The sequence below is a fragment of the Vicia villosa genome, unplaced genomic scaffold, assembly GCF_029867415.1.
Source record: "Vicia villosa cultivar HV-30 ecotype Madison, WI unplaced genomic scaffold, Vvil1.0 ctg.003093F_1_1, whole genome shotgun sequence".
Classification (NCBI taxonomy): Eukaryota; Viridiplantae; Streptophyta; class Magnoliopsida; order Fabales; family Fabaceae; genus Vicia; species Vicia villosa.
In genome coordinates, this window is record NW_026706111.1 from 67,929 (window position 1) to 126,587 (window position 58,659).

At 31.7% G+C, this 58,659-nt stretch overlaps 5 protein-coding genes and 1 long non-coding RNA gene across 6 annotated transcripts; 4 read left to right on the plus strand and 2 right to left on the minus strand.

Annotated features, from left to right (window-relative positions):
• The first annotated feature begins 7,715 nt into the window (after nucleotides 1-7,715).
• On the plus strand, nucleotides 7,716-10,122 carry LOC131640395 (glutamine synthetase nodule isozyme-like). The gene is made up of 5 exons (XM_058910793.1): nucleotides 7,716-7,797; nucleotides 8,241-8,280; nucleotides 8,449-8,552; nucleotides 8,631-8,679; nucleotides 9,093-10,122. The coding sequence occupies exons 1-5, from the start codon at nucleotides 7,724-7,726 to the stop codon at nucleotides 9,894-9,896; spliced, it is 1,071 nt and encodes a 356-aa protein (XP_058766776.1). The 5' UTR covers nucleotides 7,716-7,723; the 3' UTR covers nucleotides 9,897-10,122.
• Nucleotides 10,123-11,579: 1,457 nt separating this feature from the next.
• Nucleotides 11,580-12,218, plus strand: LOC131640400 (uncharacterized). Its single transcript, XM_058910798.1, has one exon. It carries the CDS (start codon nucleotides 11,580-11,582, stop codon nucleotides 12,180-12,182), a length of 603 nt encoding a protein of 200 aa, XP_058766781.1. The 3' UTR covers nucleotides 12,183-12,218.
• A 3,718-nt stretch (nucleotides 12,219-15,936) lies between these two features.
• On the plus strand, nucleotides 15,937-18,519 carry LOC131640397 (putative pentatricopeptide repeat-containing protein At1g09680). Its single transcript, XM_058910795.1, has one exon. The coding sequence runs from the start codon at nucleotides 15,961-15,963 to the stop codon at nucleotides 17,761-17,763; it is 1,803 nt and encodes a 600-aa protein (XP_058766778.1). The 5' UTR covers nucleotides 15,937-15,960; the 3' UTR covers nucleotides 17,764-18,519.
• Nucleotides 18,520-27,876: 9,357 nt separating this feature from the next.
• On the plus strand, nucleotides 27,877-28,380 carry LOC131640401 (uncharacterized). Its single transcript, XM_058910800.1, has one exon. The coding sequence runs from the start codon at nucleotides 27,877-27,879 to the stop codon at nucleotides 28,378-28,380; it is 504 nt and encodes a 167-aa protein (XP_058766783.1).
• Nucleotides 28,381-46,226: 17,846 nt separating this feature from the next.
• LOC131640405 (uncharacterized) lies at nucleotides 46,227-47,852 on the minus strand. Its single transcript, XR_009295247.1, has 4 exons — nucleotides 47,684-47,852; nucleotides 47,383-47,544; nucleotides 46,811-47,016; nucleotides 46,227-46,722 (listed from the first exon to the last, which is right to left on the minus strand). It is a non-coding gene; the product is annotated as an uncharacterized LOC131640405 (long non-coding RNA).
• Nucleotides 47,853-56,224: 8,372 nt separating this feature from the next.
• LOC131640396 (aspartic proteinase PCS1-like) lies at nucleotides 56,225-58,184 on the minus strand. The gene has a single exon (XM_058910794.1). The coding sequence runs from the start codon at nucleotides 58,072-58,074 to the stop codon at nucleotides 56,764-56,766; it is 1,311 nt and encodes a 436-aa protein (XP_058766777.1). The 5' UTR covers nucleotides 58,075-58,184; the 3' UTR covers nucleotides 56,225-56,763.
• Between the last annotated feature and the right edge of the window lie 475 nt (nucleotides 58,185-58,659).

Here is a 58,659-nt window from a genome sequence, read left to right on the forward strand (position 1 = left end):
CACAGGTAAAAGTACTAGTATTTTTAGATATTGGACATCCTAATGGGCGGGAATCCCACATTATTATTTATAATGGGCGGGAATCCCACGGGATTAAGGTTATTGCACACATTCTTATTTTATATATAATAAATTTTTTTATTGTGTAGAAATATGTGTTTATACTTATAAATCAACAATTAAAAAAAAACAAATAAATCATATTATCTATTAGTTTTAAAAATGAATTTGTATCAAATTAATAAGTAAATGATTTTTATCTATAAATAGGATAGATTTTTTATATATATAAAAATCAATAATAAAACAAATTTTTAACACCAAAGTTGAACTCATGATTAGGGGTGGGAATAGGTCAGGCTGACTAACAGGGGCCTACGGCCTAGTCTACACAGGCTCAGATCAGGTTAGGCTTTTTTTAAATAGAAAATGTCTAGACTTTTTTATAAGGCTATTTATTTAAGAAGGCTAGGCCACGTGTCATAAAAAAAAGTCTTTTAAGCCTATTAGGCCGACCTATTTAAGCAAATAAAGATAAATTTATTATTATTATTGTTCTGGGCAGGGCCGAGCAGGTCCAAGGACAGACAGGTCCAATCCAATGTCCAAGCCCAAACACGCTTGCTTCCCTTGGTGACCGTTGGAGCTTCAGCCCCACGTGCTCCACGAAGAGCACGTGGTCACCCACTAGCGGAAATTTTTGTCACCACCTCTGAATCCTACGGTCAATTCAACCAGGATATGAGTCACTTGCTGCCTTACCATGTGGCATCCTGGCAGTTTCCTTTGTTTTAGGCCTCCAACAATCCAACCCAAAATGGGAAATCTTGGACCCGCTCTTGGGACTATAAATACCTTCTTTCACTAGAAGGTAAGATAGTTCATTCGTTCTTACCTAATCTCAGTACTTGCACTCCCTTGCTATCCTTCTCACTTTGACATCGGAGTACCTTTCAGGTGCACCCCTCATTCACTCAAAGACCAGTTGTTGAAGGCCATCGACGATCCACTCTGATCATGTACGATCAATTATTATTAAACTTTATTTGTACTTTGAAATAAAATACAAAAATAAATTTTAGTAATCTTAAAGAACTTAAAATAAACTGAAAAAAATTATGAACAATGTCATTAGTTGTTTTAATAAGTTCTTTTAAACAAATAGTATTGCAAAACTTATGTTAATAGGTAAATTTGAATAAGTAAATGCAAATAAGCATTTAGTCTCATTGCTATTTTAATTTGTTAGTCTGTTTAAACATTAATTGAATTTTGTATTTATAAATGTTCAAATAAAACAGGCTTTTGATAAAGGAAAAATGTACAAAGCCTTCAATTGCTCTTTGGTATCTCTTATACCCAAAAGTACCACTTCCAAATACATCAGGGACATCATGACTATTTCTGTTTGTTCTACATTCTACAAAATCATTTTAAGGATTTTGACAGCTAGATTCAGCCAAGTCAGGGAGTATTATTAGTCTTAATAAAGCAGCCTTCATACCTGGCCAGCAAATTCACAGTCACATTCTCTTGGCTTATGAGCTTCTAAAAGGATATAACTATAAACAGGGCCCCCTAGGTGTATGTTTCAGGCTGACTTACAAAAAGCCTATGATATGATCAATTGGCAGGCCTTGGAGATCATCTTGCAAAGAACTCGGTATTCCTCCAAAATTTGTTAACTGGATAATGCAGAGTCTTACTAATGTTTCTTACAGATTCAACATAAATGGAGTCATGTCCAAGATACTTATTTCAAAGAGAGGAATTAGCCAAGGGGATCCCATTTCCCCTTACCTTTTTGCAATCCTTATGGAATTAGGCAAGGGGATCTTATTTCCCCTAGATGCAATTAGATCCTAATTTTAACCACCATGCCAAATGTGAAATACTGCAACTTACTAATTTAATGTTTGTAAATGATGTGCTACTGTTGGCTAGAGGTGATTCCATATATGTAGAGTTGTTATTGACAGCCTTTTACAATTTTCTGAATTCCAAATGTATGAAGATTAATAAGAGCAAAAGCAAAATGTATTTTGGAGCTGTTTCTCATGAGATAAAAGACATTTTTCTCAGGTTCTCTGGTTTTTAGGAAGGATCTCTGCCTTTCAGGTATCTAGGGGTCCCTATCACATGTAAGAAGCTCTCTAGTCATCACTATATGGCCCTGATTGATAAAATAGTTCATAGGACTCGTATCTGGACTTCTAAACTTTTGACATATGCTGGAAGGCTGCAATTAATCAAGAGTATTTCATTTGCTCTTGTCAATTATTGGATGATGTGTTTCCCTCTTCCAAAAGCTGTTGTTTGCGAAATTGATGCTATCTGTAGGTATTTCCTCTGGACAGGCAAAGATCGTATCAATCGCAAGAGTTTAATTGCTTGGAAAACTATTTATAAGCCTCTGAAACAGGGTGGTCTGGGTGTGATTAACTTGAGTTTATGGAACAAATTCACAATGATGAAGCTTCTTTGGAATATCTGTAATAAGCCGGATAGTTTGTGGGTTAAGTGTGTGTATTCCTACTATATGAAGAACCTGAATATTTTTTAGGTGTGTACCAAAACTACTAGCACATGGATCATGAAGGAAATTCTGAGTGTAAGAGAATTAGTCCAAGTTTATCAAACTGTGTGGGATGAGATGTGTCTGAAAGGGTACGTTTATATGTGGAGCAATGTATCAATCCTTTAATACCAGTCCTAACATTCAATGGAGCAAGCTTTGTTTTCAAAATCCAGCTAGACCGTGTGCAGTAATGATCATTTGGTTGCTCTGCCATCGAAGGTTAGCTACTAAAAGTAGGCTTTGTCATCTTGGATTCATCAACACAAATAGTTGCAGCTTTTGTGGTATGGAAGAAACGGATAATCATGTGTTCTTTGAGTGTGAAGAATTCAAGAAAATTTGGCTAGCTGTGCTTCAGTGGTTACAAATTATACACACCCCAAAGAAGTGGGACGATGATATGGCTTGGATCATGAACATGGGAAAGGGCAAAGGCTGGCGGGCTAAACTTTTCAAATTGTCCATTACTGAATGTGTCTATGGCATTTGGTACCATAAAAATAGATTTGTTTTACATGGGATCATAGACAAAATTGTGTACAGAGGCAGGGTTTGTACGGATTTAAAATCTCACATAGCTTCTGTTATGGTTATGTAGATTTTTTTCCTTAGGCATTTGTCTTCCTAGATTGTTGTATCCTTTGGATCGCTTTGTACCCTACTTATTTTTGGATCAATAAAGTATTTTGCTTCCAAAAAAATAAAAATAAAATAGGCTTTTAGGTAGGCTAATAAGCCAAACAAACATTCAAAAAGGTCAGACTAATGTCATGTGTCACAGTTCAAACTTAGACTTTATAATTTTTATCATATCATACTTCAAAAAACCTAACTCGACCCAACCTATTTCTTAAAGTTATATCACATACCATAGCAGGTGAACACTTTTATTGGATTAAGCTTTAAAGTTGATACTATTATCATAGAAAGAAATTATTTGGAGGCCTTTTTTTCCTTATAAAAGAAATATATTATTTATGATAGACATTATACGTATACAAATATTTTGTTATAACTAAAAATCATTTATAATAATAAAGCTAGATGAGTAATTAGGCAAGTGAGACACATGGCACTCCCGGGTGCTTTGTTACACTTTTTCAATTTTTCTAAACTTTCTATTAATGGAAACTTATTCTTAATTCAATTAATAATTTTATTTTTTACTCAATTAATTATTTTATTAAATGAATAAATGCATTTGTCTTTTTGGGAAGCTGAAACATCATTTTTTTTCATTCAAGGGTTACACGATAAACACAAATATTTGGGGAAGAGCAAATAAATTGATATGAAAGTGAAACGCTCGAGGTATCGTATCTCAATACAAATTCAAAACTCTTTCACTCTATCTTCAATTTCATCATGTTCAGAAACAACACATGCAGCGGCGGCGCTCCATGTTCTCTCTCGGTCAAGTTCTCCGTTGTTTCAATCTCGCGTCCGTTTCAAACATGACGGCCGAAGAACTCATATGAGTTCTCTTCTCCGGCAAACTCTCGGTCTCAATCTCTTCTTCTCCTCTTTTCGATTTCTGATTCGTTGTTTGTTGGTTTGATGATGATGGTGACACGGAATCGATGATTTGTGTTGTTGTGTTCTGTGATTCTATCGAAGCTTGATTCGGTGAAAGTGCAATGATGATGATGGTTAATGTTTGTTTTAGGTTTAGATCTGTGATTTGTTCATCTCCATGGTTGTTTTCATAAATCTAATTAGTTTATTGTTATGTTTGAGGGTTTATTTCTGATTTTTATTCTTTTGTTATTTATGGTTAACGTTTGTTTCAGGTTTAGATTTGTGTACTTGTTCATCTCCACGTCTGTTTTCATAAATCTAATAAGTTCATCCATTTTCTCTGCTATATATTGAATTAAATTAAGGCTACATCATATAGGATTTAATCTCAATAGCCGGAAAGGTTTGTGACTGGTAAAATTAAATTATGTGTTTTTTGAAATTTGATTAAGGGTTTGGGTTTGGTGAACTGTAAGCTTTGTGATCTCTTTTAGTATGTAATGTTTGGATCTGATGAAGTATAATATTTTTATTTTAATAATGTTTGTTTTGATCTTGCAGCTTGAATCATTGTAGAATTTTTAGTTATTACATGGATTTGAAAAAGGAGCACTTTCCTTTGTATACGATTTCAAGTTAAAGCTTATCTGTTGTAACTTAAAATTCCGCAGGTTAAAGCTTATCTTGCAACTTGAATAATGTTTGTATACTTTTTAAATATTAATATTTCTTTTGTATACGATTTCAGGTTAAAGCTTATATGTTGTAACTTGAAATTATGCATATGAAAATCATGCAGGTTAAAACTTATCTTGCAGCTTGAGTAATGTCAGTATACTTTTTAAATATTAATATTTCCTTCGTATACGATTTCAGGTTAAAGCTTATTTGTTGTGAAAAATATCAAGTTTAATTTAAAATGGGTTTTGCTTACTCTGTTAACAAATATAATTTCAGGTGATTCTGTATTCTGATCCCAATTCAACGATCCTACACAATTGAATATTGATTAATGATTTTTTTGTAGGTATAAGGAAAGCAAACGTGTTGCGTAACAATTGATGGGATATGGTGGAATATCGTCTTCACATTCAGATATTGTTACTGCTGTTGCTATGGCGGTTGAATTTCATGAAGGATTTGGTGGACTGTTTTCGCTACTGCATTGGTTCTAGCTATGATTGTATGATTTTTTTTTGTTCTAACCATAAAATCTATAAACATTTTGATCTAGATATTTTATTTTTTATGTGTTTGATTTAATACACATGGAGTTTGTTAATGATTGGCAAGTGATGTATGATGCTACTGGTGTAAGATTGCAAGCGAGACGGCAAGCAGAGGTTTGATTGCGGTTTATGAGATCTCTATTTATTTTGATTGATCTTAAATTGTGCTTATCGAATATGACTGACTCTCTATTTATGTTAAAATAGATTATAGAATTTTTCTCATGGTCTTGTGGGTTGGTGATATTGCACACACAATTTGACAGTAGCAACACCTGTGAAAAGTATATGAAGAATAAATGAAGAAGATAAACTTAGAAATTTGAAAATTAGTCGGATCACTTCACTCAATCCTTCTGATGTTCAGGCCATTCTTCTACTATTCATGTTGTTTCTGACTTTTCCTGTGCTCTTCTGCATTGTGATACAAATGTTAGATTTTATATTCAATTTTCTCTTATTTTGATTGTGTTTGTTGTGTAATTTGACTGATAAGTTAAATGAAATTTGATTATGATTTGTATCAGCATTCAATTGTATATTTCTATTAGAAGATAGTATTTCTTAAATCTATTATTTCATATTCATGTTTATGTGCATTTAAACTTCAATTAGTCTATTGAAATATCAAATCTTTTCTAAGTCTATTATTTCATTTTCTATTTGAAGTTTAAAGATTTTTTTGTTTGTAATAATTCAAAATAATGATTTTATTTGATAAAAAATATATTTAATACTTCAACTAAAATCTTTTTATTATTAATAAAGATGTCCGACATATTTAATATTATTAACTAAAATAAATGATGTTAATTGAAATTTATGACCATATAATTATTAACTAAGTAATTTTTAAATTAAATAATAATATTATTTTTATAATTAAAGGTGGAAGAAATAAGTTTTATAGTATTTTATTTAAAGGAATGTCAATTTGAAATTTTTTTAATATTTTAAATAAGTAATTTAATAGTATTTTATTTAGAGGAATGTCAATTTGAAAATTTTTATAAATCATTTTCAAACTAAAAGAAATAAGTTAACCGTATAAAATTTTGATGATGATATAAATTAAAATAGTAATTATAGAAACCACTAAAATTATAACGATCCTATAATATAATAGGAATTTTGAAATATTATCATAAATTAATAATATAGGAACCTTTATACTCAAAATATAATAATAACGTTTATTTTTTGTTTAAAACATTAATGTGAGTTATAAATACAATTAATTTCAATGACCCATTTTTTTGTGCATTTAAAATATTTATGAAATTATTATGTTAATTTAAATCATTTTTCTGTGCATTTAAAATAATTGAAGTTTAAAGATCTTTTTTATAATAACTCAATATATAAAATTTATAGGATCAATAATATATAATTTAAAATATTCTTACTATTAACATATTAATATACTACTATAATTTTAATACATAATTTAAAATATATTTACTATAACACATTATCCTATTTTTTGTGATCATTGCGTATGTTTAAATTTGATTTTCTCTGCATTTTTTTATGTTTTTAGCTTTCCTCTATATTTTTTTGTCATGTTTTTTTTAGTAAACAACATAAATTTATAACTTTATGTAATTAAGAATGCAATATTAAATATTATTATGTAAAATTTAATAAATATAAATATAATTTTTTGTCAAGTTTTCTATAATTATGAATATAATTAAGAATGTAACATTAAATATTATTATGTAAAATTTAATAAATATAAAATTAAATTAATTTTTTTAGATCATTCTCTTTTTTAAAACATTTGTGTTTAATTTTTTTTTACGAATGTTGGTTTTTTTAAAATCATTAACATTGATTTATTTATTTCATATCGAACAACTTTAAAAAATATTTTCGTTTTAATTTCTTAATTGATATTATATACTTAAAGCCTAAATGATTTTTTTGTTAACTTATAAAAAAATTTAATAAATTTTATTCTTTTTAAATTAGCATCATAATTTAAAAATTTAAAAATTATTTTGTAGTTAAATATATTAAATTTTTAAGTAATAGAAATGTTTTTATAAACAAAATATAGTTTATTAGTGATAAAAAAACGTGTATGCAACTAATAACAAAGTCAAATTATAATTCTAATATAATTTTATTTATAAATTATAAATATTTATAAAATGTTTTTTTTAATATATGAATTTTTAATATAAGAATTTTTTAATATAAGAATTTTTATTTATAAATTATAAATATCAAAAAAACCATCTAAAGTAACGGGGGTAACACTCTTATTTTCTTATTTGAATGAAGGTGAAAGCACACTATTAAAACCACACAACTTTTTGCCGAATTCGTCGAACAAAAAGAGCAACAGCTACGAAACCAAACAAGAGAAACTCTGGTTTTCTTGATTTTGAATATGTCTCTACTCTCAGATCTAACAAACCTTAATCTCTCAGAAACCACCGAGAAGATCATCGCTGAATACATATGGTACGTAAACCCTGTTTCCCTATGTAACCTTAATCTCTCCAAAACCTTAATCTCTCTGAAACCAATGAGAAGGCCATGGTTTTCATTTCTATATTGATTTATATTTATATATGCATGTATTAATTTTTTCTAGGAACGTTTTTTCAAATAATTTTCTTAATGAGTTTGATTTTTTCCTTCATTTTCCATTTGATCAATCTTTTGTTCTTGTTTTTTTTAGGTTAAGTAGTTTTGATATATAATAAATGTTTTCCTTAGGCATGATTTCTTCAAACCCATAATTTTCTCATAGTTTGTTTCTCATTTTATTTACCAAATTATCATACTCCACGTTCACATAAAAGTACTATACTACTTTTACCTATTCATGTAACTTTTTTTTTGTATTTTTGTATTTTTGTAAAATGTAACTACTCTTACCCCTTTTATTTCCACTATTATAGGATCGGTGGATCTGGTATAGACTTGAGGAGTAAAGCAAGGGTAATTAATTTACTTCATAACTATGTATCAAAAAGTGACAAAATCATTTTCACTTTATGGCACATTTATTCTTTATTATTTTAAACATTATGACACATTTATGGTTTTTAAATTATAATTAGGAAACATTTAAAATTCATTTTAACTTTTGAATTGTTTTGAATATAGACTCTCCCTGGACCTGTAGATGATCCTTCTAAGCTTCCCAAGTGGACCTATGACGGTTCCAGCTGTGGTCAAGCTTCTGGAGAAGATAGTGAAGTGGTCATACAGTAAGCTTCTTTTCTTTTCTTATTTTCTTTCCATATTTCATAAACTTTTGTTATTAATATTATTTATTTATACAACAGTCCTCAAGCAATTTTCAAAGATCCATTCAGAAGGGGCAACAATATCCTGGTACATGTTTCTACTTCTCCACTATGTTATGTAATTGTATATAATGCTATCTCAAATTTTTGGAACCTCTATATAGGTTTGAGACCAGCTTTGAGGGCGAGCAGGCTATTGCATATGGCCGAAAATTTGTCATTGGTTAAACTGTAGGAAAATAGAATTTCATAATATATTGTCAATGTTAAATTGCTCTAATATACATAGAGCCTCCAAAAATTTGAGATATCTTTGTGTATGTTAATCTTAGTTCAACGGTGACAGATATTTTATGAGATCTTATTTAACTGGGATGTAACCTGGACAAATTTTGTGCCTTGGTCTGCCTGCATGCCCTTTCAAAGACGACCCTGGTTGTATATATTGACTATCATTACTATAAAAGAACATTTTTGTTGATGTTGAACTTGTGATTTTAGGTTATGTGTGATACTTATGCTCCATCTGGAGAACCCCTTGCCAGCAACAAAAGACATGCAGCTGAAAAGATATTTAGCCACCCAGATGTTGCTGCTGAAGAACCATGGTATGGTATTGAGCAAGAATACACCTTGATGCAAAAAGATGTTCCATGGCCTTATGGATGGCCCAGTGGTGGTTTTCCTGGACCTCAGGGACCATACTACTGTGGTATCGGTGCTGACAAGGCTTTCGGGCGTGACATCGTCGACGCACATTACAAAGCATGTCTTTATGCTGGCATTACCATAAGTGGCGTTAACGCAGAAGTTATGCCTGGCCAGTGGGAGTTTCAAGTTGGTCCAGCTCTAGGAATCTCTGCAGGTGATGAGATTTGGGTCGCTCGATATCTTCTGGAGAGGATCACCGAGATTGCAGGAGCTGTTTTGTCTTTGGATCCTAAACCAGTGAAGGGTGATTGGAATGGTGCTGGTGCTCACACGAACTACAGCACGAAATCGATGAGGGAAGACGGTGGATATGAAGTGATTAAGAACGCGATTTCGAACTTGGAGAAGAAGCACAAAGAGCATATTTGTGCTTATGGAGAAGGCAATGAGCGACGTTTGACTGGAAAACATGAAACTGCTGACATCAACACGTTCAAATGGGGCGTTGCGAATCGCGGTGCTTCTGTTAGGGTAGGAAGGGACACTGAGAAAGCAGGGAAGGGTTACTTTGAGGACAGAAGGCCTGCTTCTAACATGGATCCGTATATTGTTACTTCCATGATTGCAGAGACAACCATTCTCTGGAAACCATGAAAAGCTTTGGATTTGGAGTAATCATCATCATATTTGGATCTAGTTGTTTCTTCTTAATTATTATGGTATTGTTAGTACTAAGATGTGGATTTTTGTTTTTTATCAGTTTGTTTGTTTGTTTGTTTAGAATTTGTGTGTGAAGTCTTGTTTTGATTCGCATGATGTTTAAGGAAGGCCTTGTTTGCTTGTGGTTTTGACTAGTTTGAATGAGTGATTTGGTATATTATGTTGGTACTTGTTATGTTAAGTTTATATGAATTAAGCTTCTCATAAATTTGTGTTCTAAGTATTTGTTGTGGTAAGGCATACATCTGAAATCATGTGCAATTCTTAGAAATGGTTGCTTTAAAATTTTGACAACATAAGGATAGTGATATTATGTATTTTAAAATTTAAACTAAACTTCACCCCTCTTCCATCTTCCATTTTGAATACAAACAAAAACGATACAAACAAGAACGATTGACTCGGTTAGTAGGAAATTGATTCCCACATCAAGAGGTTGTGGATTCAACTTCTGCTAGTAAAATTATCTTTAGTGTAAAACAACTTGGAAACTCACCTAAATTTTTTATAAATATATAAATAATTTTTTATTTATTAAAAAATTAATTAACTGTATTTTTTAGATTTAATATTCTTTTTTTCTTGTGCCTTAACCTTGGAATTATTATTTTTAACATATGAAAATAAAAAATAAAATAAATAAAATAGAAAAACAATGAATTAAAGATTTTAGGGTGGTATCCCTTTTTTTTCCTTCTAAAGTATGGGACTTTGATCCTTAATATTTTATTTTTTTTAAGAAATGACACGGTAAAATTTTGATTTAGAGATAATTTTTTAGAAAATTGAGTTTTTACGCTAGATCACGTAAAGGTCAGAAACGCAGGAACACAAGGGTCAGAATGCGATAATACAATTTATATGACTCTAATATTGATTAAAATCAAAAGAGATTCTCAGACAACGGCGCCAATTTGAATGAAAAATGTGTAGTAATTGGGGACAGGAGAATTTTTGAAGATGCATATCCGTATTCACCTGAAAAATTTCGATGATACATCTTTGAATTAATTTTTTACAAAACAAGATGACTGTTTGATTTACGAAGGATGAGGTGATTTAAAGTGCGTCCAAAGATACATCTCAAAAGATATTTCGATGGCAATTTTTTATTTTCAAGATATGAGAGAAAGTACTAGGGTGAAAAGAGAAATTGTCAAAAGTTTTCACTATGTAATCCATAACTCAGGCCCAAAAAAGGATAAGGGCCTAATCCATTTTTCTTTATAAATGTTTGGTTTTATTTTATCACCCAAAAAAACTACAAAACTATTCCTATGAAAATGACTTTGGTATGAATAGATCCTTAGTCATGATAATCTTCAAGCGAATACAAGTCAAAAGAATACATATTTCTTAACTATAACAAACTAATTCTCCTAGAAAGGCTCCACATGAGGGTCCCAAATCTCATGTTCAAATTAAATAACCCTATTAAATTCCAACAACACCATTCAACCATCTATACTAGCAGCCAAGTAAACCGCATCTCAACAAAATCACATATATCCCTCCCTTTTAACACATGACGTGTTCAACAAAAACATAGTACTCTCATACCTAACCTCCTTTCCATAACCTTAATGCGTGGAACATAATTTTCCCACACATTCATTCATGGCTTCCATGCTCTCTTTTCTAAACTCTCTTTCTCACAGAAAGAAACCTAGCAACAACACTATTAAAGATGATCACATCAATGATGATGACTTAGCCATTGTAAAAGCAGCTGCATGGGCATGGTATCAACACGGTTCCGGATCATGCCATGAAGGAGAGGCTATTTCGAGTGAGTTTTTCGTAAGAAGGAATCGTCGCGAACCGAGGCCTTCTCGTTACAAGTTAGAGATAGAAGCAAAAAGATCAATGGAAAAGGAAATAAAAGAATGTTCAAGCTCACCGATTCATCACAAGAAGGAGGAGTCTCTACTTGATGAATATGAAGTTCAGAGCATTTCAAGGCATTTGAACAAGCTTATAGTGTCTAATAATAATCAAAACCGCAAGAAACTTGTGAGTAGCACCGACAATATTGCTATTACAAGTGTAGATGATGATGTTGTTAGAAAGAATAAGAAGAAGATTATAAGAAAAGGGTTTTTCTTTAAGCATGGTGTTGTATGTGGAAGAGAAGGAGATGTGGTTGATTCAAGTAGTGTTGTTTCAAGAGATCATCGTCCATTAACAAAGAGAGTACCTTCAGTTAATGGTTTTAAATAAATGTTTTTGATCGTAACAATTATATATTGCCAATACTGCAAAGAAATTCTCATATTTTTTTATGTTAGAGTTAATTTCTTCCATTTTTAGCTTGTTATTAGGTTAGTTAGGATTTTAGGCTTTTTTCTTTATTCTTTTCTAGGATTGTTATTGTATTTTTTTTTTCTAAGTTCATGATTTTTAGCCTTAAATATTGAGAACAAGTGCTATTTGTTATTTTGATTTGGATTAGGATCTACCAAATGAAGGTATAATGCAGTAATCTCTGTGATGATATCTATAACATTCTCTCATCTCTTGCATGGTATATTAGCTAGTTTAATAGGCTATGGTTTTCTTTTTCTTTCTATTATTCAATGTTTTTTGTCCCGGTCACCTTCTTTCATTTCTGGTTCTTTCTACCATCATCAATGGCTTCTGATATGGAAAATCATTCAGTAGAAAATCATATCTTCAACAACTCTGGTTTAACAAATTATATCTTTTAATAAGATATGTTAGATCCATATATTTCATACGCCTGATGCGATAATTCCAGTACAACTATTGCTATGTCTGCTCTAAATATCACAAAGTACCGCTCACATTTTGAATTGGTTCATGTTGTAAGGATTGCTACATTGTTATATTTTCATCTGAATTGAATCATTCTTCATTAGAATTGATTCAGGCTAGACAAAGTCAATATTTTATTTAGTGAAAAAGATTTGATTTAGCCTATTATATATATATATATATATATATATATATATATATATATATATATATATATATATATATATATATATATATATATATATATATATATATATATATATATATATATGTATATATATATGTATATATATATATGTATATATGTATATATGTGTATGTATATATATATATATATATATATATATATATATATATATATATATATATATATATATATATATATATATCTATATATATATATATATATATATATATATATATATACATATATATATATATACATATATATATATATATATATATATATATATATATATATATATATATACATATATATATATATATATATATACATATATATATATATACATATATATATATATACATATATATATATATATACATATATATATATATACATATATATATATATATATACATATATATATATATATATATACATATATATATATATATATATACATATATATATATATATATATACATATATATATATATATATACATATATATATATATATATATATATATATATATATACATATATATATATATAGACAATATACAATACAAAAGACTCTAAGACTTAAAACTTATAAGAATATACAAGTGTTGGGAAGTTCTAAGTTAAGCCTATGCAATTGAATTGATAGAGTAACAAATCTTTATTTATCAAGGCGCAGTGTTGTGTAGTTCTAGTGTTGTTCCCTTTCTTTAAGTTTTCAGCTCCTTTTATAGAGGGACGCCAACGAGATGTTGGAGAGAACTTCTTACACAAGAGATTCTTTGAGAGAAGCATCACCAGATCCTATGCAAAGCTTCCTAATATGGTTAATGCCATTGCAATGTCATTTGAAACTCCTTTTATACAAAAGGAATTATCAGTTGCAATACTTCAAGCTTCTCCAAACTTCTGCTAAGTCTTCATGTGATCAGCAGAAGACATATTAACCTTAGAGTCTGATAGTGACCTGTTAGACTTTCATTGGTTCTTGAGCTTTGACTGCATCAAGTTTTGATCTTTCAAAGTCTGAGTTATAACTTTTGATCCTTCAGACTCTGAGTCTTCAGAGGTTTACTTAATCTTCAAAAGTTGATCTTATTAGAGTCTGGGATCTTTGTGTTCTGATCCATCAGAGGATGACTTTTCTTCAGACTTTGGTCTTCAGAGTTGACTTCTTCAAAGGCTGATTCTTTAGAGTCTGATCTTCAGAATCTGCAACTTTAACCTTCTCTTTGAATGTTTGATGTAGTTTCAGAACTGAATTTAAATCTGAATTATCGTCTATGTTCCGGTATACTTGAATAAACATTAGTATATCCAGTTGTTCTTTAAATGCTTTGTTATCATCAAAACCTAAGGGATACGGTACAAACCAATTTTGTTCCAACAGGTAATTTCTATAGCTCCTAATAATTTTAAAAGCACTTTTTACAGATGTTACTAATATTTTTTCTTATTAACTTTTAGGGATAAGTCTTATCTTATGTTCACCGCATACACGAGTTTGATAGTATGGTAGGGTATATCGAGGATTGACCACGTGCTTGCATGTACTTCCCGTGCAGAAATAATGATATTATGCGATCGGCCATTTAGATATGTGCAGATCATTCCGAGATCTCCCTTCAAGTCTGCTCCTAATAGCATCGTCCGCAGACATCTTGATGACATACTAATGAATTACGAGATTCATCTGGTACCAGAGGATTATCGGAGCATGCGAGCCATAAGTCAGTGGTCTTATGTGGATGGTTACAAGACTTAGTTATATAGTGTATTAAACTCTGTCATGACATCAAACGCTCTTGGACGTCCATCTAGGCCAACTCGTGAGGAGATCTTGGAGAATGAGCAAGTTAGGGATGACCATTTCATAGATGTGTTGTTGACTTGTCAAAATATTAAGTGGCCTATGTATGAGGGCATATAGTTTGGGCGGGTTGAGAGAGGTGACAATGATGCAGTTGCCCTTGGACATGTCATTCTTATCGAGTCACGGAATACCTTGGGTTACAGGCAATAGAGGAGGAACCAGGGGTTAGGATTAGGCATACACAGTATGTTATGTTTTTTTTTTTGTATTTTGCAATGTTTTAGTATTATTTTCCATACTTTGAGAACAATATTTATAATATTATGGGATTTTTTTAATTAATGCATTACTTTGTTCTATAATGTGCATTTTTATTAATGTTTGAGTCAAATTGTGACACTATTCGTCGGATTAAAATGGCTTTGTCTTAAAAAAATACAAACTTAAGACAATGTTTCTGCCCAAGATGCATGGAGGAAAGTTTTTGGAGATGTATATCCAAAATACATAGATGTTTAAATAGCTCAAAATGTACTTATGAATGTTTTTCGAAGATGCATCTTTGAATACGCCCTATAAATTTTTTGCAAATACATATGATAAAAATGGAGTGACGGCTTGATTTACGTAGGATTTACGTAAGAAGAAATAATTTAAGGAGTATCCGAAAATGCATCTCTAAGAAAACATGTTTGGGAGTTTGGAGGGGAATGGAGGGGAGAGCTTTGGAAAATAAGAAGAATTGGATGAAAAGGATAAAAAGATTTTGGGTATAGGAGGGTTTTGCAGGGTTTGAGTTTATTCATAACACCAAAAACCCCATAAAATGGGGGAACTCAAAAATTGTATTGAAGGAGGGTTTTGAAGGGTTTTGAAGGGGTTACATAAATTTTCCAAATATCTTTTAGGTTGTTATAGTATTCTAAAAATTAAAAATTTAGTAATGATAATGACTCTTTTATCATTCTAAATAAAATCATTTTTTTAAAAGTATTTCCCTCCCCTCTCCTCCAAACTCCCGAATATAGCCCAAAATAACTTTAAATTTTCTAAGGTGTGAGACACACCATAATAATGAAGAGAAATTCCCTAACATTTATGTCATGGCCCATACAGCCCAAACCAACACCAGTAAGAGTAGAACACTGACATTTACTAGTAATATTTTAATGTATAAGAATCAAAATGTAAAAACAGACATTGCCACAGCACGACCAACCAACCATGAAACTTAAACCTCATCATTTTCATATTCATCACAGCCTTGTCTCTTTTTCATCAAAACCTCGCTACAAAAACCATGACATTCTCTACACAATCTCAGAAGCGATCAACACCATCCACAACAACAACAGCAACAATCTCCATTCTCAAACACCTCCCGATTACTCTCTCAACCCCTCCCTCAAACGCATTCTCCCTTGCCTCACTTCTCACCACATCACCAACCTCATCAACCTCAACCCTCTCTCTCTTTCCCCTCACTCCCTCTTCTCCTTCTTCAACTGGCTCGCTTCTCGCCCTCCCTTTCGCCACACTCTCCATAACTACTCCACCATGGCACACTTTCTCTCTTCCCATAACATGCTCTCACAAACACATTCCCTCTTCCTTTTCATCATCTCCCGAATGGGTCACCAGTCTTCTTCTTCCCTCCTCTCTTCCCTTCTCCAAACAAACCCTACTCACCACCACCATCATCATTGCTCTGTTCTTGTTTTTGATGCTTTAATCACTGCTTACACGGACTCTGGATTCATACCAGACGCAATTCAGTGTCTACGATTGCTGAAAAAGAACAACTTTGCAATCCCGCTTCGTGGTTGTGAGTATCTTCTCCTTCGTGTTATGAAGCTGAAACAACCGGAGCCTTGTTGGGAGTTTTATTTGGAGGTTTTGGATTATGGGTATCCGCCAAAAGTTTATCTTTTCAACATTTTGATGCATGGCTTTTCAAAAGTTGGTGATGCTACGAATGCGCGGAAGGTGTTTGATGAAATTCCTAAGAGGCGTTTGCGTCCTACTGTTGTTAGTTTTAATACTTTGATAAGTGGGTACTGTAAAGCTGGGAATGTAGAGGAGGGTTTTGCGTTGAAAGGTGTTATGGAGAGTGAAAGGATATCTCCTGATGTTTTCACTTACAGTGCTTTGATTAATGGGTTGTGTAAGGAAAGTAGGTTAGATGATGCGAACAATTTGTTTGATGAAATGGGTGAGAGGGGGTTGGTTCCTAACGGTGTAACTTTCACTACTTTGATTGATGGACAGTGTAAAGATGGGAAAATTGATTTGGCGTTGAGAAATTTTGAGAAGATGAAGGATGAAGGTGTGAGACCTGATTTGATTACTTATAACGCGTTGATCAATGGGCTTTGTCGGGTTGGAGATATCAAGGAGGCTAGGAAGCTTTTTAATGAGATGATTGGGAATGATTTCAAGCCTGATAAGATCACGTTCACTACTCTAATGGATGGATGCTGTAAAGACGGAGATATGGAATCGGCATTGGAGATTAAGGATAGAATGGTTGAGGAAGGGATTAAGCTTGATGATGTTGCTTTTACTGCACTAATATCGGGACTTTGTAGAGACGGAAGAGTTCGCGATGCTGAAAAGTTGTTGAGGGATATGTTGAGTGCTGGTTATAAACCCGATGATCCAACGTATACAATGGTTATTGATTGCTATTGTAAGAAAGGTGATGTAAAGATTGGAGCCAAGTTACTGAAAGAGATGCAGAGAGATGGACGTGTACCAGGAGTTGTTACTTATAATGCGCTAATGAATGGATTTTGCAAACAAGGTCAGATGAAAAATGCTAGAATGTTGCTTGATGCAATGCTTAATTTGGGAGTGGTTCCAAATGATATTACGTTTAATATTTTACTAGATGGTCATTGCAAGCATGGAGGTTCTGTTGATTTTAACATATTTAGTGGTGAGAAAGGACTTGTTTCAGATTATGCTTCATATATAGCACTAGTCAATGAATCAAGTAAAATTTCAAAAGATAGACTGAGGAGCTGATATTCATTGAACTAAGTAGCACCAACAGATCAGGTTAGAAGCAAGTATGGGTGTCCAACAAATTAGTGTACAATACTGATTACATAACACTGAAATGTTTAGTCTCATACAATCGATTTTCTCTAACTAATATTCAGTGTCAATGTGTTAGCGTCGCATCCAATATATGTTGAGCTGATACCTATTGATCTGAGTAGCACAGCATATCTGCCACTAAATGTAGCACCAACACATTATTTTAAAGACATGTTGCAGTGTATGTGCATATTAGTGTACAGTACTGATGACAAACACTATAATTGCATACAATCACTCCAATTATCTTAAACTATTACAAAATATTTACGTCGTAATTGTCTGTAGTTTGTAGTGGCAAAATTATGTGTACTTTTGAGATAGGTAGCTGTTGCTAATACAAAAATCCAAAACTGTTACTAAAAGGTTTAATTATTGCTAAGAGAATAGGTGTAAATGTCATTGAAGTAAATATCGATTCGACTGGAGTAGTTAATGGGATGAACAATATTAACAAGGTGAACCCCATGGAAAGTGCCTTGTTAAGCAAAATCAAAGAATACATTGATATGGATTGGATGGTGCGGGTATGAAATGTGTTTAGGGAAGAGAACTTTTGTGCGGATCCTCTTGCCAAGAGGAGTTTGCAGCTTAATGAAGATTATTGTTTCTTTGATTTCTGTTCTATTCGGATAAAGCATATTGTACTTGAAAACTTGGTGAAATTTTTTACACTATTTATGTGCTATTTAACACTATTTTTTAAGGAAATTTTTTTAATGCATTTTCAAATGCACCCCACCCACATATAATTCATTCGCCTTTGAACTACGTTCTATTTTACAACTAAATTTATTTCGAAAATACATTTTATATCTCTGAAAATACATTTCCAAAATATTCGCTTCAATGTCAAAATTGAAATCACTCCCAGCAATAATCACCTAATCAAAGTCTTCAAACATAATTATATGACCAAACATAATTATACAAATTCAAGAACCAAACAGTATTATACTAATTCACTAGAATTCCAAGCAATAATCAATCAAAGTCTTCAAACATTATGACCAAACATTTTGTGAAAATATTTGGCTTTTTTTAAAAAATGATTTTTATAGTGTTATCAAATTTTGTGAAAATTTTTTTTACAAAGAAACTTTTTATAAAAGCTTCAAATGAAAAATTTGTTTGAATAGTTATTCTTAAAATGTGATTTTAGGTATTTCATCTATTTATGAGGAAAAAATTTGGATATCAAAATTTCAAAAAAATCACTTAATTTTGAAGCTATTTTAAATAGATTTTCATAAAAATCATTTTTGAAATACAACTTTTTGAAAAAATTATGATTTTGACTAAGTTTTGGTCTTCAATTATGTATGTTTATGTTATAGGATGTCAAATTAAGTGTTTCATTTTAGAAAAAACGAATATAAAAAAATTTGTAATATTTTAAAAAACGGTTTTAGGAAATCTATTTTCAAAAATACAAAGAAAAAATCCATTTTTTTAAAGCTGAAACAAACTGGCCCATAATTATATAAATTCAATCACTTAAATCTGAACGAAACAGTATTATACTTATTCACTAGAATTTAGAAATGCATTTTTGGAAACATTTCGAAAATATGTTTTCAGAATAAATTTAATCATAAAATGGAGCGTAGCTTAAAATTGAATCAATTATATGTGTGTTGGTATGTGTGACATTCTAAAATATATGTCTAATACACATGGGGGACTTTATTATATACTTCTATTGCGTTTTATATATAGAGTTAAATTGTGAATTGTGATAAAAAAAAAAAAACATAACTTTATATTATATTTTTAAAAAGAGAACCATTTTTAAATTTATTGTAAATAGAAATATAAATTATAGATTAAAAATTTTAATATTTTCTTAACTTAAATATAAATGTAATCTTGAATTTATAATATTTATTTTTATAAATATTATATATACTTAAGAGCATTTGAATTAAATGAGAAAGAAATTTCTTCCAACTTAATGAAAGGCCTTTGAGATCGAACCTAGTCATATGCCCGTAATTTTGTTAATTTCTTTTGGAAATAACTTTATCAACTCGATAGATTAATTTCTAGAGGATATTTTGTTTGTAAAAAATAACAATTTAAAATATTTTAAAGATATTTAGCATATTACTCTCAATATTTTTTATCAATTGAATTATATTGTATGCTTGTATTGTATGCTTGTTGTGGGTTTATTTTTGTGTTCTTCTTCCATATGTTGGTGTAATATATAAACATGTCTTATGTAAGACATGTGAAGGTTGTAAGTCATTGGTTGTTTGTTTATTCATCTACATCTTCATGGAATGCATGAACATATCAACATATTTCATATTATAATGAAAGATATATTTTATATAATAATGAAAGGTATGGTTAGTTGTTTGTCCAACTGCATCATCTCGTAATACAAGCATATTTGAACTAACATCGAAGATGTAGTTATCGGTTGTTGGTTATTCATCATTGGCATTGAGATTTTTTATGGTCGATTCTTATTTTTCGAATGATTGTTTTGTCTTCATCTCAACTCCAAGAATAACATAATTTCTTGCACAAACTCTTCAAAATGCATGCGACATATAATTTTTTTTTTTTAATTTTGTCAAGTCTTTCTTCAAAGGTAACGTCTCTCGATCAAGATATTTGAAGAGACTTACAAAGCAGAACTCAAACGCTGTAAGAGTAATTTACATGGGAGATTGATCACTAGTAAAGGTAACGTGTCATTGGAGGCATCAGAATTGCGTGATAAACTCGTGAAATTATGGATTTCAATTACTAATTGGGATTTAACTCCTTTGGTATGTGGCTATTTTGAATTTAAATTCAAATCAAGGGAGGAAATCAACAAAATTTAGAGTGAATGGACATGAAATATTAAACCATTGCTCCTGCGTTTGTCTGTTTTGGCGCCATATTTTAGACTTGAAAATTTGAATATTACACATGCTCAAATGTGAATGAGGATGCATGGTTTTCCATTAGAGTTCAACATGTCAATCCTAACCCTTGGTACATGATAGGTGATTTCAATGTAGCTATTGGTTCCCATGAGAAATTTGGTAGATGTCCTCCAAGAAAAACTTCCAACAACGAATTTCTTAGTTGGACAAATCAAAATGAGCTTATTCATATTGACACAAATTATAATAATTACACTTGAACCAATGGGAGGAAAAGTGGTACTTACTCTTATGTTAGGCTTGATAGAGTCATTTGTAATTAAAATTGGCTAGACAACTGGAACACAGTCAATTTCTCCAGTTTGATCAAGAATCACTCACTCCATTACTCTATTCTTCTCCATGTGACAAATTTGATTCGGTTAGACCATTCAAAATTCTGAAGGTTTGGACTCTAGATGGTAAATATAGACAACTAATTGTTAATAATTGAAATACTAGTGTGGTGGGTTGGCTTATGTTTGTTTTATCTGCTAAGTTAAGATCTCTTAAACATATTCTGAAAAAATGGAATAAGGAGACATTTGACAATATTCATCTTAAAGTCACTCAAGCTACTGACGAAGTTAACAACATACAAATTTTTATTAGTTATGTAAGTTATAACGATGATCTTGGATTGGAGGAAAAAATGCTCAAGTTTTGTTTGATAAGGCATTGCATATTCAAGGCCAGTTTTGGACAAGAAATCCTTTGGATGTAGTATGACTTTGAATAAAGATATTGGAAAAAGCCTTTGATACTTTATATTGGCAGTATCTTATTAAAGTTCTTGTTCAATTTGGCTTTGATCAAAAGTTTTGTAATTAGATTCTTGCCATTTTACACTCAGCCAAACTATCAATCATAATAAATGGGAAAGCTGGAAGATTTTTTTCTTTCTCTAGAGCACTGAGGCAAAGAGATCATATGTCTCTCTTTCTCTTCGGCATTGTTGAATAAGCACTTAGTCGACAATTATCTATGTTGGTGGATCAAGGTAAGTTGAGATGTGGATCAGTTGGCAAGACAATCATTCTTAATCACATTTTTTTTGGCAAATGACCTTATAATATTTTGCAAAGCTACCAGAAAAAATGCTTAAGTCATTAACCATCTCCTCCAATAATATGGTTAGAATTCTAGATAACACGTTAATCCAACTAATTGTAAGCTTTATGGTGAAGATACTCTGAATCTAGGTTGAGGAACATTGCAGATATGCTTGGATTCACGATGGGACAGACACCATTTAACTATATTGGAGTTCCTATATTCAAAGGTAAACCTAGAACTCATAATCTTTAGATCATATAAGATAAAGTATTTGTCAAGCTAGCTACTCGGAAGGTCCACCTTTTTTCTATGATGAGTAGATTCAACTGATTTAGTCAGTTATAAAAGGAATGCTTCTGTATATTCTAAGGATTTATGAATGACCAATCAATATTTTTAACAAACTATATTCGTGCATCATAAATTTTGTCTGTACATGTAGCATAGACACTAGAAATCTAATCACTACATTTTGGAAGGTTATTTGCTCACCTTTGTCTAAAGGAGGTATTGGTCTGAGAGACATTAATACAATAAATAAAGTTGGTTGTTTATCTCTCTGTTGGAAGTTGTTAACTATCAATAATCAATGGTCTTTATTAATGCTTATTAGTAGATACATCGGAGACAAAATCAATCATGCATAATATTTTTTTCTTCAATATTTTTGGTACTAAGCATTCATTTTCCTTTCGGAAGGAACATTGTAGATGGAAGGTTGGTAATGGGAAGAATATTAATTTATAGACTAATAATTGGTTGCAATACAAAATTAAAGATTTTCACCTATCATTTCTAGTGGATGTTCAATGTAAGCAAACTGCTAAGTTCAATTTAATCATCCAAGGCATCAATTGGAATATTTATTATGGCTCATCCATTTCTGCTCTTGAAATTGTCAAAGACATTTTGAAGATTAACTTTTCATTTGATAATACTAATACAGATAAACACATTTGGACATGATCAACAAATAGTGATCTATCTTTTAAATATTCCTAGGAATATATCAAGAGGGATCACATATAGTCTTCTTTGACAAAATTCATTTGGCATCCCTACATTTCCACCTACTAATTCATTAGTGATTTGGAAGTTAATTCATAATGTTATTGCAACAGAAGACAACCCGATTCAAATGGGAATACATATAGTTTTTGAGGTGCCTTCTTTGAAATCATGGCATGGAAACTGCAAACCACTTATTTCTTATATGCATGTACACCTTACATTTCTGAAATTGGATGGAGCAATTGTTTTGCATAAAATTTGACAACTTGGTACGAAAGCTTATTCATACTTGTTGGTAGAAGTTGGAGCTCTAAAATTTAGAATTTAATCATGACTCTCATTTTAATAATTCTTTAGAGGGTTAAATAGAATTTTGGTTCCTATAAATTACCAAATTTTGCTTTTGATCCCTATAAAACAAAATGGCGTGTTTTGGTATTTACAAAATTTTAGCACGTAATTTTAATCCCTACTGTTAAACTAATTTGTATTTTTGAATAATTTTTTTGCAGACATGTTTAGAACGTTATAAAAAGCTTCTTGAAAAAAAATCAAAATTTGATTTCTAAGTCAAGATTTTCATTACTTTTATCATAATCTTTTGAAACTTAAAAAATTCATATTTAATTCTTGTCATTTTAAAAAATTCTAAAATTTGATAAATAAATATTTTACAGTGTTCAAAACATGTATGAAAAAGTTATTCAAAAATTTAAAAGTTAAAGGATAATATAACAATTTTCAAAATTATAGAAAATAGCAGGGACTAAAATTACATGAATAAAAAATTTGAAGGGATCAAACTGTCATTTTTCTAATAGGGACTAAAAATAAAATTTGAGATTTTTTAAGGACCAAAAATATATTTGACTCTTCTTTAGAAAACTTGAAACACAACAACTGATATCAGATTTCAAAATGGTAAAATAGACTTTGATAGACATCCTTAATGTTAATCACTTGGTCTACATCATTTGCTTTCTATATCATTTTATATGGCGTCACGCAAAAGGGGACGACCGAAAAAGGTCTCTCTGTCACCGGCGACGGTAAGTCCTGTGGAGGTAGCAACGGCAGCGGTTGAAGATGTGATGGTTCTGAAAGAAGTGCTGAGGATGGTAACAGAGGTCAACGTGGGTGAAGAGAGTATCACCCTGAATCGGGGGGATACCTCAAAACCTAGCGACGCGAACACGAAGGAGAATCAGGCGAATTCTGGTGATACGAAGCTCTGGGTTGATGTCATTCGAGGAAATAGGGTAACGATGAATGGGAAAGCTCTATCATTTGTGGCTCCTACCATTGTTAATGGTAATCCAGTGGTGGAGATTGTTGAGGATGATGTTGCGGGTGAAATTAGGTTTTGGGAGACGTCGTTAATCATGTATGCAATTGGGGGAAATCTAAGCATGAACGCAGTCAAGAACTACATGATTAAGGAATGGTGTTTTGTGCAGCTAACTGAGATGTTTTATAATGATGAAGGGTACTTCATCCTGAAATTCAAGAATGATGAAGAACGTGAAGCAGTAATGTTGAAAGGTCCATACACCATTCGTAACATGCCCATGGTGATTATGGAATGGAGGCCGGATTTCTCGATGGAGAGAGATATGCTACGCACAATCCCAATCTGGGTAAAGTTTCCGCAGCTGCCGATTCAGATGTGGGGGGAACGAAGCCTTGGGAAGATTGGTAGTGTCATAGGTAATCCTCTTTTCACAGACGAGTGCACCGCTAGAAAACTAAGAGTTACGTATGCTCGTATCTTGGTTGAAGTCGACATTACGCAGAAGATGCAAGAGGAAATTGTGATTAGCTATGAGGGCAAGGCACGCAAGCAAAAGGTTGAGTACGAGTGGAAACCAAAGTATTGCGAAAAATGTCAGCGAGCAGAACATATTTGTCAGGTGGAAAGGAAAAACACAATCAAGGTTTGGCAGAAAACAAAGTAGAAGGAACAAGAGGAGGCTAGTCTGCATAGTGATACTACTCCTTTGGTGGAGGCATCTGAAACACAGATGGAAAAGGGCATTAATGACCAGGAGAAGCAAGCGAGTCAAAAGGAAGATGAGGGTAGCTGGACAGAAGTCTTGAATGGCATCAGAGACAAAGGTAAAAAGAGTTATGAGATTGATAAGACTATCTTTAGCAGAAATGGATTTAACTCACTAAGGGATTGGAATGACCCGATGGTGCAACCCCCTGGGGGTCCATGATCATATCTTGGAATGTAAGGGGGCTGAACAAAGTAGCTAAGCAGAAAGAGATTCGCTCCCGTCTCTTAAAGCTACAACCTATGATTACTGTTTTGATTGAAACTAGGGTGAAAGTGGATAAGGCTGCAAGCTGCAGGAGAAATATTGGTGATACTTGGAGTGTGTTTGATAATTACAGTGAACATACGAATGGCCGGATCTGGTTCATGTGGCAAGATAGTAGAGTTAAAATGCAGGAGGTTTACAAGACTGACCAACTGATACATTGTGGGATGTATAATACTGATGGTGTGTTTGTTCAATGGGTCACTGCAGTTTATGCTGCAAACCAGCTTGAGAGGAGGAAGGAATTATGGAACGATATAGATAATATTGGCAAAAATCAACAGGGGCCTTGGATTGTACTTGGGGATTTCAACAATGTATTGGGTTTCCAAGACAGAATTGGTGGTACTGTGGTCAAAGAAGGTAAATTTATAGACCTTAGGAAAATGATGGACTCAACTGGACTCTTTGAGTTGGATAGCAAAGGGGATAGATTCACCTGGTTCAATAAGCATTCTGAAGGAGCTATATACTCTTGCATAGACAGGGTACTTGGTAACTTGGAATGGATCCAGAAGAATAGTGATAAAACAGTGTATATCATGGAGCCAGGGGTGTCAGATCATGCCTTAATCTGTATAAAAGGAGAGGATAAGATAGAGAGAAAACCTGGGAACTTCAAATTCATCAATGTTGTGACTGAGGTTGAGGGGTACAATGATGAGGTTAAACTGAACTGGCAAAGACATGTTCAGGGCCAGCCAAGTACCTTGATGTGGAACAAACTTATGAGGCTGAGGCATACTATCAAAAAGCTTCATAAACCCTTGCTGAGCATCAAGAGTCAGATTGAACAGAGAAGGGCTGATCTTAATACTGTGCAGAATCAGCTAAGCATGGATAAAATGAACATTGAGCTCATTAAGAAGGAGAAGGCGATATTAGGAGAATTGTTGAACCTTAATGATGTGGAGGAGCATATGTTAAGACAAAGAGCAAAGATTGAGTGGATTCGAAAGGGGGATGGTAATACTAATTACTTCCATGCTACTCTGAAGGAAAAGAATAGTCAGAAAGAGATTAAGTGTCTGTACAAAGAGAATGGTGATATATGTGATACTCATGAAGCTATTGAAAAAGAGATCCTGGATTTTTATAAAGATCTTATGGGCACTGCTAGCAATAATTCGACAGGGGTGGATGTTGGGGCAATTAGAAAAGGCAAGCAGCTTGATGTGGATCAAAGGGTCATGTTGGTTAGCCCTGTGTCTGAAAAGGAAGTGTGGGATGCTGTTAGAAGTGTTGGGGATCTTACTGCGCCAAGGCTGGATGGATTCGGTGCAAATCTTTTCAAAAAGTCTTGGCATGTGATAAAAGAGGATATGTTGCGAACTGTGCAAGCTTTCTTTGAAGATGGCAAGTTGGATACCCGGCTCAACAAAACTCTGGTAACTCTTATCCCTAAACATGATAATGCTACTAAGATCAAGGACTTTCGTCCTATATCGTGTTATACGACTGTTTACAAAGTTTTGTCAAAGATTATGGCTAGCAGAATAAACAAGGTTCTAGGCAGCGTCATTAGCAAGAACCAAGCTGCTTTTGGTCCCGGGCAGAAGATCCACGATCACATCCTTATGGCGTATGAACTAGTAAGGGGGTATAACAGGAAAGGTGGACTACCTAGATGCATGGTTCAGATGGACATCAAAAAAGCGTACGATTCTGTTGATTGGGTGGCTATGAAGTGCATACTGGCTGAAGTTGGCTTCCCGAGAAAATTTATCAAATGGATTATGCTGGCAGTGTCTACTGTATCCTATCAGTTTAACATAAAAGGTAAAAGGTCTAAGGTAATGAAAGCGGCAAGAGGATTACGGCAGGGCGACCCTATTTCCCCTTTACTGTTTGTGATCATTATGGAGTACCTTCATAGAAAGTTGGACTGTCTGAAAGATACTCGTGGTTTTCAGCACCATAGCAAATGCAGGAAGATTAACTTGGTGGAATTTAGCTTTGCGGACAATCTTCTGGTGTTCTCCAGGGGTGATTGCAGATCTGTTCAGCTCATGATGGGCAAGTTTAACGAGTTTTCTCGGTCTACTGGCTTGCAGGTGAATCCAAGCAAGTGTCAGCTTTTTTGTGGAGGTATGGAGGATCGGGACATATGTAGTCTTGAAAGAATCATCGGTTTTTCCAGGGGCCAGCTACCGTTTAAGTACCTAGGCATTCCTCTGGCGAGCAGAAAGCTGAACAACAATCAGTGCATGGCCCTGGAAGAGAAAATTGGTGTCAAAATGAACCACTGGAGCTCACACATGCTGAGCTATGCAGGCAGGGTGCAGCTGGTAAAGAGTGTGGTATTTGGTTGTGCCAATTACTGGATGAGTTGCCTTCCGCTGCCAAAAGGGGTAATACGACACTTGGAAGCAAAATGTCAGTCATTTGTTTGGTCGGGGACGGATAGCATTACGAAAAGATCTCCCGTGTCATGGGAAAAGGTTTATACGCCGGTTAAGCATGGGGGCCTGGGAATTATTAATTTTCAAATCTGGAATAAAATCTGCTTGAGTAGGCTTTTATGGAACCTATGCCGTAAAGTTGACACACTTTGGGTTCGCTGGATTCACATGTATTACATAAAGAATGCCAATGTTTTGCAGATGGGAGTTAAAGGAAGTAGTTCTTGGATTACCAAATAGGTGCTGAATATTAGAAATGACCACAGGCTTGTGTACATAGGTAATGGCTTCCGAACCGGTGCTTTGTATAAAAAGCAAATGATGCATTTACCTAAAGTGGATTGGAGGGTGCTGGTGTGCAGGAATCGAGCCAGACCCCGCGCGGTGATTATCCTCTGGCTGGCATGCCAAAACAGGCTAGCGACAAAGGACCGTATGGGCAAGTTTGGTGTTGTTACTGACCTGAAGTGCTTGTTCTGCAGGTGTAATGAAGATGTGCAACATCTTTTATTTGAGTGCTGCTACACTAAGAAGATATGGGAAACAGTTTTGGGATGGCTGAATGTTAATCATAGTGTCCAAGGGTGGAGCGAAGAAAGAAAATGGCTAGAAAGAATCTGCAGGAGCAAGAATTGGAGGAGCAAGTTTGTACAGGTTGCGATAGCGGAAATGATCTACGCCGTGTGGATAGAAAGAAATAAAAAGGTGTTTAATAGAGATTATAGGGAAGGTCTTGTAGTGGATAGCATTATAGATAATACTGTAAATAGAATTTGGGAGTGTCCAAAATATAGAGATAGAATTGCAAAGTTGTTGGTGATTTAGGAGGTCCCCTGCGTGGTGAGCCATTTGTTTGTAGTTGGTCTGTTTTTGTCTTGCTTAGGTAGGCACTTGTTGGGCCCTATGGGCCACTTTGTACTTAATTGTTGTGGAAATTAATACAATTTCATTTCTTCAAAAAAAAATCAATTGGTCTATATTGCATCTACTTCTTAGAAAGGGCACATGTACTCTTCAATTCACGAGATTATAATTATTAAATGTTTTGACATCAATTTTCAACCCCCTCATGCAAGTTAATTGGTGGTTTCCAAGTCATAATTGGATTAAGTGCAACACATATAAAACTTTTGATGGTATATTTAAGGATAATATAGAAACATTCTTTGGAACTCTGTCAGCTAAGATTAGAGTTTGTACCTGTTACACGACAACAACTTATCTAAAAAGGATGAATAGATCCCCAAGTCAAAAATGACCTTTTAAAAACAATTTTTGAAAATCGCAAAAACAATTGGGTTTTGTTGATCCCATTTTTCTTCTCACGTTGCCATATATAGTTAGTGAAATAGGGCTTCAAATAGTGCAAATTAACACAAAAGTCCCTTATGACTAATTATCAAATGAAAATAGATTTAAAAAAGAAAACTAAAATCGATGAAAGCTTTTTTTTTAAAATTTAATAAAAAAAGAGACCGAAAATGAATAAAATTAGACACATGCTAAATCGGAAAAAAATGAACACATTAAAATAATCCACACGCTACAAAGTTCAGTAAACCAGACAAGAAATGATCAAAATCATAAATAAAAATATCTGATTAAACAGATTCTGATTGATCAAAATGTGACTTCATAATAGTCGAAAAAAGTAAAATGAGCCCACCAGCACGACCTACTTGTGTCGTAGATTCATATAAGAGTCTGGTATAGGTCAAAACTCGAAATATTTCGCCCATTAATTTTACGCACAGTGTTGAATCGTTTTTACTGGTCTGTAGAACCAAAACTTTATTCTGATTGAACTTTGATCAACTTCGCACAATGCATGAGGCGATGTAAGTAAATAAAAATGTATAAAATAAGATTACAGGTATTTTTACTTTTAGATGATGCAAATGTTAACCTAAGTTGACTTTTGGTCACCCTAATGACCGACTAATGATGCAAATGCGATGAATGAATGACCCTGGAAAAAAATTAGGATAGGACAATTAGATGTGGTCGGATGACTCTTGCATCGCACGCCGAATCACTCAAAGGAAGTTGCTACCAAAGGACGCATATAAACATTTTCGCACGTTGGATACATGTATTGTCTCATTCTTATGTAAAACCACATTTCTAAAACATCACCAATTTAGTGTTGAAGTGTTTGCTTTGTATTTTTTCTATTCCGCTATACCGAAAACTCTCGCCACCGCATCGGAAGAGTTGGTTTCTGCATCAGTCACATTTCTTATTCTACCTTAAGATATATATTGTATCAAATATGGTGTAATATTCCATTAATTCCAATTCCAAATTAATTGTTAATGTTTCTTCTTTCACATGCAATGTTCTATACCTTCACGGTGGTGTTTTATTATAAAGTCTGTAATTGATCTTCTTCACAGGCAAAACTCTATACCTTCACGGACAATGTTCTATTAACAACCAAAAATGAAATATACTTTAATTGAATTGAAAGCAATTTACAAACAAGTTGAAGTAAAAGATAAAAAGCCTCGTCCTAAGAGGTAATATAGGAAGTGAAGAAAAAGTAAAAGCTAGTACTTTATCATCAAATAAATTACACATATTTTTTTTATTAATAATCATGTGAAGTTGTGAACCATGCAACTGTCGGGAATTATGTGGCTGAGCCGTCGTTTCTGCTACGAGTTCAACATTTATGTGGGTCCCACTAGAAAAATCTACTGCCACGACCACAGAATACAAGTGTCGCCGATGAAGACAAGGTCAATGTTGTTTTTTGTTTCGAGCAATTATTTCATTTTATTTGATGAATTATAAGTCTTTTCTTGATGAAGATAGATTTGTTAAAGTATAAGCTTAGTTAAAAAGTCTAATCACGTAAAGCTAAGAGCATCTTTAATGGTAGTATTTTTCAATGAGTTCTCCAACTAGACATCAATATAATAATTAATTATTCAATCAATTTGTCATGTCATAGTAGAGTTGCATTGCAATGCAACTAGTAAAAAATTGTGGTACCCAATCAAATTAGTTTATGAAGTAAAGTTGTGGGACCCATTGAATTAATGTTGATAATACGGTGTGGAATGTAAAGTTGCTCGCTTGGAAGTGGTCCTTTTTGGGAGAAAATTCTAATTCCAATTATAGTTTTTACGAATTTGTAAAGGATCCTCTTTTGTTCCTATCGTAGCTAGAATTGGTTGGTATTTTCTCTTTGTTTTAGAGGACTTGTCCGCTTTTGTGTAAACAGGATTGGAGAACCCTTTGTTCTTCCTTTTATTGATTCTTGATTACTCAAAAAAAAACAAAAAAAAAATTACACTAATAAAATAAATATTAAATAAATTATTTTGAGATGATATGACTGGTGGGACCCATAAAAAACTCAAAAAAGAGTTGCACCATTGGAGATGATCTAAGTGGCACGTTTCTTTCCTACATTTGTCTTCGTAAATTATTATATATTTATACAGGGTGTACATAAAATTGCAAACCATACAATCAGAATAATCTAAAAAAATATTAAATGAATTTTGTATGAATATAATGGAGTTTTTTTTTGAACAAATGAATATAATGGAGTTGAATCTTCTCTTTCACTCTTAATTTTACTTTCACTCGTCATTAACAAATAAAAATATAATCAAAAAGAGAATAAAATTAAAAGAAAGATAAAAAGAATAAATAAGGAAGGAGAGAAAAACAAAGAGAAAATCTAAAGTAGAATCCTTTTTTATTTAAATTTTATTTTTCACTTTTTTACTGACTTAAATGTTGTAGTGTTAACCTTGCAAATTATTCTTCTCTCCACTGTATCAAATGTTTCACACAACCGCTACAAACTATGAATTCCTCCTCTCTGAACATCTAGTTCTAAAAAAGAACATTGACGTTGTTTGTGGGAATCGACTCTAATTCTTGCGATCCCTACTATCTAATGTTTCTTGATTCAACTGAATCGCATCCAATAGAAATATAGACCTCTTTCAATAGAAGCGCGTATCTCCATTTCGGGATCGATTCCATCAAATTCTAAGTCAATCTCTATTCAATCAGATATGTCAAACGATGGCAGCTTCCAAAGCCACTCACTCTGTCTTTCAACATCAAGTCATTATAGTTGTTGAAGCGTCTAGGAATCCTTTTCCTCCTCCTAAAAGGAATGGAGATCAAATATTAACTGCCACTCCTCTTGTTCTTCCACCACAAAACTTTGTCAAACCTAGAGCGAGTCAAGGAATGCCTCAACCTTCTCCATCTTTGATTTACATCATTATTCCACCTATGCAAACCTTTATTTAAACCTCTGCTACTTCTTGTAATATTCGAACAAGATGCACTCCTCGAATTTCAACTCTTGTAGGCTACTCTTGGTCTGTAAGGAGCAAATGACTCGTTGAACAACATATACAAGATGGTTCACCAACAGAAATTCTAGGCCTTGGCGGACATGCTAACTTATATCGAAGAAAGTGTGCATAATGTCAATCCAAAGAACAACATTGTGCAAGAGGTGGATTCAACAAAAATAGTTGCTCATGAGACAAGAAGAAATCCAGAATATGTCAAAAAATCTCTAACCGTCGATGACACATGTTCCATACTCCTTCCCCTAATACGAGAGGAGGAAGAGGTAGTCATGCTCCTTCCAAAGTTCGTCATCCTAGAATGAGAGAAAGGTATTGAGAAAATATTCTCGCCCATCCGTAGAAGAAGAAGAACCCTATGTCCACTTCTATCCTAGAAAGCATGATCCCAAAGTCAATGGAGAAACCTCTAATGTTCCAGAGTTATAACGGGACTAGAGATCAAGACGAGCACATCGAGCATATGGATGAGCGACTCGACTACTACCATGTCGACGAAAATGTAAAGTGCAAACTCTTTGCGCTGACCTTAACTGAGTCGATCCTAGCCTGGTAGAAGTCCCTTTTGAAAGAGGGCATAAATTCTTGGTCTGACTTGTCTGAGGCTTTCACCACCCATTTCTCTGTTAGGAAGAGAAAAATAACCTCCATGGTCGTACTAAGTAGAGTCACGCAGGGAAATAAGGAGACCATGTGCAACTATATTAATCGTTTAACCAAAGTAGCAATAACTGTTGGAGGCTCGGATGAGAGCTTAAAGGGTTGGATTTTTTAGAAAGGCCGCAGATTGGATTGTGCATTCTGGAAGAAGTTAGGGCGAAAGTAGGCACATAGCCTGAAGGAATTGCTGACTGTCTCGCTTAGCCATGACAGAGCAAGTTCAAAGCGAGGTCTTGCTAGGCGAGCATACCCGTCGCTAAGCGAGGAAACCCAGAATCCAGCTCTTCCCACTCATGAAGGCTTGCTTAGAGAATCCTTTGGTCACTTAGCGAGAAAGCCCATAAATCCAGTCTTCTCCTTCATGAAGGCTCACTTAGCCAACCTTTATGTTGCTAAGCGAGCTTAGCAGAACAAGACTCGTTTTAAAGTCTAGAATTCCAAAATTTTCCATTCAAACACATTCTAATAATCATGCCAACATGCAGAAGAACACATTAGCATACATATGTTACAAGAAATTCACAAACAACATGTTCACATAGCATGCAATCAAGAATTCACACAAAACCCCATTTTCCCTTCATAAAATTCCCTTTTCTAACTCGTTCTAACCAACTAAACAAAAGAACCCCACCTCTTGTGGTTTAGAACCTGAATCCTTGAGCTAAAAAGGTGATGAGGATGGTGAGAAGGTGATGATCAATCCCATAGTTGGTGCAAGCAAGAAATTTTCAATTTCTCCTTCTTTCCTCTCTTCACATTTTCTTCCTTCTCTTCCTTCTTCTTCATCTTCTTCAAATTTTGTATTGTGAGGGAGGTAATATTGATAAAAAGTGAGGGTATGATGATGAGAAGAGGTTAGATAGTTGGTGAAAAAAATATTGTTCTGACCTCCCTCTTACTAACTTTTCCCAAAAAATTCTTAAACTTTAATTTAAGTTCCAATCCCATGTGCTTGCATGTTTATTAATAAGAATTTGAATCTTTAAACATATTAAATGAAATTGGGGTATTACAAACTATTTCTTTTTATTTAAAGATAAAAATGTTCTACACAAGTATTCAAATTTGTTTCCATTTAAACTTTATTTCTCACTTTGTTATTGACTTAAGCGTTGGAGTGCTAACCTTGCAGGTCACTCATCTCTCCACTACATCGGAAGCTTCAAGCCACCGCTACATACTGTGAATTCATCTTCCCAGATCTTCATCAAGTGCCAGAGCAGAATATTTTGTATTATTCATCAAAACTATTATAGTGTGTTTGGATGAGACTTTTTAATGAGGGAATATAATGTTTTAAGAAAATTTAAAATGATTTGAATAAAATTCATTGTTGAGATAAAAAAAAATATGAAAGATTGTTAAAATGATGGAAATCTATAAAATATTGTCGTATTTTGTTCAAGTTAAATTTAATAATTTTGAAATGACACCTAAAATCAAAGAAGTTGAAATTTATCGCTTATTATCTAAAACATGAATGTCAAATTAAATATTATTATTTCAAATTTTGCAACTTAGTCTCTATATTTTTAAAAACTTACAAATCGACCCATAATTTTTTTTTTTCAGAATTTTTAAATTTTATAAATTGGTTTTTTAAAATTTTTTAGTTTGCAACTTAGTCCCTATTTTTCAAATTTTAAATCAGGTCTAAAAATTAAAAAATTTATAAAATGACTCTAAAAATCTTACAATTAAAATTGTAATACTCTATCCAAACAAAAGAATTTAAAAATAAATATATTTCAATTAAATTATTTAAATTTTTTGAATTTTAAAAATTTGAAAAAAAAATTATGACCTCATTCAGACACACTTGCTAGTGTATTTGGATGAGACTTTTTAATGAAAAAATATAATATTTTGAGAGAATTTAAAAAATTTTGGACAAAATTTATTGTTTGGATAAAATATAAGAAGAATTGTTGAGTTGATACAAATTTATAAAGTATTTTATTCAAGTTAAGTTTAATAATTATAAAATCATAAAATTTAAAAATTTAAAATTCTTCTCATACAACATAGATTGTGAATGTAAAAATATTAATATTACTATTTTAAATTTTGTAAATTGGTATTCATATTTTTCAAAACTTTAAAATTGACCGTCAAGCTTTATACAAATTTGTCCTTAATAATTTTTTTATATTTTAAATTGATCCTTTTAAATTTTTAAAATAAAATTCGATTTGGTTTCTATATTTCAAATTTTAAATTTGATCAATTTTCTTTCTAAATAATGGTATAAATTTAACAAATGATTAATTTTAATATTTTATCCAAATAAAAAAGTTCAATGAAATTATTGAAATTGTTTACAATTTTAAAATATTAAAGAAAATTTGATTATCTTATTCACATATATTTTTATTCTATATTTTAACCTATTTAAAAATAACTTTTATGCAATTCTATATACTAATTAATTCAAAAATCTAAGATATATTTAATACAACTAATGATAAATTTTAAATAGAACTAAGGGTTGGTTTTTCAAATGATAAATTTTCATTCGAATAGGTTAGAAATTAAATTCATTATTAGATGCTTAAGAAACTGAAATTCCTTATCATGTGAAGTATTTTAATAGAACTAATGTGAACTCATATTTAAAGAATGAAATTCTCTTACATTTATTTATAAATAAATAATTGTAGCAGAGAGTATACTTTTTTTCTAACTTGCTAAAATAAAATAAAATAATTATGGTTTATTTAAAAAAAAAATTTGGAAGAACTAGGGTCACCCCACCCTACCTTTGTTCCAAATATTTTCATTTTAAGGACAGAACCTTTAGATATTGGAAACTTTATTGTTCTCTAGGAATATGCTTAATCCTGAAAATGACATCTTATCCACGTTTTTGTGGACACCTGCCTAACTCCTACAATCCTATTGTGGATTGCGATGAAACCTCTCAATAGTATTCAACTCAATCATTTTCTTTTTTTTTTTAATTATGCTATCTAGTGTTCTCAATGGTTAAAACTTTAATAAATTTATTTTGATAATTTACGTATTTAATGTCTTGAAAATTAAAATATCTCAACAATATGCATATTTAATGTCTTTTTTAGAATGTTTGATCATTGTCTAAAGATACTGATTAACAAGACCTTTTATTTTTCTATAGTACTCCCTCTGTCCCAAAATAAGTGTCGCATTTGATAAAATTATTTGTCCCAAAATAAGTGTCGCTTTAAGTTTCCAATGCAATTTTAATTTTTATCTTTCAATTATACCCTCTAATTAATACTCTTAATTTATTATTCTCTCACTTTACATTTATGATCATTCAAATACACCAATAATAAACAGGGATAGTTTTGTAAAAACATTATTCTCTCTCTTTCATTTATTACATTTTCTTAATCTGTGTGAAATGACCAACTATGACATATATTATGGGACGGAGGGAGTAATTCTATTTGTACACTAAAACATGTTAGATTTATTTAATATTTTATAGACTATAATTAATTATTATTTAATATGTAAAAAATAAGTCAATTGTAATTTTGATGGGTGCATAAATAAGTTTTTTTTGGTTAAGTAATTTTTTTTAATTAGAATCTGAATATCTGAAATTTGATTGGCGTGAAAAAAAATGTGAGCTTTTAACCTTTGACTAATAATAGGTAGGAATTAGGGTTGTATATATTATTTAGCTAGGTCTTCTCTATATTTACAAAATTATAAACATAATTGATGGCTCTACAATTAATTCTACTTACAGTTGTGAACGGGAGTGTGAAATACAGAAGAAAAAAAACTAACCATTAATCTTTTCAAGGATTTCGAGTGAAATGACACTAATTTTATTTTCAAATCATGTACATGATAAATAAGTATCGATTTCTAATTTTATTATATAATTGATCAATAAATTTTTCTTCTAATATTATTTTTAATTTGAAAGAAAAAAATTAAAAGTAATAGGTAAATTATATAAAAATATGGTGTTGAATACTTCAAAAAACCTTCACGGGCAATACTGTATTAGCAAAAAAGAAATATACTTTAATTGAAGTCAAAGTAAATTACAAACAAGTTAAAGAAAAAGTAAAAGCAAGTTTATCGTAAAACAAATGACACGTGTTTTTTGTCAGTACTTATGTGAACAATACCATTGTCGGGAATTTTGTGGAACTAATCCATTCTTCTATTGCTGAGCCGTCGTTACTGCTATCCACACGAGTTCAACATTGTGTGGACCCCACTAGAAAAATCTACTGCCACGACCACAAAATACAATTGCCGCCGATGCTGACAACGTTAATGTCGTTGTCTGATTTGAGCAATTATTTCTTTTATTTAATGAATTAATTTTATGTCTTTTCGTGGCGATGGGTTTGTTATTAAGGCTAAGCTTAGTTAGAAAGTCTAATCATTTGAAGTTAAGTGGCATGTTTTAATTAGAATTGAGTCTTATACAATCATGGAGCATATACTTCAACTTCAACACTACTAATACTCTAATTTAAGTCGGTAACTGTTTTGATTAAGATACTTGTGTTGACGAATATCCAAGTTGGATGTAGAGTGCTTCTTTCACTAATAATTAGTTCTGACAACTTAAGCTAAAGTTATGTAATTGTCGTGTATATTGAATTTATGAACTTCATCATTTTCGTGGGCCAATTGATCTTAAACCTAATAGAATTATTTTGAAAATAACACAATTTCCTCGTTGATATTTCTTTAATCAATAGTATAAATAAATCTTACTTTTATAATTCAATAGTACAACAGTCAAAATGACTATGACTAGTACATATAGACCATTGCATCAAAGCCAAAAAAAATTAGAATTTTGGGAACTTTGAATTAGAGTTTAAATTTCGTAAGAATTTTTTGAGTTTGGTCCATATAATTTTAAATATTATTTGTTTTATACATATATATATATATATATATATATATATATATATATATATATATATATATATATATATATATATATATATATATATATATATATATATATATATATATATATATATATATATATATATATATATATATATATATATATATAAAGTTGTCTTAGTTGATAAATTTTATCTTTTTTATTATATTTAATATTTCTATATTAAATATTATGTAAGAGTAAGTTACATTCTCGTTTTTTTAAAATATAATTCTATTGCACTATCCTCTTCTCTTGTGTTAAAATCTCCATTCCACTCTTTCTTATGAAAAATATATTATGTTCTCCTTTTCTATTTATATTACATTATCACCCTCTTCTGTATTAAAATATACACTCTTCTTTCTTGTATATAAAATATATCACACTCCTCTCCCTCGAGAGATACTCATATTACATTACTCTTTTCTTAGAGATACTCATATACTACACTCCTCATCTACAACTATTTTTCCGCGCACTTCACAACGCCAGAAGGCAACACAAGTTAGTGGAAAGCATGAGATTCATCATATAAGGGAAATACGAGCAGTTGCATCCTACATCAAGGGATTCGACAAAAAAGTGATATTAGTCATTGGTGCCAACGATGAGATGAAGAAGTATATGATAAGTCTAGGACTTCAACTAGGGTTTAAATTCGTCGAATTATTAGAATCAGGACCCTTAAAACATTCAAAAGCCTAATGGCAAGAGATGAAAATTACATATATTACGAGGAAAAGTTGATCGCCAGTAAGGCAATTTTGATAGAGGATTTGAGAAGGAAGAAGCATACCGAATGGGAAACAAAGAAATAAAACAAGAAAATAAAAAGGGGGCGAATCCAAGAAATATTTACGGACCAACCGAGAGGTCAACGGAGCACTGCCTCATGATATTGAGATTACACACCACAGAAAGCATCAAGAAAGTCTATCTTGCAAGAATGCATTAACACAAAGTTTAGAAAAGAACAAGTTGAAACACCAAAACCATTATGAGAACGTCAAAAAGTGAAAAAAAATATTATTGTCAGTTCCACCACTGTATCATCCATAGCACAGAAGAATGTGCCCAAATGGAGGATGTTATCGAACATTTAATCATGAAGAGAAAGTTGTCCATATTTGTACACTAAGACAAATTTATATCCAAGATAAAGAGTTCAAAAGAAAAAAACACTTAAAGGGTGATGAGTGAAATATAGCTCAAGTGGCTAAAAAAGAGAAACATTCTAACAATAAAGAAGAAAAGAAACTACAAGTAGATAACTGTCGCAAGAAGGACGTCTAGCAAATGGGAAAGACTATACATCTAATAAACATTGAGTAAGAGCCACAATAGTTGTGGGCAAACTCCCTAACACCTTCAAGACAGACCTAGTGAACACATAGGAAACAAATATTATAAGTGAACATTTGAATTATATCTCGAAGAAACAAACCACGTTGGCCACAATTATGGTCGTTTCAGATGGGTGTTGAAAGTTATAATGAAGTACTTTTTAGTTTATCGTTTCCACAGGGATTGGTGCGATATCACCACCGTTCTATAGCTTATTTTGTCGTGAGTTAAAGTAAACATAGGGTTTGGTTTTGATTTTGGTAACGTAGCTCTTCGATCTCATGCAAAAAGTGTTAAACTTGGTATGTGGTTTTAAAAGATGGTAAAAGAATGTCAAGATTAGATTTTTGATAATTTACTTCTAATGTATTTTCTTGATCAAATATGTGAACTCATGAATGATACATATAATCACATATCCTCTCAATATGTTTCATGTCTAAACCATATTGTGAGATTTTCCATTTTGATCCTTAAATGATCTCTCAACCTAACTATCAAAATGACAACATTCTAAGCTTAATATAGGTGAATATCAACTCACAAAGCTATTTCTAAACTTTACTTGTTGATAGATGAAAAACCTAGGTCAAGACTTGAAAACATTTTCTCAAATAGAATACAAATCTCATAAATATATAAACACAAGGTTTTTCACCATATATAGATCATCACTTGTTCACATACAAAAGATCAAAAGATATACATACTAAAAGCAATTCATCTACCTCTAATCTTGACACCAAGAAGGTTTAGCCACCCATTTTCATGGTGACTTGAGCAACAAGCAAACAATCAAGCTTTATGAACATCAACTTGAAGTCTCAAAGATTGATGGATAAAAACTTGAATTTAGTTAACAATGGAAGTTTTAGGGTTTTCTCACTCAAAATGATTGATTTTGGTTCAAGAGAGAGAAATAAAAGATGGAATTGGTCTCAAAATATCTAACAAGCACCTAAATAGCATGGCACATCTGCACAAATTCGCCCGGCGGAAGAACAGCTTCGCCGGGCGGAACCCTTTAAAACAGGCCACGTGACATTAAAAGTACAAAAGAAGACCCAAAATAATATCTTCTTCCGCCCGGCGAGCCAGATGCTCCGCCCGGCGCTCCAGAGCAGAAAGATGGCCAAAAATTGAGCAGCTTCGCCCCTGGATCGCCTACAACTCGCCGGGCGGAGCTTCGCCTCCAAGCCATGCGCCGGGCGAATATAAGCAAACACTGACACCTTCAGAGTTGTCAAAATCCTCGATTCTTCGACTTTTTTCCCGACTTTTCTGAACTTTTGCTATCACCAATAACTGAAACACTAGAAAATAGATCAAAATACCAAATATTTACATATAACAAAAATCACTTATTTACATAAGCTATTCTACTAAAAAAACATAGAAAAAGGGTTAAAAAGTGTCTTAAAAACATATGAATAAAAACAACAAAAGACACTCAACAATGGATTCTCTCATAAAAGGCTGAATATTTTAAAATACACTAAAATACTTAAAAAAGATATTGAAAACTAGTTTATAAAAGAAGGATGAAAATATAAATTTTAGGGTTATTACCATTTTACCCCCCTGCCATATTGGTCATTTCTGGTTTACCCCCCTGTAAATTTTTTTTTTTGAAAAACAACCTTGCCATTTCAAAAATACTAACTTTTTAGCCCCTAAAGTCAAAATCCGCAGGAAAATCTGCAGGTTTCCTGCGGATTTTCTTTCGGAATTTCCTGCGGATTTTGACTTTAGGGACTAAAATGTTAGTATTTTGAAATGGCAAGGTTGTTTTTCAAAAAAAAAAATTTACAGGGGGCAAAATCAGAAATGACCTATATGGCAGGGGGTAAAATGGTATTAACCCTAAATTTTAATATAATAGGGAGGGTGAATGCAATTTATTCAACTTCTAGGAGAAGAGAATGCAATTTCTTATTATAAGTTTTGTTGAAGAAGGGATGTGAGTGTGTAATTTATTCACTTTTAAGGGGCATTTGATTGTATTGTCGCGGATTAATCCGAATCCACATCCTACTTATCACCTTTAAGGGATGAAATTCTGACCACTAGACTACTAGACTAAAAAAACATAAGTGACACTACAACAAATAACACTTTTTATGGCAAAGCTTTCACCACGAACAATAAAAATCGAGGGTATATGTAATGGGAGTGACTTGTTTTATTTTTAAAAAAAAATCAATCTATTACCTCGATTTTAACAAACATCGACATAAATATATGCTCAGGGTTTAAGAATCGATTCTCAGCTCCTGCAATTTTATGTTTTGTTTAGAAACAAAAAGACACCTTTATTTTTTTATAGATTTTACGTCGGATATGTTACCTCGATTTTTTTTAAAACTGGGATAAAAACTCTCTAATTTTTTATACTTTTTGGAACCAAAAACACATCTTTATTTTTTTTTTATAGGTTTTACGTTAGATATGTTACCTCGTTTTTCAATAAAACCTCAATAAATACTCTTTATAATTTTTATTCCATCAGTATCTACCTCATTCACTTTTTAAGCCCTAGCGAATGGGCACTTCTTCTCCAGCCAAAGAAAGAACACCATTATTCTCCAAAGAGGACAAGCCCTGCCGAACGAAAAAAACACTCTCACCATTATTCTCCGGTATGTTATTCTTATTGTTCTCCATTATTGTTGTTCTTGTTGTTGTTTTTGTCCATTACTGTTGTTACTTATTTTTGTTGGTTGTGTACTATTTTTGTTTTATTTTCAAAAACTTTATGTGATTATGGATCGTAGTTGGATGAAAGCCAATAGATTAAGTAAAGAGTATGAAAATGGAGTGATACAGTTTCTTGATTTTGCAGGAAAAAACTTCCTGACAATAATGATATTTTTTGGTGTCCTTGTAAAAAAAATGCTATAATATAAAAAAATCCAAGGGATGTTACATTCAATCATTGTGGTTGTGATGGAATTATTCAAAACTAGTTTGTTTACCCGTGCGAGACACGGGACAAAATTTCTTAAATTAAATAATATTTTATAATTGTTAATACTTTACAAATAAAGTTATAGTAACATTAAAATTAGTTGAACAATATAATATTTTTGTTAATTGAAAATAATACTAAAAAAGTTGTGCATTAACTTTTAATAACAAAATTAAATAACAAAGGATCGTTAAGATACTAATAAAGTTTTATGTAATTTAAAATACTCCATAAATAAAATGCATATAAAAAATGAGTCCTGAACAAATTAAATAAAATTTAAATATTAAATACAAAATATTTCAGAAAAAAAGTGATCAATAAGTAAATATATATTAATAGTTGTTTTACTATAAAAAAAAGCACAATTTTTATTTTTACATGAAATAAAAGCGAAAAGGGAATATCAATGTCAACAAAAAATATGAAAATTTAAAGCTATAACTTTAGCAAATCAAAAGTTCAAGATTATCAAGATTCTCTTGATAATGACACTTAATTCTACTTTATTAGTTTTTATTTTTCTTTTATTCTACTTCTATCTCAGAGAAACACAAATGTATTTTTCTGTAATATTTTACTTTTCAGAAGAAAAATCCTTAAAAAAAAAATCTAAAAAATTGATTATTGTTTTGTTATTATTCTTTTAAGAGAAATAAAAAAGACCAAATCCTAAAGTACTATCATTTATTAATTAATTAAAAACTAAAACTTACTACCAAAATAAATTAAATGAATAGAAAATAAATAAAACAATATTAACAACAAATAATTTTCAATGTTAACAAAAACCGTTACAACATTCATACCTTAAAAAAATATTTGTAAAAATATTTTATAAAATTTATTTTAGAAAATTATCATCAACTATAATGAATCAATACTTTCAGTTTTAAATTCTCTTATTTTTCTTTTATTTTATTATTTTAATTTCTAACCATTTCCTTATTTTTATTTCAGCTTTTATTTTTATTTTTTTGTCTAAGTATTATATGATTAAGTAGTAGGATTATTATTAGTATTATTGACTTTTATTATTTACAATTAGAAAAATACACCAAAAACATTTCCAAATGCACCCTTAAACATCTAATCTTTCTTTATGAATAAACTTTAGCATCTAATCTTTTTATATGTATAAACTTTGCACACAAAACAACAATCTCATTTAAAACAAACTTCAGTCATATTCAATTATGTGACATAATTCATTACCCTATGAAAATAGATTGAAAACCATAACCGAGGGAAAACAACAGTTATTATGAATATCTATTATTATGACGCAGTCGGAAGCCGCCCAAAGGAATAGCAAGCGCTAAACCTTGAATGAAAACAGGGTTGCAAGCGCAAACCCTATAGATAAGCTCTGGAGTCCACCAGAAATAAAGAAAACTTTGGATTCTATATAATAAAAGAGATAATCCTTATGGCTATGCCAAAGGTCTTTAAATACATAAAACAAATAAACCCTATTGGGCCTTATGGGCTTTTAATCCAAAACAAAATTAAATAAAACAAATAAAATAGAAATTGCTTAAATATTAAAACTAAAATTGCTTAATTATTAAAATGCTTTCCGACGTTCGATTTCTTCTTTGATACGCACAATCCTCCTACATCAGTCTCCTTCACTTCTGAAGAACTCGACCCCGAGTTCTCTTCTTGATAAAGAACTTCATCTGGCAGCTTGCTATAATTGTAAGTACCGACTGAAAACCTCTCCTTACGCCGAAACGCCATCACATCTTCTCCCACATTGAAAACTTTGATTTCCATGTGTTTATCTCGCATAGGAGGCAAATCGTTTGTCGGGTCATCTGCGGTCAACTCCGTGAAATCCTTTAGGATCCCTAGCAGTTCTTCTGGAATTGTTGTTTCCTCCTTTGCAACATTCATCAACCCTTTGATCATCACTGGACAGAAACATTCAGTTTCTTTTACAGCCTCATCAAGCTCCTTTTCACTCTGCATCATCATCAAGAATCTAGACTTCTTTCCTTCTGGATTCTTATCAAAGTGTAAAACAGGAGCCATAGCAATTTTATGTGTGCCCCATGTAAACATCATCACGTTATCCCGTCCTCGATAAGTGATATCATTATCAAACTGCCAAGGCCTACCAAGTAAAATATGACAAACATTCATATCAAGAACATCACAAAGTACCTCTTCTCTATAATATTTTCCGATGGAGATAGGAACTCTGCAGGTTAGTGTTACTCGAACTTGGGAGCCCTTACTTACCCAACCGAGGTTGTATGGCTTCTCATGTGGTTTTGTGGACAACTTCAAATAATCTACCAATTTTTTTGACACCAGATTCTCCATGCTGCCACTATCCACAATTAGATTACACACTTTGTTCTTGATAGAACAATGTGTCTTGAACAAATTCTTGCGCTGCCCTTCGTTTTTGGATGCTAGTAACATTCGCTGCAACACAAAATTTACCCTCTCATCAGATTCTTCCACCGCAAACTCAACATCGGCATACTCATCGTTCTTAACTGTAGAATCTTCTCTTTCCCCATCTTCCTCCCTTTCTTCCACAACAGCAGCGACTCTTCTTGTTGGACAAACATTTGATTTGTGGCCTTTTCCGTTACAACGATAACATTTGTCTATAGCGGGTCTAGCATATGGATTATTTGGCCTCTGAATTGGTGCTTTACCATGCTGCACACTGCTAGAGCTGCTAGCCCCCTTATTCTCAAGATTGGAATCCCGAAGTGTTGCATTCTTTTCCTTGTCACCTGCTGATTCACAGTTACTTTGGGGTGAGTACCTTTCAATATACGAGAAATTTCGAGGGGATTTCTCCATCAATTCTGCCTTCAAAGCCAAACTAGATGCTTCAGCTACGGTCCATACAGTCTGTAAACCCATCTTCTCCTGCAAGGATCCCTTTAGGCCACTGATGTATCGAGCCACTTTCTGGCTTTCTGATTCTCCCAATTCATTGCGCTCAGAAAACCGCAGGAACTCAGCTGTGTATTCAGTCACGGTTCTCTTGCCCTGAACACACTCGATGTACATCTTATAAAGAATCTGCTCATAATCCTCCGGTAAAAAGCGCTCTAGCATCAATTGTTTCATTCTTCTCCAAGTTCTGACTGGCCCCTTTCTTTGTCTCTGCCTTTGAACAACAAGTTTATCCCACCAGACAGCTGCAGTACTTTTAAGCCTGATCGCAACCATCTTGACTTGCTTGTTCTCAGGGACACCCATAACGTCGAAGAACCTGTCGATGTCGATCTGCCAATCAAGAAACTCCTCCACTCCCATGGTTCCGTAGAACAATGGAATATCAGCCTTCACTCGATAGTCATGGTTGTTCGGTAGATTCCCACGATTATCTTCTTCATTGTAAGGTTCTTCATCAGAACTCGAATCTTCGACACAGTTTCCACCCCGTAGAACCCTAATCGGCTCCCCTCTCCTGTCTCTTCGCCGATTCCCATTGTTGGCGTTGTTCGCCTGATTTGCTAAATTCGCCATCTGTTCAGTCAAAGCAGTTAGAGCCGCGGTAAAAGCCGTGGTAATTCCCTCAAGATCTGCTTTGGTCACCGGTTGGTTCGCCATAATTGTCAAGCTATGAAAAGAACAGGAGAAAACCTGCTCTGATGCCAACTGACGCAGTCGGAAGCCGCCCAAAGGAATAGCAAGCGCTAAACCTTGAATGAAAACAGGGTTGCAAGCGCAAACCCTATAGATAAGCTCTGGAGTCCACCAGAAATAAAGAAAACTTTGGATTCTATATAATAAAAGAGATAATCCTTATGGCTATGCCAAAGGTCTTTAAATACATAAAACAAATAAACCCTATTGGGCCTTATGGGCTTTTAATCCAAAACAAAATTAAATAAAACAAATAAAATAGAAATTGCTTAAATATTAAAACTAAAATTGCTTAATTATTAAAATGCTTTCCGACGTTCGATTTCTTCTTTGATACGCACAATCCTCCTACATCATATTATTATTTAATTATTATATATAATTATCATTTAAATACGTATAATCCTGTGTACAATTATATAAAAAATGAAGAAAAAAATTATGAATCATACTAATCATATAGTTTTTATTAAAAGAAACATTTTTTTTGTTAATGTATATGTTTTTCAATTAAACTATTTAACAATTATTATATTTTTAAAAAAATTGAGAAACTGATATATATTTTATGATAGACACTAATTTTAAAATTGCATTTTTAGGCACCACCATTTTTGTGAAATATATTTCTTATTAATGGATTTAATTTGTTTTCAAATTAAAAAACAACATTATTAAATATATTAATATTATAATAATAATAATAATATCATACAATCACACATTAATTACACCTTAAATATTCTTTAATATAGATTAAAAAGTGTGAATATTTTATAACTAACTGTATTATAAACAAACAAAAAAACCTGTATCTGACATCATAACAATATTAAATTTAGGCCAAACAATATGATTATTCAATTATAGTCCACAAATACCTAAATCAAGAACAGTCTGAAACTTTCACACCCTTCAATTTATACCTTTTGTTATATATCCATGCTTGTCCACATCCTGCAACTAATTATCAAGCTACTAATTACAGTACTTCCAATAAAAAGCCATATATATAAAGAAACAAAGCACACAGTGCTATCAAAGAGACAAATTTATGTTACTAAGGGCGGATATAACATCACAACTTATGCTAAATGAACCACCTAAAACAGCATTTAAGCCTGAGAAAAGATAACAGGCAAATACTGGAACAATATCATGACATAACCAATAAATTTTTGGCAAACACTGTAACAATATCGTGCCAGAACCAACACCAGTGTGTTTATTATCATTACATGTTCAGTAGCCAAAAAAATTCTCAGAGCGGAAGACTTGTTGGAGTATTTCTATCTAATCCAATGTTATCACTGACATGCAAAAAACAAAAGTAAGCATAACTAACGAATGAGAAAAAACAATACAAATGGATTGAAATAATATTTGTTAACTAATTACCTGGATTTTGAAGTATTTGCCTCAGGGATTTCTGGGTTGACATTAGATTCGTACAGTTCATTGCATTCTGCAATTGGACTATCCCATTATACATCTTGATCTTTAGATATTCAGGTAGCACAACAACTTTTCTAGTGTATCCAGTTTGGAGGAACGCATCAAGGCTATCAACAAAAGTTCCAAAAAGCGTGCATTCAAGTTTCATTCTGCATAAAAATTAAAGAACGAAGTCACCCATAATCACCTTAAACCTAGTAGCAACACGGTTCCTTTCATAAACACTCTCACGTCCAACAACAGATACAGTTTCCACAACATCTATTTCAATTTATTAAGAAGGAAAATATCAAAAAAATAATATCAAATATTCTTATCATAGAATTAAGAACAGAACATAAACAAAATCAAGTAAAAAAATTGATTTTACTGATCAAATAGTCACGGACAATTTTCCCAACAATTTCTAGAAAAGAATCCAATCTATAAGGAGAGGTCGTTATCATATCAGTATAAAGAATAAGGAATAGCAGTATAAAGAATCACGATTAATAAAACCAAACAAAAAAAACAACCTGTTCATCCATCAAAACCATTTCTATTGCATAGAAATTTTGTTTGGAATTCATATCTGGTACAAATCATAAACGAACAACTCGAACAACAATGTCCTAGGATTCCTTGGCAGGAGTGATGTCGTTAACATAGTCGTATTTTCCGATAGCCATGAAAAACTCCTGGCACAGAATCGACAAACGTTAAGTGTAGAAGAATAGAAAAGGAACTGAAAGAAGGCGTGTTTTGGAAAAAATGAAACTGGCCTATTTATACACCATAAATCATATGAATTGAAGAGATGTTATTAAATGCACTCACATGGTTATCTGGATGGAAGTACCGATATTGATGATCAAAGTCATTGGAATTGGAAGGCTGCTTCGAGAAGAACAATTTACAATGATGCTTGAAGGTAGCCGCTCTAAGCATAAAAGCGTGGAATTAGGTCGATTGGAATCCTCAACAAAGGAAATGTTCCAATTTTTTGTATTCTGCAAAGCCCAAAAAACGCATGGCATGATGTTATAATTAGGCTAAAGCATATCTATTTCCGAGGCCCAAAAATAGGTATCTCAATCGGTGTAAAATAAATTGAAAAACTAAAATTTAAATTAACATTATTTAAAATAAATTGGAAAATGTAAGATAATTATATTAGTTGATAATTATATTAATCAATTAATATTATTAATAATATTCATAAAGAATATCTATTTTCAAGGCCCAAAAATAGGCATCTCAATCGGTGTAAAATAGATTGAAAAACTAAAATTTAAATTAACAGTATTTAAAATAAATTGAAAAATGTAAGATAATTATATTAGTTGATAATTATATTAGTCAATTAATATTATTAATAATATTCATTAAGCATATCTATTTCTAAGACCCAAAAATAGGTATCTCAATCGGTGTAAAATAAATTGAAAAATTAAAATTAAAATTAATAGTATTTAAAATAAATTGGAAAATGTAAAATAATTATATTAGTTGATAATTATATTAGTCAATTAATATTATTAATAATATTCATTATTGATAAATTAAATTTATAAATAATTTAAAATAAATAGGAAGTATTTTTCCTGATTAATTGATTAATATTATTATCAACATCAATTATTAACTTAAAATAATAAACTGAAAATGTGTATACCCAATAATAATTTCACTATAATTATTATTTTGTCAAAATGAACTTAAATAAATAAATATGTGTATATGTGTATTATATATTTAGTACAATTAAATTTCATAATTTGATAATAAATAATTGAGAATTCAAATTCAAAATTTAAAATTTAATATTAGTAATAGCAATCTATTAATAGTAATTTATCTAAATATAGAAACTTTTTAAATAGTAAGCATGCTAGTTTTGCGACAAATGGCAAAGTTGCCAAAGAACTCCTTTAGAAATATTATTATCTATGATTACACGAAATGGGTATGACATAATGAATGGACAAACAAGAGACATCTGTCACGTACATTTGAAGATAAAAATGAAGAATTTATTAATGATCCTCTAGAAGGCATGATTCGTGATATTATAGAAGATGCTTTCAAGAAAGCTAAAGTGGTAGATACTTTGCAAAGACACATGGAAGATTCGTTGTATCTGGGATGTAAAAGTTTTGCAAGATTGTCAGTTGTGTTAAGACTATTTAATCTTAAGACAAGAGGTGGGTGGACGGATAAAAGTTTCAGTGAATTGCTTAAATTGTTGAAAGAAATGCTTCCCGAAGGTAACCTGTTGTCGAACCGTTTTATGAGGCCAATAAGATATTGTGCCCAATGGGTTTAGACTATGTCAAAATACATGCATGTCGTAATGATTGCATCTTATATAAGAAAGACTTTGAAAAATTAAAGGATTGTCGAGGAGTGGAGAATCACTCTACAAGCAAAATGACAATGATGTTGATGACAATGATGGTGTAACTAGCAAGAGTGTTCCTGTCAAGGTGATGTGGTACCTACCGATAATTCCAAGGTTCAAAATATTGGTTTCTAATGTTAGTGGAGCAAAGAATACCAGATGGCATGCAGATGAAAGAGTGTGTGATGGAAAAATTCACCATGTAGCTGATTCAGTGCAATGGAAGAAAACTGCTTCCTTATTTTTAGATTTTCCCCATGAACCGGGGAACCTTAGGCATGGACTTGCCACCGACGGAATGAACCCGTTTGATAATTTGAGTACTAACCATACGTCATGACATGTACTTCTCATAATTTACAACCTATCTCCATATAGTTGTACATGAAGCGCAGGTATATGATGTTATTGATGATGATTTCTAGTCTAAAACAACCAGGGAACAACTTAGATTTTTATTTAACTCCATTGATTGAAGATTTATGACTTTTGTAGAAGGAATATGTTGATGTTGATAATGCGTATACAAGTAATAACTTTAAGTTGTGTACCATGTTATTTTTCACAATCAATGACTTTCCTGCATACAGTAATTTGTATGAGTACAACGTCAAGGGACATAAAGCGTGTCATATATGTGAAGTTGATACATGTCACCATCAATTACAAAAAAGAAAAGACAGTTTATCCTAGGCATATAAATTTTTTAAGACCTAATCATACATATGGTAGACTGTAGAAGGCTTTTAATGGAAAGCAGGAGTTTGGTATGGCTCCAAAGCCCTTAACCGGGAAGAAAGTTTATAAAAGACAACAACACATTAATATTGTCTTTGAAAAAAAACAAAAAAAAAAGCCGTGGAGAAAAATATTTGGAAAAAGAGGTCGGTATTCTTTGATCTTCCATATTGGTCTAGTCTTGGTGTAAGACATTGTCTTTATGGGATGCATGTAGAGAAAAATGTATGTGATAGTTTGATTGGAAAACTTGTCAACATTAAAGGCAAGAAAAAATATACTAAGTAATCCCGCAAAGATATGGTTGTGATGGATATAGGGCAAGAGTTATCTCTAAAATAAGTAGGAAATAGAACTTATTTGCCCCCAGCATGTCACACTCTATCTAAAAAAGAAAAAATTGCAATTGTTTGCAGGGTATCAAAGTTCCCCAATGGTACTAATCAAATATGAAGAAACTTGTGTCATAGAACAATTAAAAATTAGTTGGCTTAAATTCTTATGATTGTCATGTCTTGATGCAACAACTTCTACCAGTGGCTATCCGTGGCATTTTACCAAGAAATGTACGGGCAACTATAATCAGATTATACTTATTCTTCAATGTTATATGAGGTAAAGTTATTGATTCTGGAAATTTAGATGACTTGGAACACAAAGCTGCAATTATCTTGTGCCATTATGATTCACTTAGTTATTCATCTAGTAAGGGAGATTAGAATTTGCGGTCTAATTTATTTACGGTGAATGTATCCAGTAGAGCGTTACAGAATATTCTTAAAGGGTATAGAAAGAATCATCACCATTTGAAACTTCGATCGTTGAAAGGTATATCAATGAAGAAGCTATTGAGTTTTGTACAAACTATTTGTCAAAAGAGAACATTATAGGAATTCCCGAGTCTCGTCATGATGGATGTTAATACATTTGATTGAGAAGTAGCTCTTTAAACACATTTATATATATTGAATAACCTTGGTGGAGTTCAACCTTACTTGACAACTTAGAAAAGTCTAATAATGGAAAAATTCCCATAGATGAATGAAAAATGGTTGTTGTCAGAGCATAACAAAACTTTAATAACTTGGTTTAATGAAAGTATTTCTAAAGAGAGTAGTGAATCAGATACTGGCCAATGGTTGTCACGTATGCCTAAGTTTAATATAATTACTTGGAGTGCATACGACATTAGTAAATATTCATTATATACAAAATCAAAGGATGATCGTAGAACCATGCAAAATAGTGGGATTATGGTTGAGGTTGAATCCATGTACTTTTCTAGTTCCAAAGATAACAATATTGTACTAGCATCTAGAGCATACTTTGAGGTCATTGAGGAGATTTTGAAGATTGCCTATGTTTCTTTTAAAATGCCTTTATTGAAGTGCAAGTGGATTGACAATAACACTGGTGTAGAAACCGGTGAATTAGGATTCACACAGTTTGATATTCAAAAGGCAACTTATAAGAACGAACCATACATCATGGCAACCCAAGCAAAACAAGTTTTTTATGTTAGTGATCCTTCTAACACTAGATGATCAATTGTTCTTCAAGGAAAACATCTTCCCAATAGTACTGGTAAAAATCAATATTTTAGCTATGAGACACCATATTTAGCAACACATGTACGTCAATCATCTGAAGAAAATGATTCAAATGACGTGCATGTTATTCTTTGTGATCATGAAGAGTGGATATAGGAAAACTAGTAAGTAAACGTTTTATATTCCCCAATAATTTATAATTAATCATTTTATTCCTTTTTAATCATTGTACTATAGATTTAACGTTGTTGTTAATTATCCTAATTAGTTTCAAATATTGTTCAAAGTATAAGTGCTTAACGACCAGTGACAAATTTTATTGGACAACCTACAAAACTTTTCATTTTGGTTATTGCTTTTGTTAGTTAATCATTTGTTTTAGTTTTGATGTAAAACTACAAAGTGTGTTCCATTTTAGGTTTAGATTTGGTGTAATCAATGAATATTTGTGCTACAATGTTTCAGATTGAGAAATTGGCAAAATGTACAATGTTTCTGTTTCAAAAATTTGCAAAATGTGGTTCTATATTGTGTAATATGGTTTTGTAATACAGGTGCAAACGATAGTACAAAAAAACGTACCCCCCTCGATTTTTACATAAAACTGAGGTAATAACATTGAGATATTACATCGGTTAGACAAAATACCGAGTGTTAATATTAGGCGCGCCATTAGATATGTTTTTGTAGTAGCGTGAGGAAGATAGTGTAATATGACCATCTCTCAATGGAGGAAAATGTAATATAATTTACATAAAAGAGTAGAGGAGAGTGTATCTTTACACAAGATGGGGGTTGTATAATATGAATATTTATCCCAAGAGTGAAATGTAATTTATTTTGCATAAGAGAGAAGAAGAGTGCATGTTTTAATACAAGAGAGAAAGATAGTGTAACATAAGTACCATTTGAGGGAGTATTAGTTTGTCTTGTATTGAGTATTTGTGCATTATTTTTGAACAATTTCAAATTTGAATTGTATTCAAAAATATGATATAGTATTTTTTTAAAATAATATATTAGTTAAATTTATTATATTTAAAATAATATATTTTAAATGTTATATTTATAATAAATATTATAAAAAAGATTTATTTTATTTATGAAAAAATAATCTGTTTAGAGTCGGGTAATCATGTCTAAGGCCGAACTTGTATAATAAATTCAAGATCATATTATAATAGATATTTTTTGTCCTGCCTTATAAAACACAAAATTCATTAAGATCGTCCTTTATTATAAGACCAGTCTTTTTAAAAACCCAATATTTCGTTTTGACAATTGTATTTAATATATTTATACTATTAGTTCCAGCCATTAAAAAACTCATTTTTTGTGGCTTGATCGTCCATTTTACACATCTAATAAAACCTACATTATCTCTAAACTATGTTTCTAAAACTATCTAATGATTTCTACATCTAAAATTGTATTCTAACTCTATTACGGGAAATACTCGAAAATAACTCTAAAACTCGAAAACTCACCGATTGTATTGAGCTTTGAACAAGTTGGAGTTTATTGATAGTTGATGTTGATGTTCCTTGCCGAACTCAAGAAAAAACAATGAAGTTTGGTGGAAGTTTGATTTTTGAGGTTGAGAGAGATTGAGAAAGTAGAGAAAATGGAAAAATGTGAGAATGATGGAGGAGAAGAGTCTGGCGCGAGTTTAACATCAAATGATTTTGGAGATGCATAACTGAAAATATTTCGTAAATGCATTTACGGAACAAATAAACTTTGGAAAAAAAAATATTTCTGAAGATACACCTCCAAAAACAGATGACATTTTTAATAATGCACATGGTGACTAAGAAACTCAAGGAGGAAATTAAGAGTTTCTAAATGAAATCGTTTATACTAGGGGTGTTCAAAAATATGGTTAACTGAATTGTATACTAGAACTGAATTGTTTTGCACCATTAAAAAACTGAACCACTTAAATGGTTAATGAACTGAACCATTTAATTTAAACAATTCAATTTCAATTTAAAACTGGTTTAGAACCAGTTTCATTTTATAAACTGGTTTGAAAATATTTGTTTTTTCTTTAAACCAAAAATAATTTAGCACAATTTTTTTTTTAAAACATATTTATTTTCCTGAAAATTAAAAAAATCTAAAAATAATTGTTACCTGGAAAGATAAAAAATATTTATTTTCATCGAAAATAAAAAAAAATCTAAAAATAATTTTTTCCTAAAAAATCGTAAAAATGTATTCACTATATGTAATATTTTTATGATTCAATAAATTATGTCTACTTAAAACTTTAAATCCATTTAAATATTTTTAAAAAATAGTTTTTGAAAAAATCGAGTTTTTCGAAAATGCTAAAATATCAGTTTTTTCTGAAATACAAAAAATTAAGTTTTTTGAAAAAAATGAAAAATTGAGTTTTCGAAAAAAATCAAATTTTTAGAAATACAATTTTTTTTTAAATACAAAAAATTTGAGTAATTTCAGAAAAACAAAAGAGTACGGACTGAAATCAATGACAAAAAAACTTGAAGTTCCATTTGCATCTTATAATTAACATACACATGTGGTAGATAAGATAAAAAGAAAATATTAACGGCAGTAGTAAATTTTTTTACATATAATTTATATACTAGTTGAAATTTATATATACTAGTGTAGAGCCACTGGAGCGCATACAATATAACAAAGCATATGGCTACACATATAAAAACCAAATTATTTATACCGTAAAATATATATATATATATATATATATATATATATATATATATATATATATATATATATATATATATATATATAGATAAAAAAGAGAGGGAGATAAATTAAAAAAAAATTAAAAACAATTTATAAAATAAATTTGACTTTTAAATATAAACTGGTTTTAAACCAGTTTATAACTAGAAATTGATTGTAAACCAGTTTATAGATGCAATCTGGTTCATAACCAATTTAAAACTGAATTGAAACTGCTTTAGCAGTTAATTGGTTTTTTATTAAAGTGGTTTTTAAAAACTGAACTGAACCACTAATTTGGTTCAATTCAGTGCAGTTCTTGAACCACGAACACCCCTAGTTTATACACATGGTGATACTATAAAATAGATCGTTGAATTGTGGACTTCAAAACTTCCTTCAAATCTAAACAAATAGTATGCTTAATTATCATTGTTGTTTGTTTATATACTCATTAACTATGTCCATCTAATATCTATGTATGGAGATAAGAATTGTTAAATCAAATTAAAAAGAAAAAAAATACCATATGACAACTCAGTTTGTTTTCACCAAAATAAAAAAGACTCCGTTAATTCTGGGATTTCACTTAATTTTGGAAGCAAACATGCTCAGATTAATTTGACAATGATCAATTATACATCCTTCTTTGGTAACTTTTTTCTGTCTATAATCAATTATACATTATACTAGGGAGGCATAATTGAATATGTTCCGATCAAAAAAATAATAATTGAATATGTTAAAGTGTAGTTGTCAAGGATCTATACTAATTTCATATTTAGTATTCTTGACCTCTTAATTGATATCATTAAACAGAAGTTTTTTCTTCTACGATGATCAATGTAAATGTAATAACAATCCGATAGAATTGGACGTTTCTGTTGAATGGAAAATCAGAACTGAATCGAAAATTAAACTTCAATCTGACTCAAATAAATCTCAAAATGGTTGTGTTAATAAATTGAGTAATAAGGTTAGAAATGCGGAAACAAATATAGTTGAAGATTCAAACGATTTTATTAAAAGTTCGATCACAATCAAATTTTTAAATCTTAAACTATATTTTTACTTGTTTAATGTTCTGTTCAATTTTAATTATCTTATTATTAATTTTAAATTTTTACCATATAATTTTTAGATGCAATTAAATATAAAAATATGATTTTTTAAAGATAAACAAGTGAGATGTCGTAGGTTCGAACCGAAGACTTACATATGATATCTCTACACAACTATAAAAAATGGCTTAATGAGATTTATGGTATGTTTATCTAAAAATTATCGTGTTAATAAATTGAATAATAAGGTCAGAAATCGCAGAAACAAATATAGCCGAAGATTCAAACGATTTCACTAAAAGTTCGATCACAATCGAATTTTTAAATCTTAAACTCATGTTTTTACCTGTTTAATATTTCGTCCAATTTTAATTATCTGATTACAAATTTTAAGTTTTTTACTTTAATTTTTTAAATATAATTAAATATAAAAATATAATTTTTTAAAGATAAACAAATGAGATGTCGGTTCGAACTGACGACTTCGAACTGACGACTTACATATCATGTCTCTACACAACTATAAAAAATAAAAAAAAAAAGAGATTTATGGTATGTTGCCTCATTAAAATTGCATTTAATCATACTTTCAACAAAAGTGTGTTTTTTTTTTTATATCCACCGTGAATTCAAACGTAAGCTTAACTCAATTTTTTCTTCTTTAATTAAATTTTGAAATATGATTAAAGTCACATCAATTATTTTTTAGGTCACATTCAAAAGTCATTATACTTGAACTCTTTAACTCATAATAAATATCAAATAAATATGAGAGGGTGAGATTATTCTGTCTAAAGTAAAGAGGATAATATTATTATTTGTCTATACTATTACATAACTAACGTGTTTGTATCTTATTTGAATCTTTTTATTTTTCTTATATCAAACTTATCTTAATAGCAAAATAACATTCACATAAACTATACATCATTGATTGACACATCTTCTAACATGATATATACATAAGTCTTATTCAAATCAATATGTACATGATTCCATCATGTCCTTTGAAGCATCATGTAACCCCACACTTTTTGCTACATTCCAATTCCATTGACGTTTACTTACCCCTACAACACGGATGACTTGTTTCTTACTTTTTCTTCTTCACTCTCACTCGGGTGGACCTTTCCTATTGCAAACATCATTGTGTTCATCAATCACAACTCACACATTTATGTTTCATTTGTATAGTAAATATTAAGTGGAACCTATAAAGTTAAAATAGAGACTTCTGCCAACTTGTGATAGTTGCATGTAGACTAATATTTGTTTCATGTGGTCGAGAAATCCTAACTCATGGTATCAGTATAACCGTTGAAATAAGATCAGATAATTTAAATTGTACGACTATATTTTATAAATCATCTAATCTGAATTCAACGATTTTTAATCTCTAAATATATGATATCTCGACCACAAGAATCAATTTTTTTTTCTCCTCATACGTTATGCAGCCGATTTACTACAATCGGCCTCTCCAAATCCAACTCGACGATTGACGAGATCAAATTCTACCCATAGATTTTGTTGATGAATGTTGCCAATAATATTACTACCAGCACCCAATCTTTCTGACCTTCCAATTGCAAAACAATGGACCCCACCTTCCACCTCAGCAAGAACCCTTTCTTTTGGAATTACTATTTGCACCCCTTTCTCAAACTCAAACGCCATGTCTCCCACCAACCGTCCGATCTCAATCGCATCTCCATCAAAACAAATGTCAGCCACATTACCGTACACGTAGCCCTTCTTAATTCTGGGTCCCACTTTTTTAACCAACTCTTCACGTATGGTATTATAAGCCTCGTCCACAAAATAAGTGAATTCGGATCCGGAGTCAATCATAGTTTGACCCGACCCGCCAGCATCCGGTTTGAAAACCGAAGGTGGAATGTTCAATTTCTTCCCACCAATGCTGATTCCTAGCAAAGGGAGTGTGTAGGCCAAGGGGTCCAAATTTGGCATGCGTTGACTTTGGCTAAAAGTCAACAAGTTAACGTAACGGAACCGCGACGAATCCGGGTTGTTTCCGAGGTAAAACGAACCGGGTGCGGGTTGGGTTTGTTTTAAAGGGGTACAATAGGAAAATTTATTTATTTTAGCTTGAGAAGAGAACGAAAGACGACCAAGATTCATTCCCAAAATACCCTTAGCATCGTTAGATTGAGTAGCGCAACCGAGGATAATAGGAGGGGTAGTTTGGGAAGGAGAGAAATTGATTTTTTCTCTGACGAGATTACCCTCGGCCAAAGTTCCGTCAGCGTAGAAATAAGAGTAATGGCATAAACGATTAGCGTCACAATCTGTGGGAAGGGTAAAATCGGGAACACGGGGTTTACAAAGTGGGTGGTTACATGGGAGAACATAGAAAGAAGAGGAAAGAGAAGGATCAAACGATGATGTTGTCGGAGGTTGTTTTTTCTGTGGTGTTTTTTTGTCGTGACATTGAATCCATGAGAGTTGGCTTCCTGTGTCGAGAACCATTTGTTGAAGCTGTGGTGGTGTTCCAATGGGGAGAGTCACGACAAGAGCCATAGAATATTTGAAAGATGATTTCACAGCTAAAGAAGATGATGAGAGGGTGGAGAATTTTGTGTTTGTGGAAAGTGGAATAGATGTTAAAGGGAAAGAGATGGAGAAAGAATCGTTTGCATGGTGGTTATTGGGTTTTGATGAGGAACATGTGAAGAAAAAGGGTGAGAGAAGAACCATGCAGAGTGTAATAGAGGAAAACAGAGCCATTGGATGAAACATAGGAAAAAACAACAGAGGATAGAAAAAGAGTGTTTTGTTTTGTTTTGTTGGGAAGAGAGAGAGATTGTGAATTTGTGAGTGAGGAAAGTGGCAAGGTGTTGTTTGAGGTAAGGGGGGTGTATTTATATAGCAAAAGTTGAATTGAAGGGTGAAGTGAAAATGACAAAGGTAAAGGATTTGAGAAACTCAAAACAAGAACGCGTTTTATTTGTTGCGTTTGCCATAATTTAGTTTTTAACCAAAAAAAAAAAAAACCGTGAATAATAATATTAATGGTGGTTTTCGTTTGCAAAGGTTATTTTAAACTTTAGTTAAAACAGTGTTTCTTTTATAGTATATGTTAAAACAGTGTTTCTTTTATAGTATATGTTAAAACAATGTTTCTTTTATATGTTAAAACAGTGTTTCTTTTATATTATATACTTTACATATGATGATGATGATGATGATGATGATATTGGAATGGTAATAGGTCAGAAAAGTTAGTGTTAACCATTCAATTTATCTTTATATAGCCATCCTTTTTTGAATTTTGAATGTCCAAGGTGGGGTTGAATTAATAATTGACAAAGCATATATATTAAG

What these genes read in the sequence shown, in the direction of transcription:
- LOC131640397 (XM_058910795.1), top strand. Translation starts at nt 15,961, where the DNA reads ATGAAACTTAAACCTCATCATTTTCATATTCATCACAGCCTTGTCTCT.
- LOC131640400 (XM_058910798.1), top strand. Translation starts at nt 11,580, where the DNA reads ATGGCTTCCATGCTCTCTTTTCTAAACTCTCTTTCTCACAGAAAGAAA.
- LOC131640395 (XM_058910793.1), top strand. Translation starts at nt 7,724, where the DNA reads ATGTCTCTACTCTCAGATCTAACAAACCTTAATCTCTCAGAAACCACC. An exon ending in ACTTGAGGAGTAAAGCAAGG is followed by an intron (nt 8,281 to 8,448) that starts GTAATTAATTTA and finishes TTTTGAATATAG; the next exon opens with ACTCTCCCTGGACCTGTAGA. An exon ending in GATAGTGAAGTGGTCATACA is followed by an intron (nt 8,553 to 8,630) that starts GTAAGCTTCTTT and finishes TTTATACAACAG; the next exon opens with TCCTCAAGCAATTTTCAAAG.
- LOC131640401 (XM_058910800.1), top strand. Translation starts at nt 27,877, where the DNA reads ATGCATTTACCTAAAGTGGATTGGAGGGTGCTGGTGTGCAGGAATCGA.
- LOC131640396 (XM_058910794.1), bottom strand. Translation starts at nt 58,074, where the DNA reads ATGTTTCATCCAATGGCTCTGTTTTCCTCTATTACACTCTGCATGGTT.